This window comes from Lepus europaeus, chromosome 18, assembly GCF_033115175.1.
Source record: "Lepus europaeus isolate LE1 chromosome 18, mLepTim1.pri, whole genome shotgun sequence".
NCBI classification, from domain to species: domain Eukaryota; kingdom Metazoa; phylum Chordata; class Mammalia; order Lagomorpha; family Leporidae; genus Lepus; species Lepus europaeus.
Window position 1 is genome coordinate 31,100,724 of NC_084844.1, and position 71,895 is coordinate 31,172,618.

Sequence of the window (71,895 nt, forward strand, 5' to 3'; positions counted from 1 at the left end):
AACTCCCCCAACCTGTGTTGTAAGGGACACAAATTGCCAATTTAAAGAACGATGGTGTCTTATTTTTTTCTTTTTGAATGACACCAGGAACAACTAGGCATTGTGTTTAAAAAAAAGGTATAAAATGAGTAAATATAAGTAGAAAATAAAACTTACATGTTAACAGGAGTTTCAATAGAATTATCAATACATGCTCTATCTTCAATCTATAATATGGGCATCATAATTCTTAAAAAGCAGGACTATACTGTATAATAGTTTTTCAAGCTTGCTCATTTAGTACTAACCGTATATGACAAACTCTTTCCACATCAATTAATGGGTTCACATTGAGTCTGTTGAATTTTCTGTTTTCATCACTGTGGCATAGCGGGTTAAGCTTCTGCCACAAGGCAAGCATCCCATATGGGTGCTGGTTTGAGTCTCAGCTGCTCCACTTCCAATTCAGCTCTTTGCTAATGGCCTAGGAAAGCAGCAGAGGATGGCCCAAGTGTATGGGCCCTGCACCCACATGGGAGACCCAGATGAAGTACCTGGCTCCTGTTCAACTCAGTCCTACCCATTACGACCATTTGGGCAGTGAATCAGTGTATGGAAGATCTCTCTCTAACTCTCTCTCTCTAACTCTGCCTTTCAAATAAATATATACATCTTTTTTAAAAAAAAAAAGTCTACTGAATTAATTTTCTCATTGCTATCTTTCTTTTCTTTTTTTTTTTTTAAAGATTTATCTATTTATTTAAAGGCAGAGTTACCAAAAGGCAGAGGCAGAGAGACAGAGAGAAAAAGAGAGAGAGGTCTTCCAACCACTGGTTCGCTCCCTGAATGGCTGCAATGGCTGCAGCTGCACTGATACAAAGCCTCCGGGTCTCCCACATGGGTATAGGGGCATAAGTATTTGCGCCATCTTCCATTGCTTTCCCAGGTGGATTAGCAGGGGGCTGGATCTGAAGTGGAGCACCCAGGACTCAAACCTTTGTCCATATGGGATGCTAGCATCACAGGTAGTAGCTTAACCCACTGCACCAAAACACTGGCCCCATGTCCTAACTTCTTCATGGAAACATGTTAGAAGTTAGAACCAATACTGATAATACTCAACTAATATTTGGAACTAAAAGTGATCCATCAGTACTCAGATTTTCTCTCTCTCTCTCTCTCTCTCTCTCTCTCTCTATATATATATATATATATATATTTACATACATATACACACACACATATATATATACACACACACATGCACACAAACACTATATTGTCAAATATTTCTATGTCTTCTTCTGTTTTATGTAATGCTTATCCTTCTCTATTAAATTACATTAAATATATTTATCATAAAGAGTGAATACTTTTAAATAATTTGAAATTTTTTTCTCAAGAAGATTCAAGAATATCTTTACAGTAATGAGGAAGGGAAATTTTGAATATATGACAATAAGGAAAAAAGATAAGAAGTCCTAACCCAGGAGATTTAGTCCATACCTAGTACAAATCCCAGGAGAGGAAATTTAATACAGAGAACACCAGCAAAGCTGAAGCAACAGAAGAAAATTTTGAACTAAAGAAATATTTGAGTTTGACACTGTATGTGCTCAGGTGCATCCAAGCAAAATTCTTGAGTGTCAAAGACAGATCAAACTTTCTTACAGGAATAGAGAATTTCCAAAGAGAACAAATGGTATACTCTAGAGAAAGGAACAGAAATCAAGCCATTTCCCCCAAAGTTAAATGCCATGCGGTGAGTGTTTGCAGAATTCTGAGCTTGAGTCAAAATTAAGAATTCAAGAATGGTGAAGAACAGCTTAAAAGTACACAAAGTGGGCCCTGAAATCATGCTTTTAAAACATTTTACAAATCTAAAAATATTCTTTAAAGAGAAGATGCCTGTTTTAAACCACATTATCATCATCCAAGTTTTTACTCCAAAATAGTATCAGCCAATCCAGTAAATGGCAGAGGTTAGTGAGAGAAAGTAGAAACTCACTCTACTTATTTTTCAGAAGGAATGTCATTAATAATTATGGTTTTTTTCTTACTAGTACACATGATATATGCATTCAAAAACCCAAAGGGAACAATTAGTAGGATTTTTTTTTTTTATCTCTTGTCTCACTTTAGTTTTCCTTGTTTTGAAAGATGGGCATAAAAGGCTGTATGTCTTCTGTTTTAGCTATTTATTACTGCCTAACAAACCACCCCAAATCTTAGTAGCTTAAAAGCACATTCATTGTTTACTTTTTCTTGTGAATCTGTAATCTAGGTGGGGCTCATAGCCCATCTCTGCTCCAGGCAGTGTTGGCCTGGGAGGCTCAGCCAGGTTTGGAGGGGGTGAGCTGGGGGACCCACCTGCTAGATGACCCTCTCAGGTGGCTAGCAAGTGAGAAGTTTAGCCAGGGCTGTGGGCCAGGACCTCTGGACTCCCTCTAAGATACCTTCTTCATAGGCTGCTGGGGCTTCCTCATGTCATGGTGTCTGGGTCCTGAGAAAGAAAGTCCCCAAAGAAACCTTGTGTGGCCCAGTGCTGGAGGCCACAGAACATCACTTCTGATGCAGGCAGAAGCCCACCCCAATGCAAGCGGAAGACACAAACTCTATATTTAGTGGGAGGTGGGTTAACATTCTGTGATGATTTTGTGGGATGAAAAAGTTCATTGTGGCCATTTTGAGGAAACCTGACTAGTCCACATTCATATTACTAAAGGAGAAAAACATTTCTAAGTCCTCAAGATGAGGACAATTGGTGAAAATGGGATTAAAAGGAAAGTTTATTTTTTGCAAAAACAAAATTTGAAATCACTGCAACTTTAAAAGATTTAATGCAGAGAAATAAAGGAAACAGGTGCAATGGTATACATTTTAAATTAACTTTCTGAAGATCTCATATGTGCTCTTATATAGGTTAGTAGTTATGAGAAGTGGGGAGGATAAGAAAGATCTGGATTTGAATTCTGTTGGTAATATTTACTTTCTGTGTGTCTATGGACATTTCAGTCCTCTTAAGCTGCCTTTTCAATGGAAATATGATACATAATTCATAGAGTTGACTATTTCTAAGAAGATAATGTACTTGGAAAACAGCACAGTCCCTGGCACACATTAAGCTGTCCATAAATGATCATTTATTGAAAGACAGGATGACTCACTGTTCTAGATGTTACAGCCCAGTGATTTTCAAGTTTGTTTTTAGTAGTAGAACCCTTTGCTGCAGAACTTCAATATAGAGACCCACAACCATCAAGCACTAACTTTGAAGCAAGGGGGAGGAGTTTGGGGCTCTACCTGGTAACTTCTCTGTGTCCTACCCTGGTGCCAGGGGCATCTTCTCAGATACTCTGAGAAGCACTGTTCTAGCCCATATGATAACAAGAGGAAGAGAAATAATTGATACATGCTCCACTAAGGACAATCAGAGAGCAGTGCTAGAAAGCCATGAGCAGTTATGTGTTTGCTCTTTTATCGTTTTCCTCCTGCTCCTGCCAGAGTCTGGATCCAATCTCAAGTGGTGTCAGTTGTTATACAGGGCACCAAAGAAGAGGCTGAAACAGTGAAAAATGAGAGGGGAAAGGTGCTAGGGTTGCAGTGTCCATGGCAGGAACACTTCAGCTAGTGCCTGATTGAAGAGCGTAGGGAGAGCAGGTGAGGCAGGGACCACCCAGGGAGAGCAGGTGAGGCAGGGACCACCCAGGGAGAGCAGGTGAGGCAGGGACCACCCCATGGGCAATGTGTGGAAACCCTGGGCATGCCCGGAAGCTCCAGAACAGCAGATCCAGTGTCCAGGTCAGGGTCCAGAGCGGAAGATAAGGAAGGAGATGCAGGCGGGAGCTGGTTATAGGACACAGGACTTTACACACCCGGATGAGGAGTTAGAATTGTATTAAATCCGTGTGAAGCTCTCCAAAGGTTGTCAGGAAGGGAGCTTCGTGATCTCCTTACTGTCCTAATTCAGCGCTCCCTGTCTCTGTGTGTGGGGCGTGGATTTCAGCAGGGATGGTCAGAGGTCCCTGAGACGTCAGGGCAACAGTGACAGTGGGCATGCAGATAGGAAGAGGTGAACAAATTCAGTTGTGGGCAACGAACGTGGCAGAAATTGCTGATAAAGCAAATACAGGATTTGAAGGAAAGCGAGAAATTGATCATCCAACTTCTAAACAAATCTGACTTGTGCTCAGGGACACACAACCTCAGGGAGAGAGGAAGTAGAAGGAACACTAACGGGTTCTTTTCCTGCATGGAACTGACCCAGTCTACTAAAGCCACCCAGGGCATTGTCTACCTTCCCAGAGGAACACAGCCAGAATTCTGGCAGAGGCTGGGAGCCAGGAGCTTCCTCTGGGTCTCCATGTGGGTGCAGCGGCCTAAGCACTTGGGCCATCCTCGCTGCTTTCTCAGATGCAATAGTGGGGAGCTGGATCAGAAATGGAGCCACCGAGTCTCAAACTGGAGCCCAGATGGGATGCCAGCATCACAGGCAGTGGCTTAGCCCGCTACACCACAATGCCAGCCCCAAAGCCATTAAATTTCATACTGAAGGAGCATTGAGATACTGCTTGTAATTTATTCTATCTGTTCATGTACTCGTTTTTTTATTCATGTATAACTGGGTATATGAGTAAATAAGAGAGTGAGTTAAAGATGAAATCTAAATCTTCTTCCAGTATATAGTTTCCAATATAAAGTATATAGTTTTCTGGCCATAATGGTTCATAAAAAGTTTTTTTTTTAAGATTTAAGATCTTTAAAAATATAATTGGGTTAGAAATTGTGGTGTGGCAGGTAAAGTTGCTACCTGCAGTGCCAACATCCCATATGGGCGCCGGTTCTAGTCCTGGCTGCTATACTTCCAACCAAGCTCCCTGCTACTGTGCCTGGGAAAGCAGTAGAGGATGGCCCAAGTGCTTGGGCCCCTGCACCCACATATCAGACCCAGATGAACCTCCTGGCTTCTGACTTCAGCCTAGCCCAGCTCTGGCCATTTGTGAGCATCTGGGGAGTGAACCAGTGGGTGGAAGGTCTCTCTCTCTCTCCCACCCACCTGCACCCCACAGAGTCTATAACTCTGCCTTTCAAATAAATAAAATAAATTTTTAAAAAACCCCAGAAATTGTGTTCACTGCTTCATGTCTATAAATCCTACACCATCCTAGGTGACCTCAAGAAGAGAAAGTTGGATCTAGATTCACACAGAGCTGACTTCAAATCCTGGCTCTGTGCTTGTCCTACCCACCTGACCTTGGGCAGGTGACTTCACTTCTGTAAGCCTCAGTTTGGTCACGTAGAAGCTACAGATGAGAACAGAACAGATTTCAGACTCGTGTTGCAGGGATTAAACTGGAACAGTTAACACAGTTTCTGGTTCACCATGAGTACTTGGCACACTTAAACTTGTGAACTTGTATTAACAGTCTTTTTTTTTTTTAAAGATTTACTTATTTATTTGAAAGTCAGAGTTACACACAGAGAGAAGAAGAGGCAGAGAGAGAGAGAGAGAGAGAGAGAGAGAGAGAGAGAGGTCTTCCATCTGCTGCTTTACTCCCCAGTTGGCTGCAATGGCCGGAGCTGCGCCGATCCAAAGCCAGGAGCCAGGAGCTTTTTCCAGGTCTCCCATGTGGGTACAGGGGCCCAAGGACTTGGCCATCTTCTACTGCTTTCCCAGGCCAAAGCAGAGAGCTGGATCAGAAGTAGAGCAGCCGGCGCCGTGGCTCACTAGGCTAATCCTCCTCCTTGCAGCGCCGACACACTGGGTTCTAGTCCCGGTAGGGGTGCCGGATTCTGTCCCAGTTGCCCTCTTCCAGGCCAGCTCTCTGATGTGGCCAGGGAGTGAAGTGGAGGATGGCCCAAGTGCTTGGGCCCTGTACCCCAAGGGAGACCAGGAGAAGCACCTGGCTCCTGCCTTCAGATCAGCGTGGTGCGCCGGCCGCAGCGCTCCAGCCGCCATGGCCATTGGAGGATGAACCAACGGAAAAAAAGGAAGACCCTTTCTCTCTGTCTCTCTCTCTCTCACTGTCCACTCTGCCTGTCAAAAAAATAAATAAATTTTAAAAAAAAGTAAAGCAGCTGGGACTTGAACCAGCGCCCATGTGGGATGCCGACGCTACAGGTACCAGCCCCTTATTAGTCTTACAAACCGGTGCCATGGCTCACTAGGCTAATCCTCCGCCTGCGGCACTGGCACCCCAGGTTCTAGTCCTGGTTGGGGTGCTGGTTTCTGTCCCAGTTGCTCCTCTTCCAGTCCAGCTCTTGCTGTGGCCTGGGAGTGCAGTGGAGGATGGCCCAAAGCCCTGCATGGGAGACCAGGAGAAGCACCTGGCTCCTGGCTTTGGATTGGCACAGTGCACCAGCCACAGCATGCTGGCTGTAGCGGACACTTGGGGGGTGAACCAACGGCAAAAGGAAGACCTTTCTCTCTGTCTCTCTCTCACTGTCTAACTCTACCTGTCACAAAAAAAAAAAAAAAAAAAAAAAAAAAAAAAGCCTTGCAAGTTACTTTATAAGCTTTGGAAGCCAGCAGCAGTGTGTTCACCCTCTTGGATTTCTTCATTGACCTAACAGAAGCAAATATTCATGGGTCTTCTAATCTGAGAAAACAAAAACATTCAATAGCACAAGTTGAATAGAATAGAACTAAACTGATTTGGATGGGCAATAAAAACATTAAAATTGACTGCCACAGAGTTTAGAAATCCCTACTGATAAGTTCTCACTTTCTCTTTACAGACTGTTTTATTTGTGTTGTCTGCTTAATTGTCTCTTAGCAAACTCTTAATATAGGTAGTAGTATTTTTATAATACTGAGTAAGCAGATTAAACAAATTAAAGAGACTTGCCTGGTTCTTGAAGTGACCAGAACATAGATCTCTTAAACTCATCTCTATCTTGGCAATCCACACACCGAATTAGCTCTGTATTATGAAAAATTTCCCTGGAGAAAGTGAGAAGTTCTGATTGTTACCCTGGATACCACGGGTTTTCTCTAGCATAAGATGTATTTAATTCTCTTCTCATTTGCTTGGTACACAAGAACTTTTATTAGTAAAAACAAATAACCAACTAAAAAACTAACTAAAAAAGCAATAAGCATTGATCAGTCACAACAGGTAACCCATGTGTGTTCTCTGTGCAAAGCTAAATGTTTGTGAATATTCATTTATTCATTCGTTTTTAGTTACATTCTAGGATAGTGTTTTTCTTCTGCTATTTTTAATTTCTTTTTTATTTCTTTTTTCTTTTTTCCTTTTTTTTTTTTTTGACAGGCAGAGTTAGACAGTGAGAGAGAGAGAGAGACAGAGAGAGAGGAAGGTCCTCCTTTCTGTTGGTTCACCCCCCCCAAATAGCCGCTACAGCTGTCACACTGTGGCCAGCACGCTGCATTGATCCGAAGCCAGGAGCCAGGTGCTTCCTCTTGGTCTCCCATGCAGGTGCAGGGCCCAAGGACTTGGGCCATCCTCCACTGCCTTCGTGGGCCACAGCAGAGAGCCGGACTGGAAGAGGAGCAACTAGGACAGAATCCGGCGCCCCGCCAGGGACTAGAACCCAGGGTGCTGCCGCCACAGGTGGAGGATTAGCCAAGTGAGCCGCTCTGCTATTTTTTTTAAAGATTTATTTATTTATTTTGAAAGAATTTTATATATGGGGGGGGGGCAGATCTTCCATCTGCTCATTCACGCCCCAGTTGAGTACAATGGTGAGCACTGGGCCAGACCAAAACCAGGCCAGAAGTTTCATCCAGGTTTCCCATGCAAGTGTCAGGGGCCCAAACACTTGGACCATCTTCTGTTGCTTTTCCCAGGCCATTAGCAGAGAGGTGGATAGGAAGTGGAGCAGCCAGAACATGAACTGGGGTCCATATGGAATGTCCGCATCACAGATGGAGGCTTGATCCACTATGCCACCTTCGGGTATTTTTAATGCTAGTTGTAGTATACATTTGTTAGAATCGCTTATTTATTTGTTTAGATTATGCATATATCAAATGTGCTTAGAAATACAGAGAATAACAGAGCATTCATGAAACCCACCACCCAGCAGATACAGTAACATACATCTTATTTATTTCATAATCTTTAAAGAGAATTCATGAGAATTCTTCCCAGCTACACTTTAAAATCTAGGGGCAAATGTATGTCCATAATCACTGTAAAGAATCTTGCTCTGTACATCCTTCTGCAATTTGCTTTCTTCATGAAAGTTTTCAATAATTAACCATGATATATAAGTAGATGTTTTTCCAGTTTCAAAAGCCATGGAATGAATATAACACAATTGATTCGTATTCTGCGGTTGTTGCATACTTAGTTTATTTCCAGTTTGTTTGTTTGTTTTCCATGAAAATAATGTGCATTCTTATGCAGTATGATCAAGTCTCCCAGGTATACTCAGAGGCAGAACTATTGGGGCAGGTAATATTTGTGTCCTCAGATTTGATAGGTTTTGTCAACTTGTTTTTCAAGCTACTCTGTACATTTTAATCAGAACGTTTTCTCAGAGCTTTCATTTCCCCTATATATTCAGCAATACCTAATGTCAGCCTTTAAAGTTTTTGCAAATTTTATGTAAATAATTTTTTTTTCTTTTTGCTTTTCTCTAGTTCCTATGGCAATAGAACAACTTTTCATTGATAATTTACCATTTTGGTTTTTCAAAGTACAAATTTTAAATTGTGTTATTTGGATTTTTCTGATCAATTTCTAGCAGTTTTATATGTATTGTCAACATTGTACCTTTGTTGGCAATCTAGGTGTTGGATTTTGATTTATGTATGATGTATACTTCAGTGGGAACACTTGTTGTTGTTGTTTTTTTTAAGTTGCCAACAATAATCCTCTCTTTTATGGCTTGTGTTATTTCATATATTTAAGGTTTTTTTAAATTCTTAGGTCATAAGCATTTACTCCAATATTATCTGAAAATTTCACCAATTTGCCTTATATGGTTAGTACTTTTAAACATCTATAACTTATACTTGTGTATGTTATAACAATCTTATTGTCAAAGTAAGGGTAGCCAATTGTTCCAATACAGTTTTTTCACTTGCCAGCCTCTGTCACATACTATGTCTCAATACATGCATGGATCTGTTTCTGAACAGAAATCTTTCTCATTGTTTTACTATTATTGATCCTAATCCTGAATCAACACCATGCCCTTTTCTTTATGGCAAATCCTAATGCACAATACAACATGTTTTATCTTTTTTCCCCCTACTTTGAAAAATTTCTTTCCTGCTTTTTGAAATTTCTTGATCCTTGTCCATTCCTAAGAAATTTAGAATCAGTGCATCAAGTATTTGGAAGACCCTTTATCAATTTTTTAATTAAATCTAGTTGGATTTATAGTTTGAATTGATAGAAATGGTCATATTTAGAATACTAAATATCTTAATCCATGAGCACAGTATTTGCCAGGGGTCAGTGCAGAATATAAATACTCTCTAGGTATCTAAGCAGAAGGGAGTTTAGTACAGGGAATTGTTTGCTAAGCTCCTGGAATGAGTATGTATTTGTTGTCATTATTAGTTAGTTTTCAAATATATTAGATGTGGGAACTGGCTATTTTTAGTTGTTCACCTGTTTCATGTTACTTACATTGTCATCAAATGATAATACTGATTCTTTTCTATTTGTTGAAAACAGAATTTGTGGCTCTCAAGGTTGTCAATTTTAATGTTTTATGAGAATTTAAATAATATGTATGTTCTCTTCACCTGATCCCTAATGGTGTGCTATATGTACCCCATGTATAAAGCATAGGAATTATGTGCTCTGGCCTCTCATATCTTGATCAGTTATTATTTTGCTTGATGAGTCTGTTTCCTAGAAAACAACATTAAACTGTTCCACTGGTTTTTGTCTTACATATTTCAGATGATGTTGTGAAATGAATACTAATATAAGCATTCAGAATTCCTGAAGAATTGTCCTTTTTATCATTAACTCATAGACATCTATTAGATTTCTCTTGCCTTGAAGTCTATTCTGTCTGATATTTATAGAGCCACACAGCTTTCTTGTGTATATTTCCATACTTTTACCTTCACATTTCTGCATAATTATGTTTCAGTTATATTTTGCAAAAATACACATAGCTGGGTTTTCCCTAAATTTCCATTAATAATATTTTACAATATTATCTAAAAAACAGTGCATATACAAATATCCCCAAATGTCCCAGAAATTCCCTTTCATAATTTTTGCCTAATACATGACTCAACTGATAATTTTGCATTGAATGTGATTGTTATTCATCTTAGTTTTTAAAACACTTTCTTTTATACTGATTTTTAAAAAAATGTTGACTAGTTATCTTGAGAAATTTTCTGCCTTCTGGTTTTGTTCGATGTCTTATGATGAGTTGTAGGTTAAACATTTTTGGTAAAAATGTTTAGATGATATTGTAAACCTGTTGCATTGTTTCCTGAAGGCTATATGGTCACTATCTGTGATGATTAGTTACAAGTTAAGCATTTCGACAAAAACATTCGCATGATGTTGTGAACTCCTTGCAGGAGGGTTGTAGTGTCAGTTTTACCACTATCGGTGATGCTACCATTCACAGCGAAGGTGACAACCAACAGACTCTGGGTTATAAAGTTCTACTGTTTTGTCTGTAAGAGATGAGTAGTCCATGTCAACACTTTGAGTTTATGTGAACAGGCTCAGTGTCAACAAATTTTCATCCGATGATTGCAACTGACTGTAGCACCCATTGATGACCAATGCCTGAATCAATCAATGATTATTTCACTGCAGGTGGAAAAAAAGGGGTTTTCTAATTTTTGCCTTTCCTACTACCTGAATTATTTTACTTTCTTTTCTTAAGTATTTTCCTCCCTGCCACCAATTATTTCTTTCATCTTTTTTTTTTTTAGTGTCTCTGTGGACACATGACTATCCTTTTTAATTTAGTGCTTTAGAATCCATTACTGTCACTATTCTTTTTGATATCAAATTTCTCAGAATTTGGCCAGTGGCAAAGGCAGCAAGCCAACTTTTTTTTTTTTTTTTTTTTTTTTTTTTTTTTTTTTTTTTTTTTACTTTTTGGCATTTTTCCACTAGTCTGTGAGCATCTCCTTACTCTCAAACACAAAATGTTCTGATAAATCTTATGAGTTTCCAGCCCCAGACCTAGAATCAGCCTTTTAAACAAAAAGGTTTTTGGTAGAGAATGATACAGAGAAACCATGTTCTAAGTAGTAGGGGTAGACCTCAGAACTATAAGTACATTTTAAACAACAGAGATAACTCCCACCTCCCACAACACATGCACACACATATTCATATACATGTATTTTCATCATTTAAAACTATATTGGTATTTCATTAATGGAAATATAATAGCTTGCTTCATCAGTTTAACCATTGAATGAGTTTGAGGCTAGTACAGGTAAAGCTTCTATAACATTTGTTTGCAAGTCTATATATGAACAGTGCTTTATTTCTCTCTTGAATGAATGTTTAGGAGTAGAATGACTGGATTGTGTAGTATGGTTCACTTTTAGGAAGTTGTCAAACCATTTTCCAAAGTGTTTATACCATTGACATTCCTACCAGCAATGTATGAGAGTTCTAGTTATTCTACATCTTTGCCAACACTTGCTTTGATCATTCTGATTTTAGCCCTTCTTACAGGTGCATAGTAGTGCCTCATTGTGATTTACATTTATGTTACTCTAATGACTAGGGATTTACCAACGGTTCTTTGGTGAAGTACTATTTAAATCTTTTGCCCATTTTTATTGGGTAGTTTGTTTTATTACTTTGAGAGTTCATACCCTTGAGTTTTAAGATGTATAGTTAAACTAAATTAGCAGTAAAATTAATCATACTTATTATCTGCCTCTTAAAGTTCTAACCTTATCTTCCCCTTTTCTAAGTTTTGCTGTTTAAAATTTTAGTTCAACTTTGCCTTTTTCTTAATTTTTATTTATTTCCTTTTTATTTGAAAAGAAGGGGGAGGAGAGGAAGAGAGAGAGAAAGAGAGAGAGAGAGAGAGATGGAGATGTCCCATAGTCCCATATGTTAGCAACAGCCAGGACTGAGGCAGGCCAAAACTAGGTGCCCAGAACTCAGTTGGGGTTTCCAACTTGGATGGCATGAACCCAAGTACTTAAGGCTTTACCTGCTGCTCCTAGAATGCACATTAGCAGAGAGCTGGAACTGGGAGCGCTGTAGAGAGTGGACCCCAGGCACTCCAGTATGGGATGCAGACATCTCAAGTGGCATCTCTAGCTGCTGCACCAAACACCTGCGCCACCCCTTTTATTTTATTTTATTTTATTTTTTAGATTCTTCTACCCACCTTATCTCCTAAACTTCTCTGTTCCCTTCTTTTGGAACTCCAAGGAGAAGTGTATCCTTCCTGTCACTTAATTGCTCTTTCATGTTCTCCACACTTTCTGGGAAATTTCCTTATAGACATCTTCTTATGTCCTTGCCTTTCTTGAACTGGGGCAAGGCCACTATTTATCTCTGTTTTAAGTTGTTAATTGTAATGACAATATTTTCCAATTGTTGAAACACTAGTTGGTTCTTTTTCAAATTTGTTCATCTTTTCTTTAATGTTCTGTTCTTTTATTTTCTGGAACTTTTTTATTTAATTATATTTTTATATTTATTTCAACTATATATTAAAGAATCACTTTCATATTGGTCTGCTATTTGTAGTTCTTTGGTTTTGGCTGTCTTACTATTTTGCTTGTATATCTGCTTGTGCTCTTCTGGAGAACTGTTTCCTTGGGTGTTTGTAACTCATTTTTTCCTTGTCCATGTATGTACTGTCTTCTCTATAGTTATTCCAGGTTTCCTCATTGTGAATATGTCCCTGTTTGCTTTTTTTAAGATTCATTTATTTACTTGAAAGGCAGAGTAGAGAGAGTCTTCCATCTGCTGGCTCACTCCCCAGATGGCCGCAAAGGTCGGAGCTGCGCCAATCAGAAGTCAGGAGCCACAAGCTTCTTCCAGGTCTCCCATGCGGGTACAGGGGCCCAAGGACTTGGGCCATCTTCTACTGCTTTCCCAGGCTATAGCAGAGAGCTGGATGGGAAGTGAAGCAGCTGGATCTCAATCTTGTGCCTATTTGAGATGCCAGTACTGCAGGTGGCGGCTTTACCCGCTATGCTATGCCACAGCGCCAGCCCCATGTCCCTGGTTTTGATTTTTGCAAGATCCCAGGGATTTCAATGGTCATAAACCAAATTTTATATTATCTATCTTGTGGCTCCCATACAGTGCAGGTGATATAACTCTGAATCCCATCTGTGGCATAGGCTTAGGGTTTGGTTTCTCTCAGTACCTTTGTATTTCTTCTCACCAAAACCTCCAGGAAGAACACGAGCTTCCTTAAGGGTCCCATAGTCTAGAGGATGGGAATTTTCTGGTTTTTTTGAATGGCTCAGGAAATCCTTAGAGGATCCAGACTTTATGGAGGGTCTTTGGTCCAAATCTGCCTTCTGAATCAGTTTAGAGATAGATGCTAAAGTCAGGGGTGAATTGGCATCTCACCTTTAATACAGTAAAGCCATTGCGAGAACAGGGCTTGAGTCTTTGGCAACACGAGAATCGCAACATTTTGCCTACCTAGATTCTAGCAGCAGATGCCACTCCCTTGAGTCTCCTGTGTAACCGAAGACAAATGAGGATGCCTGTTTTCTACAAGCAGTCAAGAGCCAAAAAGGAGCCAGAGGGGTTGCTCCGCACATGCCCATAGTCCTGTCCCCTAAACTCAGCAACCATGTAAAGCAGCTCTTCTGAGAAGGAGTTCAGTCATCTGGCGAGGCCAAAGCACGTCTCTAGTGGAAACTTCTCCCCAGAGCAACAGGGGCAGGAGGTGAGGTGGAGGGGTGAGGGGCGCTTCTGTCACTGACTTTCACTCTCCTCTGTCTCAGATCTGGTGCACCCTTTCTTCATGTCCAACTAATCAGCAGTTCTATGTTTGAGGTCAAGAGTTTCCACTGACACAAATCCAGAAGTTCCTCCAGAGAGATCTTCTAACAAAGGAAACAGATGCCCAAGAAAGGCTTTTAAACCTTTCATAAGCCCTTTCTAGATCTTTGAGACTACACAAAATAAAACTATTTTCTGACATCATTTTATCTTTCACTAATTGTTACAGAATAAGCATGAGTGTAAATCAGCATATCTAAAGGCATTTGGATAGTGTTTTTTCCTCTTGAGTTCTATGAGTAATATATATATTTTTTTCAGGATCATCCTATCCCTTTTAATTCTATCCTTCATTATTTGCTTACACTGGTCTTATTTGTGAAATCTCTTCGACACATACCCTATCTTTTTGATTAGTTGTGTATTTATACTTATCACTTTACCAAGTGAGCTGGCATTGGTACCTGCCTCCTTGGTAAGATTGATTTGAAATCCCCTGGCATATTTCTAGTTCCACCATTGGAGGTAAGTCCGAGTGAGCATGTGCCGACCTATATATCTCCTCCCTCTCTTATTCACTCCTATGTTTAACATAGATCACTTTTCTGTTAATTTTAAACGCCTAAGAATGATTGTGCATTGATTACAGAGTTCAACCAGTGGTCTTATGTAGAACAAACAGAGCAACAACAACAACAAAAATACTAAAAGGAATAAAATAGTAAGTTGTTCCTCAACAGTCTAGACAAGGGCTGATCCTGTCATTGTCTCTCATGGTGTCCATTTCACTTCAATGGGTATCATTTTAGATGCTCGTTTAGTTGCCATCGATCAGGGAGAACATATGATATTCACAATATATTTTTAAAAGATGCATGATAATTAGAATTTCAGTTTTACCTACATATCTTATGTCTTGTATTATGCCATTTATGCTCTCATGTATGTCTTCATTAATCTTGCTACATAGTGAAAACAGTACCGCTTGCTTACAGCACACCTTGATAATGGATTACTTAAAGACAGGCGAAAATACTTCATAGTCAATAGTTTTTTATGCCATTGTTTTTTTAAAGCAATGAAGAACTTTATTTTAAAGAGACAAGGCATTATAAAAATAGTAGGAATGTATGTTTCTAATATTTCCTTCTTTCACTCCCATAACACAACACAGAACCAGAACTGAATTGAATAAAGCAGTAACTTATCTCTGCTCTATCTAAGCAACTTGCCAAATTTAATCTTGTTTCCCTTCTTGGCATCAATACAGAATTTGCCATCAACTTTATCTGAAGTATCTAAGGAGAAATAGCTCAATGTCATAATGTAAATAAAGCGAACATTTTTATGGAACATTTACTTTGATAGGCACAGTGCAAACATATGCTTTGTCCAATCACCTTCTCAACTGTAACTGGTAGCATTATTTTTGACCCATTTTACAGATTAGGAATCATGGGTTTCCAGAGTTTATTGGCACCCGCTGGTTGTTACATCATTTAGATGTTGAAACTACCTACTTTATTCAGGGTCAGGTATAGTCTGCTAGTGGGAAATAGAGTGACACCCAAGGGACTTCAAAGGAACAGAGGGATCTTTGATTTGCATAAAGCTTTGATCTACACAGACATCTAAATCATGCAAGCAGCAGAAATCCTATGTGGGTAGCAGGACACCTGCCAGGTCATTGCCTGCCCTCCAGGGTGGGAAATAACTTTATAGATCCGTTATGCAATAAATTTCTTAACCGTTTCTGTGCCATGGGCCCCCTCTGGCTTTTTGGTGAATTCCCTGGACCCCTTCTTTGAATACGGTTTTTAAATGCACGAATGAAAGAACAGAAGTTACATTGACATACGGTCCTAACACCTGACTCCTGAGATTGTCAAGTATTTCTGAATTATCCATCCCTCCCTTCTCCTTTCTTCAGAGAGGTGAAGACCCCCCATGAAGGTTTGGGGGAGGTGGGAGAGGGAGGAGAATGGGGGGGGGGGATGCTGATAAGGTGATATCAGTGTCTTCCTCTTCTTTTTCCCATTCCCTGTAGAAGTCTCCCCACTTTCCAACCTCTCTATTTTTCCCCGAATCAAGTCCTGTTTCTCTAGTTACATATCTTTTTTCCACCTCCTGTCCTGCGTTCAGCTCTGCCCACTTTAAGGCCCACCCATGGCCCCGCCCCCGACCACTGTCCTACTACGTAAGTCCCACCTTCACTCTTGTTCCCTGCCAATCACATGGGGACCTCCCTATCGCCCCGCCCCCGAGCCCACACCAAGCCTGTCGCCGCCGCAGTCCAAGCGGAACAGCCCAGGCTGCGGCAGGATGAAGCCGGCGGCGAGTGGCTTCACAGAGGAGCAATTCCGGGAGGCCTGCGCCGAGCTTCAGCAGCCGGCGCTGGCGGGGGCCGACTGGCAGCTGCTGGTGGAGACCTTGGGCATCAGCATCTACCGGCTGTTGGACCAGGTAGCGGCTGGCCCGCTGGAGGACCGCAGGGGCTGGTGCGCCGGGGCCAGACTCCTCGCCGAGCATGCGGGGCTGTAGCTGCCTAGCCGGGCCCTCTCCAGCGCAGGGAGGAGCTCCGCCTGGGCCCCTGCCCCAGAGAGTGCAGTGACTTTGCCTCGGGACGATCCTAGGAAGCTGCGAGGTCATGGGGTTCGGTGTCAGGTCAAGCCCGGCTGGGGAAGCAATTAGAAGCTGATGACAGGGTTAAAACGCGTGTGGGCTGAATCCTAGGCCGTGCACAAGCCTGCAAGGGACGTAGATCCCCTCCCTCTAATGGGCACCAGCGGTGTATGCGGGCGGGGGAGGTGTATGCGGGCGGGGGAGGGACGGTATCCTAGGGCCTGGAGACAGGTGGGAAAGAACTTTCCCTGCGCTGGATATGCAGAGTAGCTGGGGGCGGGGTGGGAACAATGGGGGGCTGGGGGGAGGGGAGGGGGTGTTGCCGAGAAAGGACCTTATGTAACCTTCAGTCATTTTAGTACTTCCTTTCGCTTTGACCCCTTCCTTCTAAGTTGCTCTTAATAACTTGGGTCTGAAAGTTCAGGCAGAAAGAGTAAGTCAAGGTGTAGGAGGAAAGGAGTTGGCTGTGAAGCAAGCCCCCCTCCCAGCGGGCTTGGCCTGTGGAGCCCAGTAGGCGTGCAGGTAGGCAGTGTTGCCCCAGGCTTGTCGCGGGAGGCTGGTCATTCAGAAGCGGGTTAGCAGTCAGCCACAGGTAATGAGAGTGAAACAAAGTTTCCTGGCATAGAGCCGGATTGTTGTAGTGTTCCAACAGGGAGAACCCCTAAGATTCACCTGTTTCAACCTCAGGTTTCCTTGATGGAAGAAAAATGCCTAGGGGGAAAGTGGCTATCGGAAGGGGCACCGCAGAAGTGGTAGCAGAGGGAGGATTGGAGAACTCGTGATCTTATGGGTCGTGTTGTCCGCGTGGTTGCTTTTTAAAGCAATTGCATTTTGGTTTTCATCAAGTGCCGTATGTTTATATTTTCAAACAGAAGGTGTGCATTTTCGATAGTTAAAATTTGTTCGTTTGTTGCACAGGAAGGAAAACCCTGCCTCGTGTTGTTAGGAGGTTCACATCCAGTTTCTGAGATGTGTGTGCAAGTCTTTCAGAGTTGCCTCCAACTCTGCAGGACCCAGGACAGCCACCCACCAGGAAGCATTATCCACCCCCAGATTACAATCTCGCTGAGGTTGAGCAATGCAGCTCTAAGTCAATGCGGGTGTTGGGGCTCATGAAGAAATGCATTCATATTTGCTTTGAAGATCATCCACTCACCCCCCCCACCCCCCCCACCCCCCGCCGCCAGTTACAGGGACAGTGGGGCCTGCTAATTTGAATTCTTATGAATTAATAGGTCAGGCCTTTCTGACAGAGCAGAGCGGATACTGGATGTTGGGGGAGCTGTTATATTTGTTTTATTTGCCTTGTACAAAGGTGTTATGTTTTGGTAGGCACTGTTGATCTGATTCACAATATGAAAACTACACTAGGTCCCTGCCATTTCAGGGACATTCATCTCCTAATAATAATTACCATTTTGGTGGTGCACTTGTTTGTATTTTCACCTAAAATTTCTGGGAATGTGAGGAACTTCCAGGATTTTTCCTAATTATTCTCAAATGCGTCCAGAGGAACGTGTGTCTCCAGACTGGCCTTGTGGAAACACAAGTATGACAGTCACTCACTCAACATACCCTGGATGTCTGCTGTGTAGCAGGATCTTTGGATGTAACAAGATGAACAAGAAGCTAACAGTCCAGAACAGGCAGAGGTGATTTCTCAGTGTAACTTTGACACCTTGGTTCTGCAAATGGACATGCTATCTTCTCTCTGTCTCTTCCATTTTTCTTATCAGCCGCACCAAGGCATTGGCTGAGTTTTGTGGATTCAGCTGCTCAGATGTATCTGACACCTGGCCCATGTCCTTCCCTTTCCTTTACCTTTGCTGCTTTGGGCTCTCAGCACCTGTCACCTAGAATTGCAGTGATTGCTTAGCCAGTTTCTTGGCCTTTCCCTTCTCTCCTCCCCTCTCTCCTACACATCACAGCTCAATCAAGCATCTGGAAGAGAGCCTATGATATTATCACTGTCACCTCAATGGCCTATTAATTGAAGAATTAATAATAAGAAGCATAGAATTAACTAGCACTTATTGGATACTTTTTTATAATCCAAATTTGCAGATATTTAAAAAACATTTATTTATTTATTTTCATCCATATGTGAGAGAGAGACATGCGTCTTCCATTTGTGTTCACTCCCCAATGCCTGCAATAGTCAGACCTAGGCTAGGCTGGAGTTGGGAGCCTGTAAGTCAGTTAGTATCTCCCACATGGGTGGCTGGGGCCCAAGCACTTGGACCATTATCTGCTGCCTCCCAGGATGCATGAGTAAGAAGCTGGATTGGAAGTGGAGTAGCTGGGACTTGAACCAGGCACTCTGATACAGGATGTGCATGAGCCAAGCAGGAGCTTATCCTGTTGGGCTGCAACACTTGCCCTCATGTTTTGCAGTTACTAAGTTACTATCCTCACATCAAGCCTCTGATAAATAACTATGATTACCATCTTTTTACTTGTATGGAAGCAAATGAAAGGAAAGATTAAGTTCATTTAAATTAACTACTCCACATAAAACCATACATGGAGAGTCTGAAGTGGGTCCAGTGCAATGCTATGGGTCTCAGGTGCAGTGTGCCCCTGAAGGTTCTAGTGTCTTAGTCAAAAAGGTATAAGCATTGAGGGCTCTGACTGCGCTTTCCTTGTCACTGTGCAGCACCAAAGTGGCAGCTGATTATTCCACACGTTGCCTCCCACATTCGGCATCAGCAGTGGATCTGAGCTGGGGCTCTTATTCAACAGGTCATGAAAGGAAGATGGGGAAAAAACCAAAGTTGTGATCATGATTGACATGATGCTGGAACAAAATTGTTACATTTGGAAAAGACTGAAATGAGTTCAGAGGCACCCAAAAGAGTCGTGAATATAACAAATAAAGCTTTTTAAAATTATAAAATATTGAGTAGACAAATGATTCTGAATCCTGTTCTTAAGCAAATGGGTGCTTTTGACATACAACATTTTGCTGTATTTTTAATTTTCCTTTTCTTCTATTGAGTGACAAAGTTTAGACTTGGAGTGTTTCCTCAAAGCCATTCTTTGCAATGCTGTCATCTTTGACATTTTTTCTTCCTTTGCCTAGTCTATTTCCTTTTCTTCTCTTTTCCTCCCCATGTTGAAATGGAAATAACTTACCTTTTCACAGTGCTACAGTTTTTCCAAAATGCTATCACATATAAGTTTTCATTTATCCTTAAACATGTCTGGCAGATAGGCAGCAATGGGCTTTTTATCTTAATTTATTGATGGAAATAAGAATCAGGGTATAAAAAGTGAGCCACCTCATAACTCATACCTAGCATTAACCAATCTACTTTGATCAACTCAATGCCAAGTTTATATCTTCCTTCAAGGCAAAAACTACATTCTTTTTCTGGAGGCCAACCGAAGCTAGTCCGAGACTGCCATGTGACATGGTTGGAATCAGGTGGTCCTGGATTGAAATCTCAGCCCTGCTCCACTCTCATTTATTCACGCAGGACATAATATCCCCTGCCTCCCACATGCGGCTACCCTCTCAGACAGTGGGGATATCGGCTGCATGAGGAGGCTGGAGCTGCTGTTCAGAGTTTCTTGAGCATCGGTCATAGTCATTGATGAGATTCAGCCCACAGTACAGTGTTAAATGTCCAGTGAAAATGCTATGAAAGTGGAATAAAGGAATAGAGAAATAGCATGGCAAGAGTATCCAAGGGTGGTGTGATGACATCTGTTTGAATTTTTAAAATTTTATTTATTTGAGAGGGAGGAAACATGGCTCCCATCTATCTGTTGGTTCACTCCCTTAAATGCCCACAATGGCTGGGGCTGAAAATGGGAACCAATAATTGAATCTAGATCTTCCATGAGAGTGGCAGGAATCCAACTATTTGAGCCATCACTTAGCAGGGAGCTGAAGTCAGGAGCCAGAGCTGGGAATCTAACCTAGGTATTCTGATATGGGATGCAGGCATCTTACTCACTAGGCTAGACACCCCCTTGTGATGAGTTTTAGATAAGGGGGTCTGTTTAGATAACATCTGGGTGGAATACAAGTGAATTGAGGAACTGAGTCATTGCAGACATCTGGAGGAGAAACGTACCAAACAGTGTCTCTCAAAGCTCAAACACATTTGAAACACTTGGGGTGTTATTAAAAAAGGACACCAGGCCCTACCCTTGGGATTCAGATTTAACTGGCCCAGTGTGGGGCTTGGATGATCTTTTGAAAGTGAGCAATGTTATTGCCTCCACTTTTGTGTGTTTGAAATTCTTCACAATTAAATTGTGTGTGTGTGTGTGTGCTCTGTGCTAAAACTTCCCAGCAGATTGAGATGAGCATCCTGAACCCCACTTAGTAGCTGGGTGAGCTTGATCATTGCTTCTTCATTTGGGAGCCTTGACTTTCTCACTTAGGAACCAAAGGCAAAACTTACCTTCTAGGGTTGTTGAGAGGATTTAGCGAAATGATATGTTGCAAAATTGTCTCACGCTTGGATGTTCTTTAAAATCACCTGCAGAGTCAGTTAAAATTCAGTTGAAACCCTGCTCTCAGAGTTCTGATTTGGTGGAACTGGAATGGGATTTGAGAGTTAGTAGATGTAGCCAGCTCTCCGTATCTATGGAGTCCACAATTGTGGAGTCAATATGCTCAGATTGAAAAGATTTGGAAAGAAAAAAATGCATCTGTACTGAGGATACACAGACCTCTTTTTTCTTATCATTAGTCCCTAAACTATATAACAGCTATTTATATAACTCTAATATTGTATCAGGTACTATAAAAGTTAAAATATACAGGAGGATTTAAAGTGGGTGTGTATGTATGCAGATACCATACATTTTCTATAAGAGACTTAAGTATCCATGGATTAAGTTCCTTATATTACTGGAGAGTCCTGGCACCAGTGTTCCAATATTCCATTCCACTGAATGATCTTTCTCTCTCTCTGTAGTTTTTGTTTTTTATATTCTTAAATTATAAACTTTTTTTTAGCCAGTTGCTGAGTGGTGCTGAAGCTGCTGGTCCAGTGCCCATGCTTTGAGAGTATGGAAGCATACCCAAGAGAGTTTTGACATTGAGAGGGAAAGACAAAGGTCAAAGAGGTCCCCGGGAGCTGAGAAACCACTCAACTGAGAGGTGGCAGTAAGAAACAAAATATCTCAAAAACAAAAGCAATATCCATTGGAAGGTTCATTTGCTCTGATTTTTAAATTAGTGGCCACATGGGAATCCCTGTGGCCCCCCCGAGCAGGGCTGAGCAGTTCCCCTAGGCAAAGGGCCAGGAGTCACTTAGGAAAGCTTCTCCTGTGATCTGCAGTCAGGTCTTGCAGGACCTTTGGGCTGCATTGTCACTGTGCCACTAACTACTGCCACAGGCCCTAGGCGGTGTGAAACTGGCACACAGGGGTTCCCAGCATCAATTTGGATCAAGTAAATATTGGACTGAGAAGATCTGGCTGATGACTGACTTATTTTTAGTTCTCAATGCCTGGCACTGTGAGAAAGGACTGCCTGAATGGTGCTTTGTTCTTTACTAGGTCTTCTCGTCAAAGAGGTTGGTGAGAGGCAGACAGCACTTTCCCCAGGACCGTTCTTGCCAGTGCTGTTGACTGAGTACAATTCTCAAAGCCCGGCATGACTGCAGAAGCGCTGCATTTGGGTGGGCTGGCCTTAGGGAAACGTTGGTCTGCAGGAGCGAGCAGAGATCCAGTGCAGCAAAGGACTGCTTTACCTCTGCACATGAGAAGCTGCCACTTTGCTTTTCCCAAATGGGATTGAAATGCAAGATACATTATGAGCTGCTCTTACTATAGACCTATTCTGTCCCCTTTTCCCATCCTCTGGTTACCAGCGTGATTGACAGGACAGTTATAGAACCCATCACAACTTACAGAGCTGCATTTTACTGTGTGCATTCTTCTGCTTCCAGCTGCAAAGGCCAGTTCTTGCTTCTCTTCCATCTCCCCTAAGTGCGCAGCTAGAGAGGTGTGGTAGACCCCAGTTCATCCCTCTCTCCTTGCTTCTCTGTCAGGATTAGCATGTGGGTGTGAGGCTCTGTGAGAATGCTGGCCCCCAGGTTTTGATTTGACGGAGGGTGGAGAGGGGGTGAATAGGATGCCCTACTTCTGTCTCCATTGCTTTCTCACCTTGTGTTCACCAGATTCCTGCGCGGAGTTCATTGGAGGTGGCCATTAATAAAGTGAAATGCTTATTTTCATTCCACCTTGGGACCCCTTTCAGGGAAGGATGTTCTGAATCTTTAGACATACTACCTAGCCAATGCCTGGGGGGCTCTAGGGGGTGAATCGGTGGCAGGATCAGGAAAATTGCCAAATGGAAGTTCTTAACTTTTTAAATTTGCCTTTTCTGGACATGTCTCAGCATCTTGAAGTCTCAGTGTCCTTGTCTGAAAAATAAATTTCTCGGTGGTTTATTCCTCACATTCTCACCATGTGGATAGTAGGATCATCTACATGAAGCACTCCATTGCATTCCTGGCATTTCAATAAGTGCTCAGTCTGTGTTAACTATCCTTATTCTGCAATCCTCAGAGATGAAGCCTACACCATTTCTTTAGCGACATCTCAGATGTTGAACCGCATCCGTCAGCTGCCTTCTTCACATTAGTACGTTGGTACATGCTGTCCAGTAGCAGCTGCAGAATTTGACTGCTTTCCTTTGGTGAAAGGGGCTTCCTTTTCATAACGAGGCAGCTGATGACTTGCCGCAGAGTGGCTCAAGTTGGCTAGCTTCCCCAGACCTACGCGGGGGAGGCTCCCTGTCCTGCTGAGGAATAGAAATGAGCCCTTCTGTGAGAGGCAAAGAGAACTAAATTCACACTCAAGGGTGCATTCACAGGAGTAGAGAAGCGTGATTCATGTAAGGCTGCCTTGTAATTGGTGATGTCAATGCAGACAAACACCTTAATTCGAAGGGAATGAGTGGTGCCTTTCTCTAGCTCTGGTTGGGGGATTGGGTGGAGGTCTGGCATCTACAGATTACTTGTATGTAGGGATTGCAAATGTCAGTCGCAAACATTATGACATCTTGATATTTCTCATATGTAATTGCTTGTCATCTCTTTCAGAATTTAATCTGTTTAGGACAAATAAGTGTACTGTTGGCAAAAATATTTCTTAAAGTACCTTATGGATGCCATGGCAAACAAATTGCACTTTTTTCAGGCGTCATTGCTAAGAAAATAGAACAGCTTGATGTTTAGACAAACTAGCCAGAATAACAGTGTCACAAGAATTAGTGATATTAGGAGCAAATTTCCTAAACATATGTTGCTTCTTTTGCAGCCTCCATTTTTCATTTATGTGGTGGAACGAGTCATGCTTACATCACAGAATTATTACAAGTATTCACCACCAAGCACGCTGTCCAACTTAGAGCAGATACCCCAGAGATACTGGTGGCCTAAAATGTACATTACATCACAGTTTATAATTTTCAATTCTTTAATCTTGAAAGTGTTGATTATCACCTACTTTATTAATGAAAATGACACACAATATTTGCTAAGTTCTTATTATGTGTACCCATGATAAAACTTCAGAAGGATTTTCTGAGGGGCCAGTGTCAGGTGTCTTTCTCTCCGTCCCAATTCTAGCTGTAGGCCTCAGGCAAGTGATTGAGTCTTACTGAGCTTTGTTTCTTCACGTGAAAATTAAGATAATGCCAACTTCCCTATCCACAGCATGCATTTAATTATTACTGATTGTGTGAGATGATGACCTTAAAACTGTATGGAAACTGGACTGTTCTAAGAAACAATTACTAGTATCAATGAAAGAATGTTTAGCATTTAGCAAAATGATTGGAAAAGTCTTTCAAATGCAGACTGTGTGACTGTTGAAGTGACAAGTCGCCCTGGGAAGCACATTTCAAGCTACAAAGTAGAAGCCTATGCTTGACTTCTTAGGGTCAGGAATGCAGCAGATCCCAGAAAATTATGTGGGTTTTTTTTCTGTGTTACATAGTAGAAGAAAACAGTATGAGTGGACTTTAAAAAGTTTGTGGAAAAATGGTAGTGCACCCACATGGGAGACCAGATGAAGCTCCTGGCTCCTAGCTTTGGCCCAGCCCAGCCCTGGCTGTCGCGGCCATTTGGGGAGTGCACCAGCAGATGGAAGACCTCTCTCTCTCTAACTCTGCCTTTCAAATAAATAATAAAATAGCTCTTTTTTGAAAAAGACTTTGTTTTGGTGTAGTACATTTTTGAAATCCATGCATAACTTTTTTTCATAATTTGCCTTTTCCAAAAACTTCTTGAAGACTCCTTATGATTTCTATAACAGAGTATATGACATTTTCTATATCATTGTGCAGAATTAAAAGTTAAGCTTCAATGTAATATCTATTAAGGTGTCCATTATCTGATCCTTGACAATGACAATTCATTTTAGCAATGCTTCTATGTATTTCTGTACTATTGTAACAAATTTATACATAATCAAATTTCCTTGTGAATATTCATAAGTTTAATCATCACTGTTCTGGCTATCTACTTCTCTGCTGTAGAGTCATGTGAAATAAAAACATCTGGACTTAAAGGAGACTTTTTAAAAAAATTTATTTATTTATTTGAAAGGTAAAGTTATAAAGGTAGAGGTAGAGGTAGAGGTAGAGGTAGAGGTAGAGGTAGAGAGAGAGAGAGAGAGAGGTATTCTATCTTTCCATCTGCTGGTTCACTACCCAAATGGCCATAATGACCAGAGCTGCGCTGATTTGAAACTGGAGCCTGGAACTTCTTCCAGGTCCCCCATGTGGGTACAGGGGCCCAAGGACTTGGGCCATCTTCTGCTGCTCTCCCAGGCCAGAGCAGACAGAGAGCTGGATCAGAAGAGGAGCAGCCAGGGCTCAAACTGGCACCACCATGGGGCACTGCAGGCGGCAGCTTTACTCACTATGCCACGGCGCCGGCCCCTAAAGGAGACTTTTATTCAAGTGATTATTTCGAAGAGTAGGGAAAGGGAGTATTGCAATAGGGACATTACTTTGTCCATAAGATCTACGAGTATTTGGAGAGTAAGGCTAGTGAGTTTCTCTTTTATAAGGAAGAGTAAGAAAGGCTACAAGAGATCGTGTGAGTAGTGCGATGGAGGGATGACACAGCAGTAGTGGATTGGGAATACTTTGTCTGAAGCCAGCCTGTTCTCCATAGGGGCTGGGTGCTAGCTCAACTGAGTGCCCCACAGGTCAGAGAAGAAAACAGAACAGTTCAACAAGTTTGATTGGCAAGCATTTTGTTCTGACTGATTCATGCAGACAGGAAGCTCAGGGAATTTTGAGAGTCTGTGTCTCACATCGTCATAGGTAAACAAGAGTGTTACTGAAGTTGTATGAAGAATGGCAATTCTTTGCAGTAGAGTTTTTATGGGATACAAAGGATGGTGGATTTCTTAACCTGTAGTGCTTTTCCAGGATTATAGGGTAAAATTCAACATTGTTAGCAAGGACCACTTGATCAATTAGGAGTGCTTTTGGCTGCAAGTAATAGAAAAGTGCACTAACAATGACTTAAATGGAGAGATGTTTATTTTTCTCACCTAACAAATTGTTCAAAGGTCTACAGTTGCTGGCATTGGTTTAGCTGATCAATGATGCTAAGACATTCTTTGAATAATTCTACTCTGCCTTCTAATCTTCGTTGCTTCTTGGTCATAGAATAGGTGCTGCAGTTCCAGACATCATGTCTACATTCAAAACAGGTAGGTGGGCCGGCGCCGCGGCTCACTAGGCTAATCCTCCGCCTTGCGGCGCCGGCACACCGGGTTCTAGTCCCGGTCGGGGCACCGATCCTGTCCCGGTTGCCCCTCTTCCAGGCCAGCTCTCTGCTGTGGTCAGGGAGTGCAGTGGAGGATGGCCCAAGTCCTTGGGCCCTGTACCCCATGGGAGACCAGGAGAAGTACCTGGCTCCTGCCATCGGATCAGGGTGGTGCGCCGGCCGCAGCGCGCCTACCGCGGCGGCCATTGGAGGGTGAACCAACGGCAAAAAGGAAGACCTTTCTCTCTGTCTCTCTCTCACTGTCCACTCTGCCTGTCAAAAATAAAAAAATAAAAACAGGTAGGTGTCATGTGGCTACCTCTGCCTGCTCAATAAGCCAGAAAGGTATTAGCTGTGTATATTACCATAGGCATTCTCTTACCAAGGAAGAAAGACATCTTTTGTTTTTTCTGATAAGTTTATCCAACACATGAAATTGACTAATTCATAACCACCAACATAATCCTTTTCTCATTTGAAGTATAGCACACTGAATGTCCTATAAATGGGGAATTAAAAAACATTCTAGGATTTTTTATTCTAGGTTTGGAAATTGAGCCATTTTTACAGACAGTTTTCAGAAGGAGCTTCAGGGAAATTCAGAAATCTTCTGAGTAAACTTACTTGGAGTCATTAAAGAAAAAGCTAGCAAGATTGGGAAAACATGTCAAATATTATAAAGCATTTATGTGTCAAATTTTGAAGAGATCTTACATATCAGTAATAAAAACTTTGCTCAAATAAAACTATGAATTATGCTTTTTATACCAAATTGTCCACACAATGGCATACAATCCTAGTAACGTGATCTTTTGCTATTGGTTATGGTATACACTTGGTTCATACTTTCTTAAAGCATTTCAAAAAATACAAAGGGTCTTCAAAAAGTTCTTGGGTAACATGTGTTACGAAAAAAGCATGCATGGATTTCAGATTTTTTTTTCACCAAAAGAAATTTACATATTTTAATTCCATTTTACATGAATGTTTTGAAGTTCCCTTGGAAATAGAGCTCTAATATGTTAATACATTTTCCCTGAAATTCATCTAGAAGGAAGTCCTCTCATAAAAAATGATTAGAATTATGGACCCAGTGTTTTTACAAGCATGATTATTCTGCAAATATTTACTCTCATCAAAATATCTGTAAACATAATCTTAGTAGAATAATTAAACTAGGTGTGATCTCTTCATCACCTCAATATAATATTAAGTTAAAAATACAAACACACACTGTTTATACCATACTATACCCATTCTGTAACACATTGAAATGTTTAGTTACTTAAAAGAAATACTGCATGCCAGGTGCAATCAGAAGGTATTTGTGGCATTCTTTGTTGTTTTGGCATTTTCAAGATGTCACATATTTTTTATAATTATAAAAAATCTCTCTGTAACTCTGCCTTTTAAATAGCCAAGCAAATCTCTAGATAAAATAAGGGAAATTGTCAAAATAGTTCATTCTAGTGGTGCTTCCGTTTTTCTCTTCCTAGAGTGCTTTTTATTCTCTATGCTATGTATAGGATTGAGGTCATGAAGGTTTGCTAGGGAATTGGTTGAAGGAAGAAATTTGTCTTAGTCTATGCGGATACCCAAAGCTAAGTCATGTAAGGTTGGTCATTTTCTTATCATAACATGTAATATCTGTTTTTCTTGTGTTTATAGAAAACAGCGTCCCTGTGTTCTTGAACAAGCTGCTATTTGTTGCCTCTAAAGTTTATTGAGGAAAATTTGCATGCATGGTTGTAAATATATGGGCTTGTATCAACACTTGCTGTGTTTTCATGTGTGTAGGTGAGAGGGGGCAGGAGGTAGAAGGAGATGTTCCCTCTGAGGCCCACCCTTCTCTTGGGTCATCCCTGATGTGGCAGTAAGTTCAGATATCCTGGCTGTCATTCACTGGTTAGAAACCCTCATGTGAAGCCACATATTTGTAGAGGCGCGTGGTCCTTAACGACTGACTTGTGGTTTTCCCTTGCCGGTTACTTCTGTTTACGTCTGAGATTCCTAATCTGGGTTGATTATGCCCAGGTTGGGCCACCTGAGCCGGAGGCCTTGAAGCTTTAGTGTCTCTTAGAGTATTCTCCGTATTTACCCATGACATGGTGTTTCAGAACGTGACTTCAGGCATGAACAACTAGTCATTACACTGTGTTAGCACATCGAAGCAAAGGTTCCTCTAACAATCCATCTTTCTTTGTTTACTTTCCCTATTTTTTTAAAAAAGATTATTTATTTGAAAGGCAGAGTTACAGAGAGGCAGAGGAGGGAGAGCAGGGGGAACGGGTCTTCCATCTGCTGGTTCATTCTCCAAATGGCCGCAATAGCTAGGGCTGGGTCAGGCTAAAGCCAGGAGCCAGGAATTTCTTCCAGGTCTCCCATGCAGGTGCAGAGACCCAAGGACTTGGGCCATCTTCTACTGCTTTCCAGGCCATTAGTAGAGAGCTGGATCAGAAGTGGAGCATCCAGGATTCAAACTGGCACCCATATTGGATGCTTGTGCTGCAGGTGACAGCTTTACCCACTACGCCACAGTGCCGGCCCCTACTTTTGCTTTTACATTAATCTAAGAATCATTGTTTTAATCTTAACAATAGAAGCTTAGGAACCCTGTGCAGTGGCATAGTGGGTGAAGCTGCTGCCTGCAGTGTTGGCATCCCATATGGGTGCCATTTTGAGTCCTGGCTGCGCCACTTCTGATCCAGCTCTCTGCTATGGCCTGGGAAAGCAGCGGAAGATAGCCCAACTCCTTGGGCCCCTGCACCTACGTGGGAGACCCAGAGGAAGTTCCTGGCTCCTGGCTTTGGATTGGCTCAGCTCTGTTGCGGCCATTTGGGAAGTGAAACAAAGATGGAAGAGCTCTCTCTCTCTCTTTATATCTCTCTCTCTGCCTCTGCCTCTCTGTAGCTTTGCTGTTCAAATAAATAAATATTTAAAGAAAAAGAAGTAGTGGCTTAAGAGTCAAAATTGTAAGTTGCCATGATACGGAGAGTGACGTGTGCAATGGAGTCACTGCTGGTCCAGGACCCTCACGGACAAGGATATGGCTTCACATGAAATCAAGGCAACCCTTGTTGGACTTGGAATTTAGAACTGGTCTTTTTCTGAACAAAAGGAACTAAGACGATTTGAGGCAGACGTTTCTTCCCATTTTGAGTCCTTTATAAAGAAGCACTTGTTGATAAGTTATCTGTCTTGGAACTGATAAAATACCGTGGTGGGTTTCGTTATGCCTCATGCATATTTAAAAATCTACCCACCCTGGAACTTTAGCTGACTGCATGACACCCCTACTTGGATGTCTAATGAGCATTTCAAACTCCAGGAATACCCATGATTCCCTCCAGAGCCCACAAATCACCGCAGAGTTTTCTTTGTCATAGAAAGTAGAGCTGCCTCCTACCTGGTTGTTCAAGCAAAGGCCTCAGAGCTGTCCTTGGTTCTTTCCCTTCCCCAGCAGCCAACTTGTCAGTAATACCTGGGGACTCTGACTCCAACACACCTTCTCCTTGTCACTCTCACTCTTACTGCCTCCTGGTTCAAGTCAGTAGAATCTTCATCTCTTATAGGGACTAGTGCACCTTTTTTTTTTTTTAACCCATCTCTTAGTTTGCTTTATGATCTGTTTTCTACCAAGCAGCAAGAATGATCTTTAAAAAACTATTACTCAGATCTGGTCATTCACCTGTTTAAAGCCATCCAGTAGTTTTCCATAGCAATAAGAATAAATTTTTAAAGAATAATTATTTTGTATATTTGAGAGGCAGATAGAAAGAAAGAGAACTTCCATCCACTGGTTCACTCTCCAAATGCCCACAGTAGCTAGGGCAAGGCCAGGGTCAGAGCCAGAAACTGGGAAATCAGTCCAGGTCTCCCATCTGAATGGCGGCTGTCCAACCATGTGAGCCGTCACCTGCTGCCTTCCAGGTTGCTCATTAGCAGGAAGCTAGAATCGGAGGCAAAGTCAGGTCTTGAACCCACACACTCTGATATAGGACGTGGGCATCCCAACTGGCATCTTGACTGGGAGGTCAAATGCCTTCTCTGAGAACAAAATCTTTGCCTCTTAACCTGTTTACCAAGTCCAGTGGTGTCCGTCTCCCACAGCCTTGCTAACCTCGGTTCCTACCACTCTCTGCCATCCAGAGTTCTCTATATTCCACATTCTTCAGGCATCCTGTTCATCAACCTTAGGGCCTTCCTCCTGCCAGAAACTGGCTTCCTCCATCTTCATATGGTTGGCTTATTCTTACATTAGAACAAGAGATCCTGATAAACGTTACCCACCACGGTTGCCTTTTCTGACCCTAGATACCTCCTACCAAATGTATCATTTATCACCTAATCCTTCTTATATCCTGTTTAAATTACTTGCGGGCACGTGTAGCCATCCCCACCACGAATTCCTACCTGAGTGGTACAAGATCCTTGAGAGCAGGGGCCTTGTTTGCTTTGTCCCATTCTGTCACTTAAGGCCACAGAGGAGGTCAGGGTGGCATGCAGGTTGTCCCCAGCTGTTTTTCACACGGTGTTCAGCTTTCTTCCAACTTGGGAACCCATAGATTGCTTCTCCCTGATGTGTTTCACCAGGAAAGTGGACTTTATGAGTATAAAGTCTTTGGTGTTCTGGAGGATTGCTCGCCAGCACTGCTTGCAGACGTCTATATGGACTTAGACTACAGAAAACAGTGGGACCAGTACGTTAAAGGTGAGTAATGCCCACTTGTGAAAAAAGTAAATTGTAAAATCTATGCTTATTTATTCTACCAATAGAAAGGGCTCGAATTAATTTCTACTAAATTGTTCTTCCTTTTAAATTTTGACATGAATCATTTTTAGACTAATTTATTTGAAAGGCAGAGTGATGGAGTGGGGGACATACAGACACACACCCACCCACACACACACATGTAGAAAGACATAAAGGAAAAAAGAGAGAGTTTATTTCCCAAATTTCTCCAACAGCCAGGGCAAGATTAGGCTAACAGGAGCTAGGGGGTTCATTTGGGTCTCCCTCATGCATAGCAGGCACCCAAGTAAGTACTTGACCCATCATTTGCTGGATCCCAGGGGGCACAGGAGCAGGAAGCTGGATAGGAAGTGCAAAGTAGCTGGAACTTGAGCAAGGTACTCCCATATGGGGTACAGGCACCCTAAATGGTTGCTTAACTCACTGTGCCACACCACCTATCCCTAAAAAAGTCTGACAGGTACACTTGCTGTCCTTAGTACTTGCTGCTAACATATTCTTAGACCCACTCCACAGTTTGCTCTGGGGACTACTTTGCTCTCATTGCTGTTACTTTCCCATGTGCCTAGGTGGTCACGGAAGGCTTTTAGAAGGAGACGATGTCTGAGGTTTGTTTTGGAAGTTGAATTAAAGTTTTCCAGGCAGATGAGAATACATGTGTGTGAGGGGATGAGGAAATGAGTGGATTAGGGGCATTCTAGACCCACAGAGCAGCGTGAGTGAAGCAGGAAAGCACGAAGCACCTCCCACAGATTGTCCTAGCTGCCATTGCTCTACTGTCAGTACTACAAGTATGGAGGAGGGTCCAGACCCCCTAGTGCCTAGCATGGCTACCTGGCCTCAGGTTTTACTCTATAGAGTTATGAAATATGCTAAATAGGGTTCCACCTAGCACTTGGAGTGTGACCTTTGCCATCTCTAGCAGAAGGTACTAGAAAATCAGAGCTCACTAGGGGCACATCAAGTCTTTAGTCAGAACTCTTGGTTGTAAGTAACAAACAGTCAACTGAAGAGTAAGAAAAGAAGAAAAGAGAAAAGTTTATTGGCTCATGGTGTTGACAGACAGGGGCTTCTGTCTTCTAGGACAGCTGCATTTGGAAACTCCAGTAATTTCCTGCAGAATGTTTCTTTCTCCATCTCTGACCTCTCTTGTCCTCTGTGGTGACCTAGTTCTCAGGCAGATTCCTACCTGATATGTCCATCAGAAGATCCAGGCATAGGTACTAACCATGCAGATAACCCCAGAGGAAAGAGACTCCATGTTCCTAGCAATGGCAGCAGGAGTTCCAGGACTGGCTCTCACCGGCTCAGCCTGAAGCATGGGCTTATACCCTGTAAGCATTCATCATGCATCTGGGGAACTTTGGGTTCTGAAAGGCCCTTTCTGTTTTGGGAGCAGCCAGACTCTCCCTGGCCCTATCTCCCCAGCTGCCATGGTGCAGTCTCTTGAGCCAGACTCTGCCAACACCATGCACACAAGGCTTCAGTTTGTAAAAAGCCAATGTGAAGAAGCAGACAGCAAGCAAAATGTATTGTGTGTGTGTGTGTGTGTGTGTGTGTGACAGCTAAGGCATCTGACTTTAGGAGAAGATCCCCTGTTGTTTCCTACCCAGCATCAACAGCTTGTGCTAGGGTGTCTAGTCGAAGGGAAAGAGCAATTTGGCTTTGCTAGAACAATCCTGAGACTGAAAGCTTCCCGCTGGTCCTCCTGGATATGATGAGTACCTGAGAGCCTTACTGAGCCACTTCTGGTCTGCCTTGCTAGGGTGGCAAACTGAGACTCAGGTCAAGAGCAACATCCATGAATTAATTACTGTGACCTTGTCTTACTCATTTTCCAAGCCCTGGAATTACTGCAGCTTCAATCTTGCTTAAACCTAGAGCATGGTGATACCCTGAAGGAAAATTGAAATGCTGATGGGAGAAGGAAAAATCAACTTGGAGTGTGTAAATGCAACCACGTGTCCATTCCTCCCCTCCCCTCAAGGGCCATTGTGAGCCTCCTGTGGCAATAATGGGCTGGCAATTTCTTTAGCCCATGATCTGCTTCCAGTGGGCTTTTTGTTAAAAGCTAAGTTAATCTCCTTCAGCATTTCCTCAAGAACTCTCTTGGCTACTGCAGTAGCCCTAGCTCAGCTACTTACTGCACAGACTGGGCAGAGGTTTGTATGTCACTAACTTCCTTTATTACCTGCCTCCAAGAGGTGACTACTGTTTGCATGCTGTAGCACAATGGAGTGAGTATTAAAGGAATATGGTCCCTGTACTGTGGCATAATGTGAAGAAATACGACAGAGAAATAAGAAACATGGGGAAGAGATAAGAAACTTACTCTTGATACTTTCTAGCTATTTAGAGAGGACATTGGTGGTTCCAGAAGCTTCATTACCCATTGAATGCTCTAGACTAAGAGACTGCCTCAGTCTCAGGCTATCTACCTGTAGTTTGTCAAGAAACTCAGAGGGAAAGCGCTCAAAAGCAAAACTATTGGTACTCTAGTGACATCTGGTGGTCATTCTGGTTTTAAAACCTCTGACAATTTATTATTGGATGCTTGATTTTGTTTCACATACCTGATGATCTTGTCTGTGTTATACAAAGGACGAGTTCTGATAGGCTCATTTATTTTTGCTGTGTTTTTCTGCTTTCCAGATGGTAAATAACGTGTCTATGGTAATTGATTTTTCTGATAATTCTATGCCTTGGGAGCTAGTGGTTTATCGTATCCTAAGGTCATCCTATGTAGGCTTCTTGTTTGTCGCAGCCAGGGATATTTCCAGATGCATTAACTTCTTTTGTTCTCCTTTAGAACTCCATGAAAGCGATTGCAATGGAGAGACTGTGGTCTACTGGGAGGTGAAGTACCCTTTTCCCATGTCCAACAGAGATGTATCCTTTCCACAAAGCACGTTGTTCCACAGCCCTCTGCGTTTCTGTGCCTGTCAGCCATTGCCCAGTGCAGGGGTGCTGGAGCTGGTCTCCCAGCAGGAGAGGACAGCATTGTCTTTGATGTTTGCTGAAGCATCTGCTGAAGCTATTGCTTCTTGTGTGGCTTTGGAGACCTCAGAATGTGATGTCTGGGCCAGACCACATGGAGCACCCATAATTGTGGTCATTGAAGAGCAGTTCATACTTTCTAGCTGCCTAGGACTTGAAATTGTTGGACCCCAGAATTGGGGACCCAGAGGGCACTCTTTGTAAGGAATTCTTAGTACAGCTTCCTCAATCTATGGGGCAGGAATGGGATCCCAAAGGGTTGAGATGACAGAGGCATTGAGGTTCTTAGTGATGGAGCAGGCACCAGCACTCACACCCCTACATTTCCTGCTCTCCCCAAACCTACCTCTGGTGTCAGTTGACTCCATGGCCATCCCTCCTTAGCTGTTCACTCTGGATGTTGGAGGTGTGCTGCCCCTTTTCCCCACTTCTTGGCTTATGAGATGAAACAGTTGAATGAGGGCCAGTGCCGCGGCTCAATAGGCTAATCCTCCACCTTGCGGCGCCGGCACACCGGGTTCTAGTCCCGGTCGGGGTGCCGGATTCTGTCCCGGTTGCCCCTCTTCCAGGCCAGCTCTCTACTGTGGCCAGGGAGTGCAGTGGAGGATGGCCCAGGTCCTTGGGCCCTGCACCTGCATGGGAGACCAGGAGAAGCACCTGGCTCCTGCCTTCAGATCAGTGCAGTGCGCCGGCTGCAGCGGCCATTATGGGGTGAACCAATGGCAAAGGAAGACCTTTCTCTCTGTCTCTCTCTCTCACTGTCCACTCTGCCTGTCAAAATAAATAAATAAATAAATAAATAAATAAATAAATGAAACAGTTGAATGAAATGTGGGGAAATTTAGCTGGCACTCCAAGGTTCTAAGAAGTCCCCTTCAGAGTAGCCTGGGAAGGTGGAGTGGACATTTGCTGGAGGGTGGGATGGAGCAGGATGACTGACAGATAGGGGGGACTTCCACTCCGTCACTTCTTCCTTCCATCACAGCAGCTGAATGTTTTACAGGTTGAATTTCCATAGGAGATCCTCCCAAGAAAGGCTCTTGTAGAATAAAATAATGTTTGGGAGACATTGAGTTGGATGCTCACTGGGCCCTTTTCTAGCTCTGACATTGTATAGATGTTCATGTTTCTAAATACTCTCTAGAAAGAGAGGGAAAATGGGTGTGTTTGTATGTGTTTTTCTGTTCATTTGTGACTGTCCTTGCCTCCAACTAGATTACAAACACCCTAACAGTTTGTTTCTTGGCACAATATCCACTTACTGCTCTTTTGGGAAGGCATCATTTACATTTCAACAAATTGTTGATTAGTGAATCATTTAAATGTTATGTGGTTGTCTTTAATCCTGTCACCAACTGTCGGACTTAACAGTTAAGGAAACTGGGGCAAGAGAAGTTGGGGACTTCACTCAGGTTCACACAGGTAGTTGGTGGCAGAGGCAAGTTGGAGACTCAGGTCCAGCAGTTGGTAGTCCTGAGCAGGTCATGATCTCACCTCTCTGATGTCCCATTCATTAAGCTCAGGAATGGACACTTGGGGCTCCTTGAAGTTCCCTTTCATTGGTTTTCCAATGCTACACAGTCCTGTAATGAGTTTCTTTGTCTTTATATAGGGACAACAATTCATTGCCTAATAATGGAAACACATGCTGAGAAGTGTGTCAGGTTCGGCACTCTGTGAACATCCTTGAGTATACTTGTACATACCTACGTGGCCTAGGCCAATCACTTGACCTGGTCTCTTGATGCAATCCAAGGACAGTAAACATGAGACGTAGGAGGTTGTGCTCAGCTTATCACAGCATACTCCTTTACAATAAACTATTTTTGATAAATGGAAGGAGTATTCTCCAAACAACCATAAAAGGATAGTAAATATATAAACTACTAACATAATCATTCATTATTATTATCAAGTATTATGTATTGTACGTCATTGTAGGTGCTATCCTTTAAACACCTGCCAAGGCAGTAGGTTTGTGTACACCAGCATCACCACAAACACATGAATAATGTGTTATAAGGGCTACAACATCATTAGGCAATAGGAATTTTTTTATCACCATTATAATCTTATGGGGCCACTGTTGTATATATGGTCTATCATCAAGCAAAATGTCATTATGCATTGCAAACTGTGTGTAGATTTCTCTGGTAAGGGTTATTAATTCTTCAGAGCAGAGAATATTCTGATAGAAAAGAACCTTAGTTTTGAAGCAAAAGATCCTGGGTTAAGTCTGAGCACGTTCCCTAGTTTGCTGTGACTTTCAAAAAGCTGTTCACTTCTCTGGGCCTCAGAGAACTGACGGCTCTCCAGTTGTAGGCTGTATGGTACATTGGCATCGCCAATGCTTTAAAGACATTCTGCAGAGTTTTAGTCACTATGTCAAGGTAATCTTTCCTCACTGAGGTGTCAGGTGATGTCTCTTGTTCACAAGTTGTGGAGAGTGATACGATGACAATATTTACTGTAAGAAAAAAGACAAAGACTCAGGAGAAAGGAAAGCCAGAACCAGAGTAATGTCATCTCTCCCCTGAACCATCTGAGGACTTTACTCCTCAGTCCTTGGAGTGCGGGGCCATAGGTTGCCAAGTGGGAGGCATGGGGTGACAGGAGGTACTACAGAGACAAGGTGGCATGGGGCTGGGGTTGTTCTTGTGTTGTACTAAATGTAATTGTGTTGTTCTTAGAGTGACTTTTGTTTTAGGCTTCTCGTTGCTTCTAGTGTGAAACCCAACATTGTTATTTGAAATTATCCATGCCACTTTCACATGTTAAAGAGTTGGACCCCATCTAGCTGTGACATTCTAACTAGGTTTTTGGAGTCTGGGTTCGGATTGAGGTTCCATCACTTCATCTGGGCTATGGGGTCTTGGGTAAGTTCTTTGCCTTTCTGACCCTCAATTTTGTCATGTGTAAGATGAGGGTTCTTATACCTACTCACGGGGTCTTTTTAAGATTGTATTTGATCCGCTATATGTGTAAAACACATGATGTTTCTCATGTGGTAAGAACTCAATGAGTAGTGACTCATGTTTCTTGGGATTTAATTATCTTGCCTAGGATTGGGCCATGGACCTGGTGGTTGTTTTGTGAATGTTTACAGAGATGGAATGGCTTTGTTTTTCTTGGTGAACCAGTAGGAACCTAGAACCAGCATCTGCCTATTAAATATTCAGGCATTCATGTGTCTTCCTAAGTCACCAATTGACATCTTATTCGATATCTGCTGTGCACAGAGATCCATAAAAAACAGGACAGAGAGGAGTAACACCATAATAGTCTTTCAAGTGCTTCTTCTGCCCCAGTCTTTGTTTCTGACCCCACCAAGCTTGCCTAATGGGCAGTGTTACTTAGGGAAAGAGTCTCAGATGCAGGATCACACAACTGATAAGGGACTAATCCTCTCCCATCTCCTTACACCTTCTTAGTGAAAGAAGGAAAGCTTTCTTAGCATAATTAAAGACATCAAGAAGTCATTCTCCTGCTCCAGGCAGGCTCTCAAATGAGAATACTAAGTGGTACAAGGAGCAGTCAGTCTTGTAGTGCAGATGGTGAGAGCAAGCAGGTGTGTGAGGTGCTCACAGATAGCAGCACGTGCCCTTGCTTCCCATTCATGGAGCCATGCCTTAACTCACAATGCAGTATGTGTACATCCGGCAGCGGCAAGAACTGGACGTGGAAGGGCGGAAGATCTACGTGGTCCTGGCCCAGAGCACCTCTGTGCCTCAGCTTCCCGAAAGGCCAGGTGTGATTCGTGTGAAGCGCTATAAGCAGAGCCTGGCGATTGAGAGTGATGGCAAGACGGGAAGCAAAGGTAAAGCCGGGGCACGTGGGCCGTACTGATGGAGAGGTGTGGCAGGTGTATGGAGCTTATCTTGGAGGTCAGAGGGTGGCCACTAGTGCAATACACCTGGGGAGAGGTTTATTCCACCCACTCAAAGTTGGCTAGAGCATGACTTAAGTGTCTGAATCTGACCCACGCCATTCTTTACTGATTCTTGCATTGTCCAGGTGAAAGCCAAACACAAAAAGTCAACAAGAAGGTTTAAAAATTCATTTCAGGCTAACTAAGAGGGCTGGCAGGTCCGCTAGGAGGATGCAGGTCTTGGTTAGCACAAACCCTGAGATGTAGGACCTGCCCTGTTTGCTTTGCAGTCTCCAGGGAAGAGCACTCTGGGCAGAGAGAAGGGTGTGAGGCCACCTGCTGTATTGGAACAAGTGTAGCCTTGCTTCCTCAGCAAAAATCTGAGCCACGGTTCTGATGCTCATTAGGTTTGTCACCTCAAGTATGTCACCTAGCTTTTATGAGTCTCTCTTTTGTCAATTACAAAATGATGAGGTTAACTTTTTTGGTTGCTTAGGGTGTTTAAATGAGAGACTATATCTGAGTGTCTCGCATTTGTCATGTTTTTAATAAATAGTAGCAGAATGAGCCTGTGGCTATGTTTTTTGAAAATGCTTATATATAAATATGCTGTTAGGCAAGTCACTGGAGACAGAAATCTAGCTGAATTATAGGCCACCTCTCTCCATATTTTCTAGGCTAGAATATGAAAGTATAAAGTTTAGAGGGTTTTGTTGCTGGAATGTCCCAATTTTTTCCCCTCTTTCTCAATTGTCCTTTCTTTTCCCCTCTAGTTTTCATGTATTACTTCGATAACCCGGGTGGCCAAATTCCGTCCTGGCTCATTAACTGGGCCGCCAAGGTGAGCTCCCAGGAGGCAGGAGGGGGAAGTGTGTTTGACAAATGTTGACTTAGCCTGCAGGGCTCTCAGGCTGAAGAGACACATTGTCTCAGGCATAATGAGGCTCTTTTATGAAGAGCTTGGTTGAGTGACTTTGGTCAGGGCTGGGCTTGCTAACATCCAGGATAGAGGCAGGGACAAAAGACAAAGAATTGTTAGCTTGCAGGGGTAGCGCCTCCCTGTTAGTTCCCTGAGAACCAGCCAGGATCACTCTCTGGAACCTCTGGACAATAGCCTGCTCCCTGGAGGCGCAACAGTGCCTTTGCAATCTTGTATCTGTGTCTGGTGGAGAAGACGGACTGACCTGGCTTAGAGATGATGCACAGGGCTTTGGTGTCAGGCAGATGTGGTTTTGAATCCTGCCTCTGCTATTGACTGTCTTGTTTTATTGAGGGAAGCCATTACTTTTTCCTTTTTTGAAAGTAAAGATGGATATGAGCTATCCTGGGAGTGGTATTCCATAGGGCAATGTTTGGGACGTGTCTCTGGTACAATGTTCAGCACTAGCTAAGTAATACTATATTCTGTTCTTTGACCCCAAACCCTTACCATCTTCTAATTCTATAAAGCAAATTCTTTCCCTTGTTTTGGGGAGAAGAATCCAGCACCCCAGTTTAATCCCATGTCCTGTGTTTTTTGTTTCGTCTTTTTACTTCTCAGGAAATGATATCTCAGAAATGTCTTCACTCTTTGCCAACGAAAGCCAAAATAGAAGGCGATGCCTTGCCACAGCAGCTCCTGCCATCCCATCCCATCTTAGCTGTGCCCTGGGGCATCCCTTTCATCGTTCTCTGTGCCCACATTCTGTTGAAATCTGGTCAGGGGCCCTGTTGTCTTTTATTCTCAAAGCCGTCTTTGTTTACCTCTTGCCACATCTCGGAGAAGCCAGAGTGGCTGCTATGAGGACATCAAAATGACAGTCTCTCTTCCTTTGCAGAATGGAGTTCCTAACTTCTTGAAAGACATGGCGAAAGCCTGCCAGAACTACCTCAAGAGAACCTAAGAAAGAGGATGGGAAGCTGTAAGCCCATGGAATGACGTCTCTGGAAGGGCCACACCCAACGGATGCTCAGCTTTCCTCTACACGTCTGCCTTCAGAAGCCTGCACACCCTATAGCACCTTGTCCCACAGCGTGTTTGCCTGACACCTAGCTCACCCTCTAGGCTTCCTTTCCCACTGTCACCCCACCCCTGGCCCTACTGGCTGGCTGCCTTAGTCCACTGTTGAATATGGGGCAGATTAGGGAGACCTTTGCTTGTTTATTTTAAGAAGGGAAGTCCTCAGTTGGGAACACAATCATTCCATTGTGCCATTTTAGGGGGATGGGTGGGTGGAGGAACAACAACAAAATCTCAGAATGACTATTTCCAGCAGGCTGGCTCCTTCCCAGAATATGATTTCTTGCAACCTGGGAGGGGCTGCTGGAAGCTGCTGTTCTTTCAGAATGGACTTTCTGTGTGCCCCACCTGGGAGCTACGTGCTGATGGCCATTCATTGTAGGCTTGATTAGGCTGAGATTGGAAGTGATAACCCAGGAAGGCTTTCTCCATTCCTACTTGTGGAGGATCGGTAGCTGTTATGATACAAACCCTCTGAGAAGCAGGAGCAGCCTGACTGAGCACATGCTGGGATAACCGTTTTCTCCTTAGTATCCATGTCTGGATTTTTCTCTTCTCCCTCTGCTCCTGGACAAAAACTGTCCACACCTCTGTAGCTCTGCATTTTGCTGGAAACTGAGGCATCCAGATGGCTCTGGCTGCTGGCAAAAGCAAAGATGCTTTGTGCACAGCCACGTGGTAGAGTGTCTTCCTGGGCAGGAAGAATTCCCCTTCTAGAGTGTTTGGAGATGTGGAAGCGATGATAGTTCATAGTCAGGGAACGGTTAATCAATGGCTTACTTCATTCTATGCCTTTTTTTCCTCAGGAATTTTACCTAAGCTGTTTGCCTCTTCCACCACCTAAAGGACTATCAATTTCATGTGTATTCTCCTGAATCTTGGTAGTACAAGATACTCTGTGGCCAAAGGCACAAACTTGATGATCTCAGGGATCCAATTTTAATCACTATGTATGATGATACTGAACTTTGATTACCAGATGTAGGAATTCAAGCTATCAAGCCCGAGGAAGGGATTTGTTAAAATTAGGTACCTCAGATTCTATGTTTTATCTCTAAAAAGAAAAGCATATCCCATAATGAATAAAGAATGACTTAAACTTGTCCTGTGTACAGCTTCCTTCCTCTCTTGTTTCTTTTTGTGAAAATGAATCAGTTAGGTCTCCTGTTTGCAAGAGACATCCCATGTAACTTACAGACTTGGACATCAAAAAGAATTTTGGGCTCACTTGTATTCAGTGCCAGGTGGAGGTGGCTTCTGGTAAGGAGTGATATAGATGCTAAAACTGAGATTGGAATTCAGCTGTTCTTTGCTTATTTTCATTGTTGGACTGCATTTTGAGGGGGGTTGCTGCTCACAGCAATGAGTAGACCTGCATCTTCCCAAGCTTGTACCAAGACAAAAAGAAGTATTTCTTTCCAGTAGCTCTTGCACTAATACATAATTTATATGTGCATCTATGCCCCGGTCATTATGGATGGTCATAGGAATATATTTAATATAATTATGCAAAGAAATAAAATTTAGTGTTAAAATATAAGTAACGTAGCTGGAATTTAATTTTAGATAAGCTAAATCTAAATGCCCAATGGTATAGAAATCAAGTAGAAATCTTGTGTATAGATTCTTGGACATATAAACACCAAGATTTTAATATTTTAACATAAAACTGACATTTGCATGGAGTCATGCAAACCATTTCTTTACATAGAATTCACTAATTTTTTTTTTCTTTGACAGACAGAGTGGACAGCGAGAGAGAGAGACAGAGAGAAAGGTCTTCCTTTTTCGTTGGTTCATCCCACAGTGGCCGCTACGGCCGGCGCACCATGCTGATCCGAAGCCAGGAGCCAGGTCTTTCCTCCTGGTTTCCCATGTGGGTGCAGGGCCCAAGCACTTGGGCCATCCTCCACTGCACTCCCGGGCTACAGCAGAGAGCTGGACAGGAAGAGGAGAGACCGGGACAGAATTCAGCACAGCGCCCCAACCGGGACTAGAACCCTGTGTGCCTGAGAATACGAAGAACTCTGAATTGTTGTGCAGAGTACTTAGGAAAAGAAGGTTTCAAAGTTGGCTACAATCAGTGGAAGTATGGCTTTTTGCATTTATGGTTGCTAACTTATAGTAGAGGGCAGTCACACAAGGTATTGGAATGTGAAGTTACGTGAGAAACTGAAACCCCTTGAGCTACAGGAGGCATAAAAGGTGAGGGAGAGGTAGGATGTGCACTTCAAAGACTGTACCCCATTTTTCAGGCTGGGCAGCCTTTCCCCAGGGGCTGATATATCATTTGGAATTTGAAGGTTATTAATCATTGTCATTCCTCTGCTCTTTTGTTTCCCTTATTTTTCTCATGCCTATTACTTTGAATAGATGGTAAGCATTTTGTAGGCAGAAATAATTCCACTGATTTTTGATCCCTAGGATAATATATGGAATGTACTCAGATGGTAACTGAATGCATAGATAATTGGTTTGTGATTGACCAAATAACACAAATCCAGAAGGCAAAACCAAACCTGACCAGAGAGAGAGCCTCATTCCATTGATTCAAACTAAATTATTCCCCCACGTCAGTGTTTTCTGGGGTCCCAGATTCCCCAGGTTCCCATTGGTCCTTCTCTGAAAGTACCACTGTCCTGTCTGTCAAAAGGTGTGGCTGCTGGCCATGTTTTAATGTTAAGGAAATGTGCAGTGAGAGCTGAGTCCAACTGAGATTAGTCAGGATTTCAGTTGAAATTTAATGACCAAAGTAGTACCCTGTCGGGGTTCAACGTTTTCCACAAATTATTCACACTGCATAACAGTTAACAATTAATGGCCACCTTGGAACTGAGGCATTCCATCAGAGTGCCACTTCCCTTGAAATTGTTCCCTATTTCACAGTCAGAGTCCTGGCCTGACTCCCTGGCTGAAATTCCTGCCTCCCTCTCCCCTCCCCCTCGATCCCTGTCGATCATGTATGCCTTTCAAACCTTCTGTTTCCCAGATAGATTTGGAAGAGGCAAAGCAGGAAGAGTCCATTTCTGGTAGCACCACCCAGTTGACTCAGGAAATTCTTTAAAAGCACCGAGACATTTGTTCACTTCGTAGGTATGGCCCAGGAGGCTGGTGTCCATCTGGCAGGGAGATAGGCATGGTGATTCCTGGAATAAATGAGACACGCTTGGTGCCTGCCTTCAAGGAGCTTCTGGCCTAATGAGGAAGACATAGTCAGAAGCTGTGGAAGGGCAACAGGTGCTGAGAAAGGGCAAATATGTTGGAGCACAAACCACGTGTGCGGAGGAGGGAACAACATGTTGGAGCTGGCGGGCAGAAAGTTGGGGAAGAAAACTTTTGCTCAAAAGCCCTCCAGCAGAACAGCCAGTCACTACAAAAGGCCAGTATTGGTGGAGCAATGGCTTGGGGAAAGACACTTCATAGATGGTTGAGAAGTAGGTAGTAAGAGCCTGGAGGATTCCCAACAGTAGGCAAGGATTTTGGATTTTACATTGAGAGCAACAGTAATCTCTGAAGGTTGGGAATGAGGAGTGATCTGAAAGATAGTCTCTCTTGCTCTCTTTTGTTATTTCTTTTTTATTTATCTGAGAGGCAGTCAGACGGACAGAAGCAGAGCTCCTATTTGGTGGTTTAAGTGCCCACAATGGTTGTGACTGGGCCAGAGCCAAAGCTGGAAACTAGGAAATCAATCCAGGTCTTCCACATAGAAGACAGGGACTCAACTACTTGAGCCATCACCACTGCTTCCTAGAGTCTGTATTGGCAGGAAGCTCAAGTCAGGAGATGGGTCTGGGAATAAGAGACAGGTACTCTGATGTGGGATATGGACATGTAACTATTGGTTTAACAGTTGGGCTAAACACCTGCCCCAGATTTACTCCTTCTTACCAATAATTGCTTGTTCTCTGTGATTCTGCAGCAGCTGCAACAGTTCCTCAATATGGTCATGGGGTACTGTAATCCTCTTGATTACCAGGCAGCATGAATAGTTTGAAGCCCAGGCTTAAGTTTAGTTCCCAAAATGTAATATCAGCTTCTGAAGCTTAACACAGCAGGTGTGTTGCTAGTGGTGGTGGAGGCATACATCCATGCATAGCCCCTCTCTTGGCTCATCCTGGTATACTACATACCCTTTAATGTGATGGCACCTGTCAGAGGAGAACTGTTTCTAGGTGGGCCACACGTGAGATGGAGAAAATAAAAGACATTAAATACACAAGTAGGTCCAATCTTTCCAGTGTGTCTTTCTCTATATTTAGCTCCAACTATAAGAAGAATTTTATTTTAGTTTAGAAGATAGAACTCTGAGACTCTTGATCTCAGAGTATAGAATCAACAAAATGAGGGGTTCAGAAAAGAATTTCTATGGCTAATCTATATATTATATATGTGCATGTGTCTATTTGTATGCACATAATAGGTGCCTTATTTCCTAAGATGGGATATCAGCACAGCAACTAGGCAGCATGCTATGTGATTGGCTTTTCAATTTCTCCATGTGTTATACCAGGTCCAGTCCTTGGCAAAGGAGTCCATAGAGGTGGAATGGCGTCTACCACTGGAGATTGAACAGTCTACGGAGGCCATGGACTATGTGCAGAAATGTTTGTAATAATGAGAATGGATTTGACCACTGCCATATGGAAGAAAAGGTATACTTTAAGAGCTTATAGCAAACTGCTGGTCAGCCCACAGGATGTGTTGTACACCAACTCCACATTGAGTTTTAGCATGGCCTCTCTGCCTCTCCTGCGATGCAGTGTGGCCTTGGGATTAAATTCTGTCCAGTATCAATCATATGAGCATAAAACATATGTGCCACTTACAGCTCAAGATCTTCAAGGGAAAAGATAGGAACTTGCCTGGTCCTTGTGCCCTCTACTGTCCAAGAAACAAGAACTGAAATAATCGCCTCTGATTCAAACATGAAAGTCCAAGATTGAGGGTGTTGAAACAGCCCTGCTACTCCTTGACTATTACAGGTCACCTGTTGCAGTAAGTGTTGAGAGAAACAGACTTCTTTCTTATTTAAGTCACAACATTTAAAAATATATAGTAGATTTGCCTACACCAACTAACAAAGAGCTCAAAGGAAAAAGTCCCTCTGGACCAGAAGCACAAATGGCTCCTGATTTCTGGACCTCAGACCTTCTGGTCTGTGCCTCGTATTTAGGTCAGCAAATCTCTCCTTTGCTCTGGGTTCATTTAATAAGAGGTCAATAAATGTCAAGTATCATTAGCTGCTACTCCCCAGTTAGACGCAGCTGCTTCCCTTTCTCCTACCTCCCTGCCTTGTCTCAGGCTATTCCTTTTGCCTGTAAGGGAAATTGTACCCCAACTTTGATCAAATTTCTGTCACTATCGATCTATTCTAAGAAAGTAATTGGATTCTAAAATACCTAATTTATGATATTGCTAAGTAAATGAAATTTGCAGCTGCAGATTGGGACAATTTCTACATCTATATATTGCCTTAGATTGGCTTGCTATACTCATCTAGGTTCTTCAGAGAAACAAAATCCACAGGAAATAAGTTTGTGTGTGTGTGTGTGTGTGTGTAAAATTAGCAATTGGCCCACGAGATTATGAAGTCTGCAAAGTCCCAAGAGCTGCATCCAGCAAGCTGGGGATTCAGAGTCCATGATGCAGTTTCCACCCACAAGCCAGCAGAAGAGGTGATGTTAGAGTTCAAGTCTGAAGTCCAGAAAAGACCAATGCCTCAGCTCAAAGAAGCCAGGCAAGAGGAGTTACTCTAGAGAGGGTCTGTATTTTTTTTTTCTAGTCAAGCTTTCAATTGAATGAATAAGGGCTTCCCATAGGAGGGAGGACAAGGTGCTTTAGAGTCTAATTCAAATGCAAATATCCTAAAACACCCTCATGGACACACTCAGAAAGACATAATATCTGGGCGAACCAAGTTGACATATACAATTCACCATTGTGGCATGGAAAGCAACTGATTTAGGCTGGTGTCACAGGTGGTGAAAAATTCACCACATTAGTCACACAGAGTGAGCAACATTTATTGAACACATTGCAAGAGAGCCATGGACAGGCAGGGCAGCTACAAGCTATTGCTGCTTTGTGCTGCAAGGGAGCAGCAGGCAGGCAAGACAGAATAGAAGCTTACTAGTGCTGTAACGTGGATGGCAATTAAAGAAGCATACTTGTAGTTACAGTACCTTTTTATTTAGATTGAGTTTCTCCCATGATCTAACAAGTATTCCCAGGTAGGTTTGCACATTTCTGGGTGGAACTGGGGAAGATGGCACTGTCTTTAGCTCTGTGATTTTCCCAGTGCATGGGGCAACCCTCCACATTCCTTGCTGAGGGATCCATACATCTTTAGCATTTGGGGTGAAGGTCTCATTTTCCACAACTGTTTCATGACAGTAGGGGTATCAGACTGGCTCTGCCTAAGATTGTCAGGTTACCAGAGTTTCAGGGTATCCTGAGGTCCTGGCTGCAGGTATGCGGCAGATGATGGAGCCTCAGAGAAAAGTGGGTGATTAGTTCCAGAAATGTCTGCCTACATCATGCAGGGAATATAGGTAGTCTTGTTAGGAAGAAGTTAGATATGAGCTTGTGTGTGTGTAACAGGCCTAAAGTGAAGACTATGTGCAGCATATGCATCTGCATCTCAAAGTCATCCTGACAATGTTTCAGGGGCAGCCTGGTATTCGCATCCTGCCCTGCCCCCTTCTACCTGATAACCTGCCAGGTGGAGGTCCCCGCCCCTTCTGCCTGACAAATCTTCCACAATCTCCCAGGTGCAGCTCAGTATCTGCATCTCAAACACCCTGCTCCAGATCCCGATTCTCTAGGGGGGTCCTGCTCACCCTTCCTCTGAACCCAGGATGGCGCCAGCTAGCCTTCCTCCTGTCTGATACCTTTAGGGAAAACTCAGATAGGATCTTCTTAATATTTACATCCATAAAATCCTTTGTTTCAGGAGGAAATGTGTGAAGACAGAGACCCAGCTCTTTAAAAACCCCCGGCCTCAACCTGACGGTGCGCTTAGCCCTCTGCCTCTCTGCTGAGTTGCCCACCTGCCTGGCCAGGTGTAATCTCTCCACTCTACTGTGTAACCTTGCTCCTTCCCCCTGTCTGAGCGACTGCACTCTCTCAGGTCCTGTCTGGACAGGTGCCCATCCGTTCTTGTGGATGTCCCTACCCTAATAAACTTTGCTACTTTTTTACTTTCCACTACTCTGTCTCACGCCTGAATTCTTTCTTGCGCGAAGAACCCTGCCATTCTCCGGTAACAGTCTCATCTGGAGGAATTCATTGTTGAAGGATTGATAAGTTTATTGCATTACCATTTAGAAAAGGATTTGCTGTAGTTTAGAGGGCAGAAGCTAAATTAGGTTGTTCAAAAGAGGAGGTACAAGAGTTAGAATGAGGAGGAAACACATTAGAGGAATCACTAGGAGAGAAGACAGAAGCCACGTTCTCTAGCTGAAGAGTTGAAAACCCAAGCCTAGAGTCTCTAATGTCCTTCTAATCTCAGCCAGCCTAATCCCAGACAATGTTCAACTTCTGTAAGCCTTCTACAACATTCTTATATTCTCCCAGTGATTTTTCCTTTCCACTGTAATTCAGTCATTCTACTTTAGTACAAAACATTCATATATAATACCCTTTCTTTATCCAAATAAAATTCTGTTTCCTTCTTGATCTTCACCAAGAACACATCTTCATGCTTATAGTTTCCTTTTTATTTGTCTGTCTCCTATCCACTGGTTTCTTTCATTTATATTTTGAAATGACCCTTAAACATGTCTCTCCCTTCTGACTTGGGGTCCCTCTCTAGAGGGTGTGGTTCTAGTAGAGTCTTTAGTGACAGTTACTACCAGGCACTCACACTTAAGAGCACTTCCTTTATAACCTCTTGGGCGATTCTAATTTTGTTTAGGGTTGACACTACTGACTCCATCTTGATTTTTATTCTCTCCTTGTGACCAAGACCCTTTTCTGAAAACATTGCTAATCTGTCATCCTGGAGCTAGGCTCTGTTTGTCCCTCACTGCCAGACTGAATTTGACCTGGTTGTTGATCTGGTCCCAGGTTGAAAGAGGAGTACTTGATGACCAAGAGTCAGTGTCAAGACCCTTTCCACCACATTCTTGCAACAGAGTTACTAGAAGGAGTGATTCTTAGGCTAACTTTACCAGGAGTCCATTGCTAAACTTATTTTCATCTGTTCTGTAGGTATGAGTTACCAGCACAAGGTGCCAGTGCAGCATTATCCTGCTGGAAAAGGCACTTCTCTGGAATTCTGACTGGCGATAGGCACACAGCGCAGAAAGGAAATGTATAACAAAGCTACCAAGAACATCAACGTTTGCAAGTCTAAAATCAGTAAACAGTTGTACTCTATAAGCAGGTGTATTGGGACCGACGCTGTGGCGCACTAGGCAAAGCCTCTGCCTGCGGTGCCAGCATCCAGCTGCTCCTCTTCAGATCCAGCTCTTTGCTTATGGCCTGGGAAAGCAGTGGGAGATGGCTCAAGTGCTTGGGTCCTTGCACCCGCGTGGGAGAAACAGAAGTTTCTGGCTTCCAATTAGCCATTGTGGCCATCTGGGGAGTGAATCAGCAGATGAAAGACCTTTCTCTGTCTCTACCTCTCTGTGTTTGTGACTCTACCTCTCAAATAAATAAATAAATAAACTTTAAAAAAAAAAAAGCAGGTGTATTGGAGTTTGTTGATTGGCTATTTTCATCAAGTACAGTAACAAAAGTTACTTTACCATGTAATAACCTCAGATTTGGAAAACTCTCAAAGTTAAAAGCCAATCCAAGAAAGATTTAGATGTTTTCTCAGAAAAGTTTTTTTTTTTTTTAAGAGGAATCATGTAATGGAGGTAAAGGTAAACACTTCCATCTTTGTTTACAAAATTATACTTTATGAAAGCACTGTAAACCATAGAAATTTTAGGAATTTCTTTTTCTGACCTGAAGATGAAATATTTAAATACAGAACTAACAATATTTTAAATAAAAGACGTAGAAATCCACAACTTCCATCAATGCATTCAGTTTCAGGTAATTAATTCTTGTTCAATCTCAATGAACAGTTTTGTGGATTTCCCAGCTTGTTTTTTCCGTAGATTTCTGGAAATTATTATCAGGGACACTGATCTTAAGGCTGTCAGAAATCTGAATGCAAGAACATCTGGTAGTCTTCGCCATGCGTCGACTGCAGAGGTCTTCGGAGAAGACTCGGAACTGTGGGTGGCAAAAGACGCAAAACAGCCATAGTTAACAGTACGGAATCAGCTGTGGACAACGAGCGCCCCTTGTTTATTGCATACACAGTTAAAAAGCGCTCCTAGGATTTTTACTAAGCTTCTGTCCCTTTTTGGCCTCTGGGTCTGTGATAGGGAGGGCAGCCTAAAGGATTTTGGAATGGCACCTGGGGGCGGTTTGGCAGGACAAGAAAAGGTATGAGTAAAGACATCCTCCTGGGGTGCACTTTAAGTAGAGCGGAGGTGAAGAGCCAGGCTCGGCTGGCCACCTGTGCTGCTGAGGAGGACCAAGCACTGAAGGGGTGGGGGTGGGGGGTCCAGGGAAAGTAGTAAGGGCAGAGCCAACACTGCAGAGAACGCAAGAGGCTTTTTTGCAAGCAGTCAGAACTTAACAAAGACAGCAGAGAACACAGGAGATAACCTGAAATATTGTGAGGGAGCAGATCAAGCGAACAGTATGGCAACGAAGAATCCTGTTAAAGGGCCAGGCCTCCCATTCTGGACGTTTTTATATTTGGGCCAGAGAACATTACAAAGGAAAGCGAGATGCTCTTCACGGGGCTGGGGTTCCGACTGATCCCAGGTCTTTAGGACGCATAAGGCAGCTGTCCTGTTCTTTGAAACAGCACAAATCAGAGCTTCCCAGGGCACAGCCTTTCCTGGGGTCGTCCCTGGAAGGGAGAGGCGCAATTTCAACAGGTTCCCGCTTCAACGGGGCGTCCCGTCCATGGAAGGGTGCATGCAGCATTTCTTGGGCTAAGAGAACGCCCAGTGCTTCTTCCTGAAGAGGGAAGGTCTCTGGACCTGGGTAGCCAACCTGAGATGGTGTAACTAGGTAGGTAGCTAAGGTTCAGGTGAGCTCTCTGGAACGCTCCTACCCCTGCAATCTAACCCTGTCTCTTTAAGGGTTTGCTATGCCCACCTTCCCAGGTTCCACCTGTTCCCCTCCAGGACCAGGGCGCATGCTCAGATCCCACTCCACCCGAATCTGTGATTGGAGAACCGGCCCCCTTCCTTATAAAAAGAGGCGGAAGCCAGGAGGAAGCTCTCTTTTTCACCCCAGAATGAGCTCAGAAGGACCTCTCCCGTACTCGCTTAAAGGTAAGGTTTTCGGTTTTTCTTTATTTCTTTGGCTTTATCATTTTCATTCTTTTTCTTACACGTAGGCCCACTCCTGTCAATGTTTCGCTGTGTGGGGCGGCCCACACTCTCACGTGAACGTGTGTTGACTTCCCTCACTGTTAGATGAATTCTGTTCCTATTTGCACATAGTAGTAGTCAGTGCTTAGTGTTTTTACCTCTGCGGGAGGCCACAGCCTGGGTTGGAGATTAATATATCCGTTGTCCACATCAAATCCTGGTCTAGAAGACAGGGACAAAACTCAGCTGTGAAACATCAAGTCTCTCAGCCCAGGGTCATTCCCAATGGGTTGTTAGTAAGGACAAATGGAGCCTGCTAACATGGAATGGAGAGAGTCCTCACCTCTGATCGCAACAGGCATTTTGCATCTATTAATTGCGGCCTTCCTACTTCACCAGAGAGTTGCCTTGGACAAGAAGCCTCAGTTGCCCCTGCACGGGCAAGCCACTTCCCAAGGTGCAGAGATAGAACCCAGAGAAGCATAGTCGTCCCCAAGGTGACAAGGACCGGGCATCTCTGAATAGGGGCCTCCTGATTACACCAGGGAGTGGCTCTGTCCAGGAGCAGTCAGTTGCTGGCCTGCAGGTTAGCCATTCCCCAAGGACTGCGGATAGAGGAGAAGGACAGGCTGAGAGTGACCAGGGGCCGGTAGTGGGTTTGCTCAGATGAGCTTCCGTTGTCTATTGTACCACATGTTGGGGGCTGGCTCTCTATGATCAGAGAATGTTATGGAAAGCAACTGATCGAGGCTGGTGTCACAGATGGAGAAAGCATTCCCCAGATCAGTCAGATCAGTGAGAAGAGTTAAACGTTTATTAAACGTGCTGCAAGAGAGCAGCTAGAAGCTGCCTACTGCTGTAACTTGGACCATAATCCAAGAAGTATTCCTGTAACTGCAGTACTTCTTTAATTAGGGTGAGTGTTTCCTGTGTTCCCACAGGTTTTCCTAGATAGGTGATTGGAAGTGCTGAGTGGAGCAGGGAGGAGGTGGGGTGAGGAGGAGCCTGCATGGCCCTCTGGAACTTTCCTATTTCCCTGGGGCAGTCCTCCTCCCATTGCAATTGCGGAGAGCCCAATGTTCTCAGAGGAGGAAGGTGCAACATTGGAAAGCTCCTACTGTATACTGGGCACTGGACTCCATGTTTTTCTTACAGTTAAGTTTTTGATGAGATAGGAAATACTATCTTCCATTTGCTTATTGTAGCAGAGAGAGGCAAAATGACAGATCCAGGCAATTTGGCCAGGAAAGTGGTGGACTGGAAACTCTGGGCTCCCGAGATCCCAGACCTCAAACCCTTTCCCCTCTTGTGGCTCTGCTCTGGAGGGTGATCAATCTTTTTTATCTGGAGCTGAATCATAAACATCATGTGATTTCCAGCCTGTATCCCTTTCTTCAGAGGGTATCTCTTGTAAAGTCCCTCTCCCCAGAGGCCTGTGTTGTAATCCTTCCTAGGATAAGTAATTTGCCCAGGACAAGCTGGCCAATTACCAGCTTGTCTAATCTAATCCAGCCCACTAGTATATCACATTGCTGCACCCAAAAGTGTGTTCCAAATATAATCACGTTTTCCAGTCTCGACTACTCTCCTGTTAGTCCACACTTCCATTATTGCCCTTTGTGGACTTCTTCTGTTAGGTAGGAAGTCAGAAGTGAGCTTATGTGTGTGTGACAAAGGCCTAAGGATTTGACATCTACAGCAGCATCTGCATCCCGATAACCTTCTAGGTACAGCTCAGTGTTTGCATTTCAAAAGTCCTGCCTAGATCCTGGTGACCTTCCAGGGGGTCCTGCCCCTTCTACCTGGCCGGACCTTCCTCTAAGGCAGGGCAACGCCAGCCAGGCTTCCCCTGTATGATAACTTCAATAGGAAAAATTCAGAAAGGAATTTTTCGTATTTACATCCAACAAGTCCTTTATTCAGGAGGAGGAGAAGAGGGGGGGAGGAGGCAAGACTCATCCCCTTAAAAGCCCCAGCCTAACTGTGATCTATGCACTCTCTCTCAGGTTCTGTCTGGAGAGGTGCCCATCTGTTCTTACGGATGTCCCTACCCTAATAAACCTTGCTATGTTGCTCTCCCCTGCTCTCTGTCTCACGCCTGAATTCTTTCTTGCCCAAATTCAAGGACCCTTTGCTTCTCCAGTAACACTTCTTTATTTGAAAGTCAGAATTACACAAAGAGATGCAAAGAGAGCAAGAGATCTTCCATCTGCTGGTTCACTCTCTAATTGGCCACAACAACCAAAGCTGTGCTGATTGGAAGCCAGGAGCCAGGAGCCAAGAGCTTCTGGTTCTCCCACATGGGTGCAGGGGCCCAAGGACTTGGGCCATCTTCTGCTGCTTTCCCAGGCTATAGAAGAGAGCTGCACAGGAAGTGAAGCAGCCAGGACTTGAACTGACGCCCATATGGGATGCTGGCACTGCAGGCGGCACCTGCTATGCCCGCCCCTGTGGACTTCTAAAATACTGGAGTGGATCTCCCTTGTTGCACCCCTACAGTTATTTCTTCATATATCAGAAGAATGAGGTCCTCTAAAATTAAAGGCATGTCATGTCACCACCTTAGCTAAAGCCCTCCCTGACTTCCTCTACAGAGAAAACTCCAAGTTCCTTAGCCTGATTTACAAAGTCCTACATGGTCGGTCTTTATGCTTCTCTCCACCTTCCTCCTCACGCTCCAAACCTTCTCTTCTGTTACATCAGTCATTGCACCAGTGGCACTTCAGGTTTGGAATTCCTGCTCCCTGAAATCTTCAAAGCATGAAGATCTGATCAGATGTCACCTCTTGGGAGACTCCCTGCACTGGAAATAACCAGGAAATAGGGAAAGAACCTTCTGTTCCATTGCTCTGTACAGCACACAATAGTTATCACTAGTATATTTCTTGTTTGTTCATTGACATAGGCTCGAAGAGAATGAAGAACTTTGTCTTATTCCTGATTTCATTTTCAGTAACACATAAAACACAAATATAATCTAAACTATTTTTTTATAAAAGATTTATTTATTTGAAAGAGTTACAGGAGAGGGAAAAGGAGTGGGGGAGGGAGAGAAGAGGAGAGAGAGAGAGGAAGGGGGATGGGGAGAGTAGGGAGAAGAGAAAGAGGGATGACTAGGGCTGAGCCAGGCCAAAGCCAGGAGCCAGAAGCTTCTGTTGGGTCTCTCACATGGGGACAGGGGCCCAAGCGCTTGTACCATCTCCTGCTGCTTATCCCAGCCTTTAGCAGAGAGCTGGATCAGAAGTGGAGCAGCCGGGATACAAAGTGGCGGCCACATGGGATGCCATTGCCTCAGGTGGCAGCTTTATCTGCTGTGCCATAATAAACTACCTATTGAAGGAATAAACGAATTGATGCTGGAGCAGCATCTCCAGTTTGACAATTCAAAATCCATCCCCATTTCACCACTGCCAGAAAGATGGAAGAAAAAATGTACCTATAATCTTGTGTTTCACCTAATTCTTACTAAAGAATGAACACTGAGAAGAAATGAAGTCTTAGAGTTTTTAGAGATAGAATTGCTTTATTTTTCAAGGTTCTTTTTGCTTTATTACTCTTCCCTCTTTTTTTTTTCTTTTGTGTCTTGTGTTCTTTCTTGATTTTCCGTTTTGATTGAACACCTTTGGAGGATTTATGCTAGCCATCTAAAAGTCAAACACCAGAATGGTAATGATTGATTTAGTTGGGGGAGGGCAGAGAGGCAAGAGGCTAAACTGGGCTAGAAGAGGAGACCCTTTCATTTGCAAGCCAGATCCTGAAAGTTAAGAAAACCTCTATTCCCCTAGAGACAGCTCTAATGGGTAGGAGAGAGAAAAACAACACCAAATTCATTTTCTCTTATCTTTCTTACTCAGTTCCTCTTTAGTAGTTCACAACCTGAGAAAAAGTCCATGGAAACCAAGCGAGACAAAAGCAGCAGTTAGAACACCTTGACGAACATACAGTAACTTTTGTTTTATGTCAGACAACTTATGGGGCTGGATCTGTTTTTAAGTGGTCATGGGTTCTGCTTAGCAGTGAATGTGGCGTTTCATTTTCCAAGGGACAGCGAAGAATATTCTTCATTAGGAGCCTGTATTTCAGGTCTGGTATTGAACAATTACTGGATTACTGAAAGCTTCCAAGTAGGAGTTCACTCTCCACGGCACAGCTTGGCTCATGTTCCCATTTCGGCTACTTTAAGCTCTTGTAAACAGCATTCATTTTCCATTACAAGCTAGGAAATGTGACTGTGCGCAGTGGTGCCGGGTCCCTGGAGAGCGCCTGCTAGGGAGGCCGTTTCCTCACATCTCATTTTAGTTTGTAACTTGATGGCAAGGTTGAGTAATTGCCGAAGCGCCGTGTCTTCCCATCCTATTCTGTTCCACTAACTTATAAAATAGCCAGTGACCCGCTTGAGGACTAGCGGATCAGCCAGATGTTTCCTGAGCAAAGACAGCATGCATTTCCCCTTGCACATCATCTTGTGAGAGGGGAGGGCTGGCAGGGCACTCACCCTGGCTGACATCATTGGGCGAGGTGGCCTGGGGGAGAATTTCAAAGCAGAGCAGCTTGGCCAGGGACGAGTTCAGCTGGCAGCTGTGTGCTGGGATTAACTGACCCAGATAACTGGGGAGAAGAAATCAACAATTCAAGTGTGTTTGTTCTCCAGTAGGAAGTAGACTGCCTGCCTCGCACTCCATGAATACCCATGCGCACTGGGAGACCTTCCCCAGTGGCTCTACAGGTACAGCAGGATCATCTCTATCACAGTGCTGCCTATCCCAACTCCTTGTTTCCCTTGACTTTCCCTGAAGTTGAAGTGAGAAAAATTCAATTGATTGCAATGAACAATAGTAATAATGGCAACTAATTCTCCTTTCTTAAACAACAAAGAGGAGCTCAACCTTAAAATGTAATTTTGGGGGCCAGCACTGTGGCATAGTGGGTAAAGCCTCCACCTGCAGTGCCGGCATCCATATGGATACTGGTTTGAACCTGGCTGCTCCATTTCTGATCCGGCTCTCTGCTATGGCCTGGGAAGGCAGTAAAAGGTGGCCCAAGTGCTTGGGTCCTTGTACCTGCATGGGAGACCTGAAAGAAGCTCCTGGCTTCGGATCAGTGCAGCTCTGACCGTTGTGGCCATTTGGGGAATGAACAAGTAGATGGAAGCTCTCTCTCTCTCTGCCTCTCTGGAACTCTGCCTTTCAAATAAATAAACCTTTTTTTTTTTTTTTAATTTATTTGACAGGTAGAGTTATAGACAGAGAGAGACAGAGAAAGGTCTTTCTTCCGTTGGCTCACCCCGCCCCCCCCCCCGCCCCCCCAGATGGCCGCTATGGCTGGAGCTGGGCTGATCCGAAGCCAGGAGCCAGGAGCTTCTTCCTGATCTCCCATGCGAGTGCAGGAGCCCAAGCACTTGGGCCATCCTCCACTGCATCCCAGGCCACAGCAGAGAGCTGGACTGGAAGAGGAGCAACTGGGACTAGTACCTGGCGCTAATGTGGGATGTCAGCGCCACAGGCGGAAGATTAACCAAGTGAGCCACGGCGCTGGCCCCAATAAAGAAATCTTTTAACAATGATTTTTTGAATCATCTTTTTATAATCATCACTAACTTGTGGATTGGAATGCTAAGAACTAGCAAAATAATTTTTTTCATATAGAGAAAAACTAATAGGGAATTGCTACCTTTCCCATAGAAAAGTCATTAAAAATCAAGCAAATAGATAAGTAAGCAAATACAGTGAACCATTTTAATTACAATGATTTGATAAAAGATTAGTTATTTCTGTTTCAATCCACTCAAGGGATTGTTGTCACACTAGTCATCTAATTCGAAATACTGAGACCTAGAAATTTCTCCATGACCTAGTATCTGGCACCTGCCTATTCTTCAATCTCAAAATCCTCCTTTGCTCCAGCCTTCTCTCTGTTCTTCAAACATTCCATAATCTTCGCTCTTCCTGTCCCCAGCATCCAGAATGTTCTTCCCACATATCTGTGCGTGTGGTAGGTAGGTAGCTCTCTGATGTGGCTCCCAACGATTCTCCGCCCCTGGTATTCCCTCCCTCAGTGTAATCCCTTTCTCTGCACTTGGGCTGCATCTCATGATTCGATCTGAGAGAATGAAGTAGAGGGCCAAAGTGATGGAATGTCATGGCCAAGACTTCCATCTTGTTCTCTGGCTTTTTTGTTTTTATTTTACATACTTGCTGTGATGGAGCATTGCCATCAGTGAGCTGTGCTAGGGAGAAGCCTATGCACTTAGGAACTGAGGGTGGCCTCTGGCCAGCAGTCAGAGCTTCAATCCACTGACCTGGCTGCCAGCCACCCCCTGAGTTAGACTGGATGCAGGTCCCTCCCAGGGGAGCTTTGCAATGACCAGAGGCTTGGAGAACACCTTGTTTGCCACCTTATTAGAGATACTGAGTCAGAAGACCCGGCTATGTCTTGTCCTGGTTCCAGACACAGTGAAACTGTCAGAAAATAAATGCCAGCAAGTCCTGTTGTGATTTGTTAAAGCAGCCGTTGTGACCAAGTCAATGCCTCACTTTTTCTTCCAGGTCTGTGCTCCAGTGTCTCCCTCTCTAAAGCAGTATCTCTCTTTCAAGACAATACAAACCAAAATTGGTCACACATTCTCTGTCCCCTTACCCATTTTTATTTGAATAGAAATTATCACGGCCTGTATTTATACATAATACCAAGGGATTTCTGAACAGTTCATGAAGCTGTAAATGGATTTTTTAAATTTTTGCATGAAAATAAGTCTTTCTTTTAATTCTATTTTCTGTGAACTTGTTGCAGTACTCTCATATTTATCTATTAACTGTCTTCCCCACCAGGATGAAAATTCAGAGAATAACATTTTGTCCTTTTGCGGTGAATAGGGTGGACATCTATTTTCCCTGATGGTGTTTGAAAGATATTTATTGTAGGGTTACTGTATGCCAGTGATGATTGGTTACTACTCTTAGCTTCCTGATACATAGGCAAGTTAATTTTATTCTGTTGACTCAGATGTTTGTTGTTTTTTGTTTGCTTTGTTTTACGATTTATGTATTTATTTGAAAGGCAGAGTTACAAAGAGAGAATGAGAGACAGAGAATGAGAGAGAGAGAGAGATATCTTCCATGCACTGTTTCACACCCCCAAATAGCTGCAATGGCCGGATCTGGGCCAGACCAAAGCCAGGAGCTTCATGCTCCGTCCTGGTCTCCTACATGGTGCAGGGGCCCATCTACTTTGGCCATCTTCTGCTTTTCCAGGTGCAATGGCAGGGAGCTGAATAGGAAGTAGAGTAGCTGAGACTGGAACTGGCACTTATGCGGGATGCTTTGTGCTGCAACACTGGCACCTGTTTGGTGTGAGTGTTTGTGTGTGTGTGTATGTCTGTGTTAAAACTAAGGTGCTTGCTTTGCCAAGGCAATTTTCTATTCCTTTAACTGTATATTTGAATAAAAGGGTAGAGCCAAGGTTAACATTTGTATATTCTCTATTGAAATCCATTGTTGAATGACTATGATTACTTGAAAAGTTCTTACTATGTGTTGTGCTAAAGTCTATCTTCCTGCTACTTTGATCTATTGGCTTTAGTTTTATTCTCAGAAATTATATAACATATGTCTATTTCTTTCCCCAAGTGCTATTTTTTAATTACTCTATTAGCTCTACTTCTTTAGGGATAAGTCCTGGTTTAGAATTATCTCTTTTATATGCTAAGAGGTTTCTTGGATGTTTAGTGTTTCTTCATTTTTGTGCTTACCTTTGTAGTTAAGATTGAAGTTTAATATTTTACCCGATTGATAGTAGATGTGAGAGCTGTTGCTGTGGTCACTCTTCCCCCAAGCAGGAGCATTGGGCCCATGGAACCATCACGCTATCTCCAGGGATGGCCTCCTGCCTCACCAGCTCCTGAGAGCCTTGCCTCTCTCTCCACATTCCCTGCTCCCTTCTCAAGGCAGACGTACTTCCAAAAGTTCATAGAAAAGGGAATTAAAAATAAGTTTATTTTAGTGCAAAGATTTTTTAGATCAATGTGTATTCATATATATGTGGGCTTATGTGTTTGTACGTACACATGCTGTTTGTCTGTGTGTGTATGGTAGGTGACAGTTAATCAGCCTGGCCACCCTACTCCCTTTGCAGAGACTGTAGAAGTAGACTGTCTAGAACATGGGCCATCCCCGTTATTGTCTCCATTGCTTACAACTGTACTCCTCCAGGAGTGCCCTGACTTCAAATTGCTCTGTATTTTTATTTCATCAATTTTCTGTTTGTGTTTGTTTCTGGATCAAACGTCGAATAACTCTTATGCTCCAGTCCTTATATTTTAATTTTTATGTATGTATTTATAATATACTTATGTGTGCAGAGTCATATTTTATGTTTTTAAAATAAATATTTTATGGGTGTTTGTTGTTAGCTTATCTGTCTTACTAAAACCATTATTTCTACTTCTTTTTCTGTTAATCCTTCAAATATTTGAAGGTAATTATCACGTTCTCCCTTGTTATCTCTTCCTTAGTCTTAGCAACCTTTTTTAAATGATTATACTAATTCTCTAAACCCTCCTCACCTAAAACTCCCTTTTCTATTACTCTGGACACCTAGTGTTGACTCAGTAGCACTATTAGAGCATATGATACCAAGCTAGGGGAAATAGAGTTCAACAGGACCCATACTTCATGCAATCTGTCTGTATTTTTTTCTGTTAATGCTAAGTCTGGTTTGTTTTTTTAAGCACATAATTTATACAGGTACCTTATAATTGTCAATTTCCTTTATACCTCTTTTCTGAATTTTAAATATAGACATTCTGCCTAGCAATAGCTCCTCCATTCTTTACTTGTGTAAACTAACAAAAGTAAAGAATTTCACATTCATCATCAGTGTTTTCCCATGTTAGTGTTAACCTCTCCAACTCCCTTTGTAGTGTGTGGCAGGCTGTGTAGAAAGACCAGCTAGCCTCAGTTGATTCTTGTGTTTAGCAAACCAGCAGGCCTCTGGTGTATTGATTCCTGGTGAACTATGATAACTTTCATCTATGGAACATTGTATGATCAGTTTTTGTTACTATAATAAATACCTGAGAAAAGCCACTCATGAAGGAAAGAGGGTTTGTTTAAGCTTATGTTTTCCCCCTTAGTTCAAGAGTGGGTGGCCCATTGATTTAGCATCTGATGGGAACCACAGAACGTGTGTGGGGGAAGGCTCACACAGTACAGGAAGCAGAGAGAAAGCAGCCAGGCCCAGCTCAGTGTCTGTGACCAACCCTGTGAGACTGTCAAGGCAATCCTCTGGTGGCTTGTGGACCTCCCACTGGGCCCACCCTCTAGATACCATAATTGGGGTAGATTGTCATGCTCCTGGTGCCATCGATTTATGTGTTGGGGATTTAAACATCTACGAGTTAGGGAAGCCAAATCGTGTTTAGACTTTACCAAACACACTCTCCTCTATTTTTAATTTATCGGAGAACATGTTATATTAGCTTCTTTAGCTAAACTTCAGTTGTACCCACTGGGATCATGTTATCCATTTATTTGAGAAAGACACGTCCAGGGCCAACTCTGCCAGAACTCAAACTGGATGTTGGCTATATGGAGTTAAACAAACAAATATTATCCTTGATGACCTCAAAGAGTTTATAGTCTAGTATTTATATAATATTAACATTACATATTTATAAAAACATTTATATAGACCACTTACACTATTAATTGCTTGTGATTATATCAAAAGAATTTTGCTTTTTTTTAAAAAGCACCTATCCTGATAAAGCAAAATGTCTATTGTAGAATCTAGGTAATAGTGTATTTGGTGTTCGCAGTTCAACATTTCTGTACATGTGAAGGTTTCTGTAATAAACTATTGAGGAAAACTTAGCCATACTTCATAAGCCATAGTTCTTTTAGTCTTCAGTCATGGAATTGTACATATTCCAATGTCTTTCTTTGAAACTCTTTGAATTGCTTTACTTACTTTTTATGAACTTCAGGCTATCGCAGGATTTTCTCCCTGGGGTTCCTGGGAGAAACTGTCATATCATAGAAGGGACACTGGTATTGGATATGAGGTAGGAATCAAACTGTGAATCAAGTGCTGACTTTGTGTCCCTGGAAAAATCATTTAATGTCTTTAAACATTAATCTTTTGTATCCATAAAATAGAGGAAATCATATCCACACTCAAGTTGTAAAAATTAAATGAAATTGTTAATCAGCACATACAAGATGCATCCTGACCCAGTCCACTTATCTACCTTGCATATAATCATTATTTCCTTCCTTACAATTCTGAATGAAGTGGTTAACACCCACATGTGCGTTTTCTTCCCCTTCCTTTAGAAAAATTCTGAGAAACTTGAATGCACATTGTATTATTGAATGCTTTTGCTTAGCAAATACGGTGTCAGTAGAAGGGACTTCATCTGTTATGTTAAAGTTTTCTTTTTTCTCTGGTATGAGATCGGTGTTAGGGAAGTACTGTTCATCTCCTGACTGGGTAATCTGTAACTGCTGCTAAGTTTTAAGTGCTTTTTCCCCAGTTCCTGTCTTGATGTAGCTTCTTTACACTATTGTCTGTGTGTCCTGATGACTCTGCAGTGTGATCTTCTCTGTTCTAGTTCTGAAACAAGCATTCTGTTCACTGCTATGTCCTCTGACTCCTCCCTCAGCTCTTACCTGGGATGTTCCCCCTGCCCCACGTCATGTCTCAAAGTGTGTTGCATAGTTTATCTGTAGGTCAGGGGAAAGAACTCCTGCACGTGTCCGTCTGTAGCGTGGGATATGGGAACAGACTGTAGGGTTGTGGAGGTAATTCACGGATGCCTGAGTGCATAAATAACTGGAGATCACTGTCCCTGGGCCCCAGTTTCCTCCTCCATCAATCAAGACCAGTCACCAGGTGAATTCAAGGCCCAACTGAGTACTGAAGCTCTTTGATTCTTGCTTTCTGTATTATGTTACTTGCTCACATGCAGTAAACCTTTTCATTTCAAGTGTCTGTCTTAATGCCAGAGATTTCTGTACGGGTCAGAAGCTTGTTTGTTGTGAGTACCTTGGATTTGGATGTTACAAATCCCCTCTCTCTGACTCTTTGCTCTAAATTGCCCCCAGTGGCTTTGCACCAATGATGTAGTTGAGTTGATGTCCAGTACCCCCTTATATTCCCAATACAAACAAAAATGCTCCTCCCCACCCCTTCACTCCCCAGTCTCTCAGTCTTCCAGATTTCCCAGTTGAGAATGTCCCTTTTGTCTTGTGTCCTAACTCTGTGAAGGACAAGTGCATTCACATAGCCTGGGGACTGCTGGATCTCTGGGGTAAGTATGAAAATGATGCTGGCTCTCTGAGCTTCAGACTCTCGTCCTCCAGCATCTGCTGAGTTTGGGTTGTTTGGAAGACATTTAAATTTAAATCCTAACCTTCTGTGGTATCCAGAGTCCCTGCAGACTATTGGAGAGCCAGGAAGACTTGGGAGGGCGAGGAGGCATGTCAGGAGATGTGAAGCTTCCTGTTCTCCCCCATTCTTCTCATCCTTGAGATTCCAACCATACTGAACATACTTCATGCTCTCAGTGCCCTACTTCTTGGTCATGCCTTTCCTGTCTACAAAACACCCTCTTCAAATTCTCTCCACTTCTTTGCCTGTTAAGTTTGTTTGTCCTCTCAGACTCCATTGAGAATCACGTGCTACAGACAGTTTCCTGATTCTCCTACTGTCTCACTACATCACTGGTACACAACTGTTTGATTGTTCATGTGATTTCTTCACTTTGTGGAAGCTCTTTTTCTTGCTCATTGTTGTATCCTTAACGTTTAGCACAGTGCCTGGCATGCAGTAGTCCCCATGCTGTATCTATTGAATCAATCGATGAGGGCGGTGTACCTAGCTGTCGTGGGGATGAAAGCGTTATAGGATGCACAAGATAAGCACCCACATGACCAGCCTATTAATGCCTCTCAGTTTAGACTCTGAAGAAGCCTGTTAGATTGAATTTCTCCCATTCTATGGAAAGAAAATGTGGCTTTTGAGGTTGAAACATTCCCAGTTGTTCTACTGTGGCAGAGTTGGATCTGAACTTAAGCTTTCTGAGTACAAATCAAGTGTTCTCTCTATAATATTGCAACATTATGCAGCAGGTATTGCAAAATTGGTACAAAAGTTTATCCTGTTGCAGAAATGGGGGAGTTTACTCCTAAGATGATATTTAAGCTTGGATTTGAAAGATAAATAACCTTTAAAAAATTTCATTCAGCAAAACAAAGAAAACCCCTAACATGTTATAAAAATTAATCCCATTCAGCCATACACAATATAAGGAGTGAAAATTCACTCCATTTTTTTTTAAGATGATTTATTTATTTGAAATAGTCACACAAAGAGGCAGAGAGAGAGGGAGAGGGAGAGGGAGAGGGAGAGGGAGAGGGAGAGGGAGAGGGAGAGGGAGAGAGAGAGAGAGAGAGAGAGAGGTCTTCCATCCGCTGGTTCACTCCCCAGCTAGGCCGGAGCCTAGCTGATCCAAAGCCAGGAGCCAGGAGCTAGGAGCTTCTTCCAGGTGTCCCACATGGGTGCAAGAGCCCAAGGACTTGGACCATCTTCTATTGCTTTCCCAGACCATAACAGAGAGCTGGATAGGAACTGGAGCAGCTGGGACTCGAACTAATGCCCATATGGGATGCTGGCACTGCACGCTGTGGCCCTACCTGCTGCACCACAGCGCCTGCGCTCGTTTCAGTTTTGGTCTGATTATCTTCCCAAGACTTAATCATCATAAACTATATCTTTGTTTATGTACAGGATATTGTGGTTTTGTTTTATTTGGTTTAAATAGAATCATACTATAAAAATTGTTTTTTTAGGTTCAGTCACCTTGGACAACCTTCTATCTAGTAGTTTTATATCTGTCTCCTGACTTTTAACTGCTGCATTTTACTTCTGTAGAGGAAAGTGTCATAATTTATCTAACCCCTTATTGTGGACAGCTAAGTGGATTTATATTTTCTTCTTTATAAATGCTTCTCTAATAATTTTGCATATCTGTCTTTGAGTTCTAATTAAAGATTTTCTGCCCAATTCCTAAAAATAGGATTTCTTATGAGTTACATGCAATTTAAATTACAAAAAAACAAAAACAAAAACCAAAAGAAATGCCTAAAGTGTGAAAGAATTAAAATTAGAGCACAAACACAATCAGGGTGGAGAAAATCACATAAATAAGGATCCCTAAAGCCTAAGTCACATTCCTTTGTTTTTCCCAAGGAGTTTCTGCAATTTGACCGTTTGTGTGAACTCTAATGACAAATTCCAGCTCCTACAAGAGAACACACACTGTTTGTCACTTTGTCTTTGTATCGTCCCCGTGTCCCTTCAGTGATGGAGTCCCTGGAGGTTAAACACTCTCATTATTAATCTTACCACAAGAGTCCCAGAAAACCAATGTTTGCTGCCCTTTGCTTCTTTGTTTTAGCAACTCCTCACCACACACAGACTTCTTATTGTGCTTTTCACAGCTTCCAGATGAAACCCAAAGCTTGATTCAACTGTTGTCAAAGAAAACGAATTCTCCACAATTCCACACACATACACGCACCACACTGCCTCTTTCCACCAGCGACTGAAACTTAAAATTGAAGGAACATGGCATGAGAAGTTTCTAAAGAGCTATCCCCCTGCCCTCAGTTTTATTAAAGGCACACATGTGCAGTCGTGTTTAACGGTGTTTATTTTGAAACATGCGCTGTTTACCCTAGAAAGCCTATTATGCATCTCTCACCTCAGGGTGAACAAAAGGACATTGTAAGTTCGTGTCGTCTGACTGCTTGCTTAAATTTAGGTCTGTTCTCAAATGAGAAAAATACTTGCGTATCAGTCATCTTGGAATCCAAGGGACTTATTCATAGAGCATGTGGGACTCTATTCATAAATGATTTATGTCTTTGCATAAAGGGGAGTGGGGGTTGTGTGTGTGTTGCCCAGAGAACCATCGTCTGCCTCTCCTGAGTAATTTATACAAGATCAATATTTATCAAGGTGAGCCAAGAATTGTGCCATAACTCTCCAAGAACCAAATACTTCACTTAACAGTTCCTTCACCCATGGAAGGGAGCGTGACAGGCTGAAATGTTTGCGTAAAAGCTACTTGAAGAGGCTCTTGGTTGGCTCTGGTTGCTTTAGATGTAGTATGATGCTTGGGCAGAAGCATCAGATTTCTGTCATGGCTATTGTTCAATGACTGACACATAGCAGATACCCAAAGTCACCTATTCCTTTACATTAATGAGAGAAGGGCAGTGAACAACTGTTCCCACAGAGACAAGAGGACTGCCCACTTTATTAGTTCTGTTAGCTTGTGCTGGTTGTGTACCTGCTAGACATTTTGCATGAACAAGGACACAGTAGTCACCTGTAATGATCTCCCAGACACATGTGTAGATATTTAAAAAAGTGTCAATGTGAATCAGTACATGCAGAGTGGACACTGGTCTGGCAGTTCAGACTCTGAGTTAAGATGCCTCATCCCATAGTGGCTTGCCAGGGTTTCATATCTTCCTCTGGCTCCTGATTTTAGCTTCCTACAAATACAGACCCTGGGTGGTAGTACTAGTGTTGGCTCAAGGATTTGGGTTCGCACCATGTAGATGGTAAATTTGGCTTGAGTTCCCAGTTCCTGGTTTCAGTCTAGCTTAAATCTGGTGGTTGTGCAGTGTACGGGAATCTCTCTCTCTTTCAAATAAGTAATTTTAAATTTCTTCTTCCTCTTTTTTTTTTTTAAAGAAAAGACTAAATGCTCCATTAAAGGTTCAAAAAAGTGTTCTGGTGCTCCAGAAGGAAGATTAACTAGCTCTTTTTAGACTTGGGAAAGGTAAGGAGCAAGGAGAAATTAAAGACCCAGATAGTGAGTGGGGAAGGGAACTGGGGAAGGAAGTAAGAGCATAAACAAAGGTCACTGGAAAGCCTTCAGATTACAGGAACAAGATACATATGTGGCCATGAGAGATTAGAGTACTTTATCAGTAAGAATAAATAAATCTGAAAAGTTCCATTAGAAACAGAGTGTGAAAGGCCTAATATACCCAACCAGTGAGCTGTGACTTTATTTTGTAGCAAGAGCAGAGTATCATAGGTATCTTTCCTTTTTTAAAAAAAAATTTTTTTTGGCACCTCTGTGTGAGAAACAGCCTCACCCCTCCAGTCAAGCAATGGAATAAGAAAGTGCACCAAAATCGAGACTTGATTGTCAATCTTCAAGACATCATGCTTGATAAGCCAGCACTATAGGTATCTTTCCTAAGCATCTGTTTTAATAAAAGGAACACCTATCTGTGTTCTTAAAAGTTGTGGGGTTTTTTTGTAATTTAATTTTTTTAAAGATTTATTTATTTGAAAGAATTTCAGAGAGAGGTAGAGACAGAGAGAGAGAGAGAGAGAGGTCTTCCATCCGCTGGTTCACTCCCCAAATGACTGCAACAGCCGAAGCTGAGCCATTCCAAAGCTAGGAGTCGGGAGCTTCTCCTGGGTCTTCCATATGGGTGCAGTGGCCCAAGCACTTGGGCCATCCTCCACTGCTTTTCCCAGGTGTATTAGCAGTGAGCTGGACCAGAAGAGGAGCAGCTGGGACTCGGACCAGTGACCATATGGGATGCAGGCCAAGGCTTTAACTCGCTGTGCCACAGTGCCAGCCCCTGTATTTTAATTTTAATATTTATTTGTAACCGATACATAAAATTGTACCAATTAATGGGATGCCATGTGATGATTCAATATATGCATATATTGTGTAACTTTTTATTCATTTATTTTTAATTGTTTTAATTAGAGGCAGACAGAGATCTCCCTTTCATTGGGTCAGTCCCTAAATGCCGGGGGCCTGCTACTCAATTCTAGTTTGCCATATGCCTGGCAGGAACCCAACTTCTTGAGCCATCACCTGCAGTTTTCCAGGGTGTGCATTAGTAGAAAAATGGAATCAGGATCAGGGCCAAGACTTGACCTCAGGCATTCTGATATGGGACACAAGCATCCCAACCATGTCTTAACCACTACACCAAACACCTACCCTTATGTAACATCTTCAAACAAATGATAGGATTCCCCTAGGGATATATTTCTGGTGGAACATTATATCATATTCTGTGTATCATTTATCATTTGGTAGAGAGGAGGTGACAAGTGAGTTTCAATTCGTCTATCAACTATTCTAGTGTCTATATGGTGGGCTGTTTAGAGAAACATGTAGAAGCTGTAGCTGGATTTATCAAGAAAGTTTATAATAATAAAGGAGTGATGCCTGCCATGAGTGTAAGAAGAGAAAGTGGTGGCAGGCATAAGTTAAGCATATTTCTATCCCCGAGTTAGCAGGATGTTGGGAATGTCTAGATGAGAAATCACTAGTCTTAAATTAGGGCATCTTCGGTGGGAGATACTAGAGATCTATCTATCTATCTAGCTATATATATATATATCTAGCTAGCTATATATATATATATATATTCACACTCACACTACACACATGCACACACACACACACACACACATAGGTGGGTTTTTGACATTTCTTGGGATTCCTGTGTCCCATTTGAGTGTGTGTGGGTTCAAATTCCTGCTGATGTGCATCCTGAAAGCTATCAAATTATGGTTCAAGTACTTGTGTTCCTGCCATACACACGATGGAGCTCTTGGATACTGGTTTTGGCCTGGGCCAGCACTGATTGTTACAGGCATTTGTGGAGAGAACCAGTGGGTGGAAGATATCTTGCTTGCTTTCTCTCTCTTTTTCTATATAAATACATATACATATATATTTATATATTATATAAATATATTGATATATTTAAATATAAATATATTTTATATATAAAATCCCTCCATTTCAAATACATAAATAAAATTAAAGTAATATATATTATCTATCTATAATGCAACTTGATGTTGTTAAACTTACGTGAGGTAGAAAAATAGATGATAGATTTTTAATTCTTTTTTTTTTTTTTGACAGGCAGAGTGGACAGTGAGAGAGAGAGACAGAGAGAAAGGTCTTCCTTTGCCGTTGGTTCACCCTTTAATGGCCTCCGCGGCCGGCGCATCTCGCTGATCCGAAGGCAGGAGCCAGGTTCTTCTCCTGGTCTCCCATGTGGGTGCAGGGCCCAAGCACTTGGGCCATCCTCCACTGCACTCCCAGGCCACAGCAGAGAGCTGGCCTGGAAGAGGGGCAACTGGTACAGAATCCAGTGCCCTGACCGGGACTAGAACCCGGTGTGCTGGCTCTGCAGGCAGAGGATTAACCTGTTGAGCCGTGGCGCTGGCCAGATGATAGATTTTTTAAAAATATTCCTATAGTTTATTTGGATTTCCTTTGTACTTTTATTTATTTTTAAGCTTTATTTTATTTATTGAAATAAAGAATTACAGATAGTGGTAGAGCCAGAGAGAGAGAGAGAGAGAGAGAGGTCTTTCATCCACTGGTTCACTCCCCCAGTGGCTACAATGGCCAGAGCTGAGCTGATCTGAAGCCATGAGTCAGGAGCTTCTTCCAGGTCTCCCACACGGGTGCAGGGGCCAAGGACATGGGCCATTTTCTACTGCTTTCTCAGGCCATAGCAGAGAGCTGGATAGGAAGTGAAGCATCTAGGACTCGAACCGGCACCCATATGGGATTCTGGTGCTACAGGTGGGGGCTTTAACCCACTATGCCATAGCACTGGCCATGATAGATTCTGAAGTGTGTAGCTTAAGATAGGATACAATGAAAAGCTACTGTAATTAGATAAGATTGGGAAAAGAGAAACATAAGTGGATAATAGTTAGAAAAAGATGATAATATCAATATTGGACATGCTAAATTCTGGGAGCACAGACAATATCTCAAGAAGTGTTCCACGAAGTGCTTGAAGTATGGGTTTGGGGCCCAGAAGAATGTTCTGGGATAGAGATATAAACTTGGGATTCATGGAATACAGGCAACATTTTGGGCAATGCAGGGATGATTTGCTCAACCAGAAGTCCTGAGGAACACCAGCATGCAAATGGTGCGCAAGAGAAAAGATTCGTGGGGATAATTAAAACGCCACAAAGAATATTTGCAACTTAAGAAAAATGTGAAATTAGCCTTCTCCCTTTCATTACCACATGCTCAGGAAAATAAAAGGATTTGCATTTCTAACTATGATATGTTAGCTTTTATGAGACCAACCATCCTGCAGAGAATAACTGGAAAAGATAAATTTTTAAGAATCTATTTGAAAGTAGGGGTGAGCTCAAAGAGAGTGACAACTTACAGGGTTAAGAAACCCAAGAAGTGCGGATTGCTGAGCCTGATACCAAAGCTTCCTGTTTCTCCCTAGGCTTTTGATGATTAACAAGGCAAGGCAATGATGCTGAAAGCTAAACAGAGCTGGGAGGCAGTCTCACGGGAAAGTAAAGCAAAATAGGAGATTCAGAATATTCAAGAATAGATGTCTGGCAAAACTTTCTGTTGGTATAGGCCCATCAGTAGGGTGAGATGAAATAAATAGGCATAAATGTTGCAGAATTTTTGGAAGCCTTCAGTAACTCATTCTTGTGCCGCAGGTAGCAGACTTACCTTGAGTCCTGACCCTTATTGGGACACTTGAATTTATGTGCAAGTAATTAAAAAAAAAAAAAAACCTGTAAAATTCTCATCCTTAGTTAAGACCAGCCCTGAAATTGATGAGTGCAAACTTGGATCATGACCTCCACTACTCCTGCTTGTGTGATAGAGGCAGAATTGAGTCCCCTCTAGCCTATGAGAGTGTCATGCAGAAAATCAGTATTGCTACACTTCTTCTGACACAGCGTGTCTCCATAAGAACTTTCCAGGCGTACAGATATAATAGCTAGTAATCAAAAAGCAAAAATCAGAAAGAGACCATGCAGTAGGAGAGTCAGATGTTGACTCACGGTGAATAGAATAGTAACCAGTAATAACTGAGTAGAAGAAAAATCATTGCAGATGAAAAAATGAAAATGCAGAAAATAATCAAGAGCAAAAAGGACCAAATTTGTGTTTAAATATGAATAAGGGTTGACTATATAAGATAGCAACAATAAGCTCTAATACATTAATTATACGTGTTTTTATCACAAGAATATCCTTTAAAGAATTCAGAGGTGTATATAACAAGCAAGCTAATAAATGGTAGAAATGGAATAAAAACACTAGAGAATAAAAAAACTAGAGAAAAGAACATGAAAATTGATTTAGTCCCAAATGTATCAGTAGTTGTCTGAAATGTAAATAACTTAAATATAAGGAGGCATCAAAAAGTTCACAGAAAATATATTGTATATTTCAATTCCATTCTTCCACAAATTTTTCGAAGTTCCCTAATAGTCAAGTATTTTCAGGTTTAAAAACAAACATAACTATATGTTGCTTACAAGAGACATAATTTAAATGCAGGAAGGCTGGAAGGAAAAGACTGCATAAGGGAAATTGGAACAACTTTAATATCAGACAATGTCTTAAAGCAAAATCACTAATAGAGGATTTTTTTAAAGATTCATTTACTTGTTTGAAAGAGAGAGAGGGGGAGAGGATCTTTCATCCACTGGTTCATGCCCCAAATGGCTGCAATAGCCAATACGGGGCCAGGCTGGAGCCAGGAGCCTGGAACTCCATCTAGGACTCCCAAATGGATAACAGACTCTAGCACTTGGGTCATCCTCTGCTGCCTTCCCAGGCTCATTAGCAGAAAGCTGGATCGAAGTGGAATAGCTGGGACTCCAGACAGGCTCTCTACTATGGAATGCAGGCATCCTAAGAGGCAGTTTAACCTCCGTACCACAATGCTTTCCTCAATAGGGATTTTTTTTTTTTTTTTTTTTTTTTTTTTACAATTTATTTATTTGAGAGGCAGAGTCACAGACAGAGAGAGTGATCTTCCATCTGCTAGTTCACTCCCCAAAAGGCCACAATGGCTGGAGCTTGGCCGATCTGAAGCCAGAAGCTTCTTCTGGGTCTCCTACATGGGTACAAAGACCCCAGGACTTAGGCCATCTTCTACTGCTTTCCCAGGTGCATCAGCAGGGATCTGGATTGAAAGTGGAGCAGCTGGGACTCAAACCGGCACCCATATGGGATTCCAGCACCACAGGCAGAGGCTTAGCCTACTATGCCACATTGTCAGTCCTCCTCAATAGAGACATTTAAAAAGCATTTATAGTTATACAAGAACCAATCCACCAGAAAGATAGCATAGTCATAAATTTGCATGTACTTAGCATTATCATGATAAAATTTATACAGCAAAATTTGGTAGAATTGGATAGAAATAGATAGATCCAGAATTATAGGGGAAGACTTCAACACAGCTATGTCAGGAGATGAAAAACAGGCTGGCATAGTTAGTAAAGATGTGGGTTTGTACAATACAATTAAAATTTGTATTAAAATGCAATACAGCATATTTGACTCTCTTCACATTGCTGGAAATAGCTCCTCATACTGTACTTATTGTAGTTATGGAAGACAATTTTGTTTTATCTAGTTTTGCTGGTTTTTTTGCTTGTTTGTTTGGTTGGTTTTTTTAAGATTTATTTATTTATTTGAGAGGCAGGGAGAGAGAAGTCTTCCATTTGCTGATTCACTCCCCAAATGGCCACAACAGCCAGAGCTGGGCTGATCTGAAGCCAAGAGTTTCTTCTGTGTCTCCCACATGGTTGCAGGAACTCAAGCTCTTGGGCAATCTTCCACTGCTTCCCAAGGTGTATTAGCAGGGAGTTGGATTGGAAGTGGGGCAGCCAGGACTCGAACTGGTTCCCATATGAGATTCTGGCACTGCAGATAGCAGCTTTACCCACCATGCCACAGTGCTGGCCCCTAGTTTTGCTTGTAATTCTCCAGTTGTCATGTAGCAGGTAAAGCTGCCGCCTACAGTGCCTTTACATCCCATATGAGCACTGGTTCAAGTCCCAGCTGTTCCACTTCCAATCCAGCCCTCTGCTATGGCCTAGGAAGGCAGTAGAAGATGGCCCAAGTCCTTGGGCCCCTGCACCCACATGGTGACCTGGAAGAAACTCCTGGCTCCTGACTTCGGATTGGCTTAGCTCTGGCCATTGCAGCTACTTGGGTAGTGAACCAGTGGATGAAAGACCTCTCTTCTCTCTTGTCTCTGTCTCTTTCTCTGTGTAACTCTGACTTTCAAATAAATAAATAAATCTTTTTAAAAAACTCAGTTGTATCTGTTTTTGTTCTTTCTTTTTCTGTGTGTGTGTATATATATGTGTGTGTCTGAGTTTAAGGAAATCTATTTGGTCTCATTTTAGGAGACAATAATACCTTCCGAAGAATGAAAACATTTTTATTCTCCAAGTGAAGGGAAACAGACTATTAAATTTCTGGGGATGAATTCTCCTAATTCTTCTAGAAGTTACCAAGTGTTCACTAACTTCTTTAAAATGGACCTCTAAGTCCAATTATTAGAAAGTAGGAGCACAATGAGAACTTTTACCTGCAGAAAAGCAAGCAAGGAGAGGGGCCTTAGACTAAAAAGTCTAGACATCTGGGCACCATACTTAAGAGAGATCCCCTGGGAGACTGATAGAGCTGGTGAAGAACAAGGACCTTGTGACAGTGGTGTGCTGGAGCTGCTAGTCCACACTAGTTCACGAGAGCCTTCTGTGTGC

At 42.7% G+C, this 71,895-nt stretch overlaps 1 protein-coding gene and 1 long non-coding RNA gene across 3 annotated transcripts; both read left to right on the plus strand.

Annotated features, from left to right (window-relative positions):
* Positions 1–16,179: 16,179 nt before the first annotated feature.
* On the plus strand, positions 16,180–41,257 carry PCTP (phosphatidylcholine transfer protein). Of its 2 annotated transcripts, XM_062175021.1 has the most exons (6): positions 16,180–16,343; positions 30,851–30,968; positions 33,820–33,899; positions 37,653–37,824; positions 38,649–38,716; positions 39,693–41,253. In XM_062175021.1, the coding sequence occupies exons 1-6, from the start codon at positions 16,203–16,205 to the stop codon at positions 39,756–39,758; spliced, it is 645 nt and encodes a 214-aa protein (XP_062031005.1). In that variant the 5' UTR covers positions 16,180–16,202; the 3' UTR covers positions 39,759–41,253. The 2 variants fall into 2 exon arrangements, with proteins under 2 accessions (XP_062031005.1, XP_062031006.1); XM_062175022.1 differs by lacking the exon at positions 38,649–38,716 and having other exon boundaries at positions 39,693–41,257.
* Positions 41,258–41,620: 363 nt separating this feature from the next.
* Positions 41,621–48,454, plus strand: LOC133746738 (uncharacterized). The gene is made up of 4 exons (XR_009864252.1): positions 41,621–42,079; positions 44,385–44,526; positions 44,703–44,869; positions 48,086–48,454. It is a non-coding gene; the product is annotated as an uncharacterized LOC133746738 (long non-coding RNA).
* Positions 48,455–71,895: the final 23,441 nt, after the last annotated feature.

What these genes read in the sequence shown, in the direction of transcription:
- PCTP (XM_062175021.1), top strand. Translation starts at nt 16,203, where the DNA reads ATGAAGCCGGCGGCGAGTGGCTTCACAGAGGAGCAATTCCGGGAGGCC. An exon ending in TGGCAAGACGGGAAGCAAAG is followed by an intron (nt 37,825 to 38,648) that starts GTAAAGCCGGGG and finishes TTTCCCCTCTAG; the next exon opens with TTTTCATGTATTACTTCGAT. An exon ending in TCATTAACTGGGCCGCCAAG is followed by an intron (nt 38,717 to 39,692) that starts GTGAGCTCCCAG and finishes CTTCCTTTGCAG; the next exon opens with AATGGAGTTCCTAACTTCTT.